Source organism: Periophthalmus magnuspinnatus, chromosome 1 (assembly GCF_009829125.3).
Source record: "Periophthalmus magnuspinnatus isolate fPerMag1 chromosome 1, fPerMag1.2.pri, whole genome shotgun sequence".
In the NCBI taxonomy this organism is placed as follows: Eukaryota; Metazoa; Chordata; class Actinopteri; order Gobiiformes; family Gobiidae; genus Periophthalmus; species Periophthalmus magnuspinnatus.
In genome coordinates, this window is record NC_047126.1 from 30,376,915 (window position 1) to 30,439,787 (window position 62,873).

General features: G+C 41.5%; 3 protein-coding genes across 5 annotated transcripts; 2 read left to right on the forward strand and 1 right to left on the reverse strand.

Moving 5' to 3' along the window:
* The first annotated feature begins 33,579 nt into the window (after positions 1-33,579).
* On the forward strand, positions 33,580-37,464 carry LOC117370217 (uncharacterized). Of its 3 annotated transcripts, XM_055224732.1 has the most exons (5): positions 33,580-33,617; positions 35,727-35,867; positions 36,731-36,770; positions 36,866-37,049; positions 37,160-37,464. In XM_055224732.1, exons 1-5 carry the CDS (start codon positions 33,604-33,606, stop codon positions 37,438-37,440), a joined length of 660 nt encoding a protein of 219 aa, XP_055080707.1. In that variant the 5' UTR covers positions 33,580-33,603; the 3' UTR covers positions 37,441-37,464. The 3 variants fall into 3 exon arrangements, with proteins under 3 accessions (XP_055080707.1, XP_055080708.1, XP_055080712.1); XM_055224733.1 differs by lacking the exon at positions 36,731-36,770 and having other exon boundaries at positions 36,922-37,049; XM_055224737.1 differs by lacking the exons at positions 33,580-33,617; positions 35,727-35,867 and adding an exon at positions 36,425-36,562 and having other exon boundaries at positions 36,735-36,770.
* On the forward strand, positions 37,464-41,525 carry LOC129456573 (protein NLRC3-like). The gene is made up of 2 exons (XM_055224695.1): positions 37,464-38,925; positions 41,349-41,525. Exons 1-2 carry the CDS (start codon positions 37,857-37,859, stop codon positions 41,351-41,353), a joined length of 1,074 nt encoding a protein of 357 aa, XP_055080670.1. The 5' UTR covers positions 37,464-37,856; the 3' UTR covers positions 41,354-41,525.
* An 11,846-nt stretch (positions 41,526-53,371) lies between these two features.
* Positions 53,372-59,409, reverse strand: LOC117370228 (polyunsaturated fatty acid lipoxygenase ALOX15B-like). Its single transcript, XM_055224659.1, has 14 exons — positions 59,176-59,409; positions 58,892-59,096; positions 57,833-57,914; positions 57,627-57,749; positions 57,461-57,564; positions 57,219-57,385; positions 56,950-57,093; positions 56,674-56,877; positions 56,455-56,541; positions 55,068-55,237; positions 54,638-54,759; positions 54,453-54,553; positions 53,932-54,102; positions 53,372-53,850 (listed from the first exon to the last, which is right to left on the reverse strand). Exons 1-14 carry the CDS (start codon positions 59,317-59,319, stop codon positions 53,671-53,673), a joined length of 2,004 nt encoding a protein of 667 aa, XP_055080634.1. The 5' UTR covers positions 59,320-59,409; the 3' UTR covers positions 53,372-53,670.
* Positions 59,410-62,873: the final 3,464 nt, after the last annotated feature.

A 62,873-nucleotide genomic window follows, 5' to 3' on the forward strand; every position in this document is an offset into this window, starting at 1 on the left:
GCTTCCCTATTTCCCCTTCTCCTTCCTCTCACTTCTCTTTCTCTCTGCCTCCTCACTCTCAATCCCATTTCTTCCTATCCACCTCTATCTCCCCTCATGTCCACCTCTCCTCCTGACTATCTCCCTCCCTCTCTCCTCTCTCACTCTCCTATCTTCTATCACTCTCTCTAAACCCCCAGTGGCTGTAGCTGACAGACGGGTCCGATGGCCGATTCCCTGGCCCTGCTGACCCCTGCTCCACACTTTGTCCTGTTTATGCACCATAAATCCTCGTGGTGTGTTCGGGGCCTGACACGAGAGTGGGGAAAGTGAGTTCTATGTGAGAGCTCATGCATATGCAGCCTGTGGCCCCCCTGAATATCAAACCTCACCGTGGCATTAAAACCAACGCGCGGAAGATTGCTCCTGTTTTTACGAGTCATATCTCATCTCCGGCGTCATCACCTGCCGTTGATTTAAGCGCAGGAAGCACCATCAGCTCAGGAACTTTCATAATCACTGTTTTATATTATCAAAGTCTGAAGCAGTAGGTTAGGTTTACATGAAATCACAACATAAACGGTGTTTCCACCCATATAGAATGAGCATTTTCAAAAATTTGCATTAGAAAAGCATGTAACAAATGAAACTTTAACCCTGTTTCCATCTAAACACTGGGGGTTGATTACTGGGTTACAAGCTCCATCTGTCTGCTCTGTCTCGTGACACCGCTAAACCTGCAGAGGGCGCACTGTCTGTTTTGTTTGTCTTTGCTAGAAACACACTTTTTCTCTGTTATTTAGCCATTTGCTGCTCACATTTGTGTCAAATCAAAATTTAGCATATTGTTTCATTTGTAATATAATGCTATAGACGTGTTTTATTACAAAGCTAAAGCCTGCTTCCTCGGGCTTTGCCAGACTACTGCACTGTTGAAAAAGAATGAGCACTGAAGTGCTGTTACTTGATCACAGTGTTGGACAACAATAAGCTTTCCCTGAGTTACTCTAATAATTAAGATTAGACAGTGCGTATGTGTCTCTGGGCATGTCATTAGTTGCCAACATCTTCTGTTTTTAGCTTGAACCTCACTTGCTTGTGCAGCAGTGTTAGTTTAGTCTGGCTTTGTCTGTCACCTGTGTCCACACTGGTCACATACAGGTATGTCATCCTACGGTCAGCTGGGCTTTATATTCACTTAATGGGTTTATGTGGCTGAATGTGTCTTTTTTATTTATTTTTTACAAGAGCAGATATTTGCTTTAAGATCTTAAAAAGAACTTATCTGGACACTGCCTGTGACTTCCAGTGGTGAGCAGCCCACAGGTGCTTTCAAAAAAGGGGGTGAAAACAACTGCTACTTTCAACTTACTTGAGTGATACGGTGTCTTTTACAAAAACTTTGTAAAGACAAGAATGCCAGTTCTGTGATTACAAAAGTCCTGCTAAAAGTTTTGTCAACACACCAAGGAGTTAAACAGCTGATTGTGCACGTGGGTGCAGCTGACACCAAATCTTGAAAAGGGATTTCATGAAATTATTAAAGCTTGATAAAGTGGAGGTGAAGACTTTCATCAGTGGACCTCTTCGTAACATAGACAGAATTTACCTGGCTGTTTCATCTGAAAACATGTCTGTTCAACAGAGGATTGCACTTCATTGACAACTTTGATTCTGGATACGAGAAGTCCTGTTCAAAAGAATTGGCCCACACCTGAGCAGAGGTGGAGTGAGAGTGTTGTCAGATAACCTCCTCCACGCTTTGACGCACCGGCCTGGACAGGGTCCTGGCCCAGTGAGAGAAAAGAGGTGCAATGAGAGATGCATTTTCTGCGCCAGCAAAGGAATCATCACCAGCACCACAACTACCTCCCCCACCAAGGGATTCAGCAGCACCACCACCTTCCCCTGTGAAGGATTCCTCACCAGCATCATTTAAGATGGCTCCCCTCACACTCAATGTAGCATGATCAAGCGTTTGGCATCAACTATGCTGAACTTTTCCCCGTACCCACCTATCCCCCCTCTTCTTTCACCCAAACTCCCCCCTGCTCCACCTCCTGGGCCCTCACCTGGTCCCTCACCCAAACTCCCCCCTGCTCGCCTTTCCTTGCCTTCCCTCAGAGCTGTTATCACCAAGAGCTAGGACACACAGGACCTCTGCTGTCCCAGGACATACAGTTAACATAACAGAAGGACATACAGTTAACATAACAGAAGGACAGTTAGACTGTCCAATCAGAGACATTTAGGTCACATTGCCTGTAAGACGATAACATTCAGCCCTACTGACACTAATCTGAAACTTGCCATGCTCAATGTCAGATCTTTATGTAACAAGTCATATCATTTATTTAATGATTTTGTTTCTTCTTTTAATCTTGACTTTATATTTTTAACCAAAAGATGGCTTGATAAAAACACAGGTAATGCAATTCTAGTGGAATTAACTCCACCAAACTCAAATGGAGCTAAAACAATCCCCCTCCATACTCTACTTACTCATATACAAACCTCCCCAGCACTGTCTGAGTTTTATTGATGATTTTACTGAGATGCTTTCAGTCGTGTGCACGGACTTTGATGGTTTAGTCATTACAGGTGATTTTAATGTACATGTGGATAATGTGTTTGACAGAAACACTAAAGAGCTCAGTTCTGTCCTTGAAACCTTTGGTCTGACTCAGCATGTCAGCGAGCATGTCAGCGAGCCCACCCACAACAGAGGACACGCTCTGGACCTGCTCATTACAAAAGGAGTAAATATTTCAAATGTCAATGTGGTGGATGTTGCTCTGTCTGATCATTTTTGTATCTTTTTTGACCTGCCTGTTATTCCCAAACCAGTGGCTGGTCCTGCAGTTGTTCGAAGGTGCACTGTTCATGGAAATGATACACTTTGAAAATGCCTCATGTTCTAATGTTGATGCTTTGTTGAACTGTCTGACTTCGAGTGTTTTGAATGTTCTGGACACCATTGCCCCGATAAAGGTTAAAATGGTTAAAGATAAGCAGAAAGTGCCATGGAGGAATGATGACTCGGTCAGGGCACAGAAAAGGGAGTGCCGGAGGGCAGAGTGGGAATGGAGCAAGTCAAAGCTCCGGGTTGATTATGAGATTTACAGAGAAAAGATGCACAACCACAGTTTATGTAGAATAAGGCAGAGGTATTTTTAATACATTACTGGAAGTTGCAGTAACAACTCTCGTGTCCTGTTTGCAACAATAAACTGATTAACAAACCCTCCAACTCTGCTACCGTTAGAACTAATTTCCACATCTAAATGCAATGAGTTTGCAGTATTCTTTAATGACAAGGCAAATATGCAATGCAAATGATACCCCTGCAGCCACCTAGACACTTAGAGCTGACTCACTTTGCACCTGTAACTGACAAAACTGTCAACTCAACTGAGTTCATCTATCTACATGCTGCCTCAATGTGTTACCTACTAAATTTCTAAAGTCTGTGCTCAACAGTTTCCTATCACCACTCGCTTGCATAGTTAACATGTCACTTCAATCTGGAACATTCCCAAGAGCTTTGAAAACTGTGGTTATCAAGCCTCTCTTGAAGAAGAGCAGTATTTATTCCACAGTACTGAACAATTACGACCCATCTCAAAACTGCCGTTTTTATTTATGTTTTGATTTGTTGTTTTGTGATTTTAATGTCTTTCTCATTCTGTAAAGCACTTTGCATTACTTTGTGTATGCATTGTGCAATGCAAATAAACTTGCCTTGCCTAAATGCATTTCCACTTTTCAAAATGTGCTTTAACTGTTATGCACTTAAATCAAAATAAAGCCAGCGAATAAACTTTTATTCAAATTAAGAGTACTAAATGTGATATTTGGCATTTCCACCTCCCGTTACTTATGTGAATCTTCAAAATGCACATCAAAAATAAGGTGATGGAAACAACTATTATAGTATACAGTTTAAACTGAGCTGGAGACAGGTCAGAATTCTGTGGTGGAATTTGCTGTTTAACTGTCAGATTGGAAATTTGTTGACCTGGTTTATGGTTATTATGTCTGTAATACCTGCACACAAAGTTCAATGTCTTCTCTGTCAGCATAGATAAAGAAAATAGGTAGGAAAATAGCTTTAGAACGTGGTGCTATTATTTAACCTGAAAGATGTGATAGTTATCAGCGGAAGGTTTAATATAACAAGTTTGTGGAGTCAATCCCAAACAAATCATGATAAGGTTCAACATTTGTGGATCATACATTTGGATATTTCTTTCAAAAACAGTGAATCTCCCATAGAGTTATACAGGCCTCTGCCCTCCATCTGAAATTATTACATCTTCTAAAAAACACATCATATATATAAATCTCTTTTATAATTCTTATGAGACAAGGGACAGGGGCCTAAATGCTCTCAAAAGAACTGTGCCGTCATCCCTGTAGTGGAGAACTGACAATTAGGCTGTCGTGATTTTAATGTGATAATAATAATTAATCCATAAATGTAAAAACATCGCTGCCAATCTCTGTATACTTTGTCACACACATTAGTAACAAAGAGATGGGTAAAGCCCAAGGGCACAATGCAGAGGAGAGGGTCAGATGGAGCAGAGGAGAGGGTCAGATGGAGCAGAGGATGCAGAGGAGAGGGTCAGATGGAGCAGAGGATGCAGAGGAGAGGGTCGGATGGAGCAGAGGATGCAGAGGAGAGGGTCAGATGGAGCAGATGAGAGGGTCAGATGGAGCAGAGGATGCAGAGGAGAGGGTCAGAAGGAGCAGAGGAGAGGGTCAGATGGAGCAGAGGATGCAGAGGAGAGGGTCAGAAGGAGCAGAGGAGAGGGTCAGATGGAACAGAGGATGCAAAGGAGAGGGTCAGAAGGAGCAGAGGATGCAGAGGAGAGGGTCAGATGGAGCAGAGGATGCAGAGGAGAGGGTCAGATGGAGCAGAGGATGCAGAGGAGAGGGTCAGATGGAGCAGAGGATGCAGAGGAGAGGGTCAGATGGAGCAGAGGGTTTATTCAGTATAGTCTGGTGCACATCTGGCCTTATTAAGAAACTTAATTGTGTTAAATGTGGAGTGATTATATTTGAGGCCATGTGTAAATCTAATAAAACCAAAAGTGAGAGCAAATGAAAGGGGAGCAGCTGCTTAAATAAGTGCATTCACTGCCAAAACACTATACTCTGTACTGCATTTTTACATAATGCTATTTACATCAGATGCTCTCCCAATATGTGACTGAAATATTTTCTTGGAATCCAGCTCAATCATTCCCACCTGTTTGTAGAGTGAACACTCAACGTTTTGATGTGTAGTTTCCAATGTTTTCTATTAGTCCAAGTAATTTGTCTTTTGGCTCAGTAAAGTAAATTCAGTAAATTTGAAATATTAAATATAGTTTTACAGTATATCCAATACCCAACATGACATTTACATATGTGTTTTTGCTTGTATTTCCAATGGATTATCATAACATTGTCTGATTATTGTTGAAGTAATCTAGAAAACATTTTTGTATCCTCCTCATTCTACATTTGATGGGACGTACATATCTCTGGTTACCACAATAAGGTGTAAACCCCTGTGGTTATGAGCAGCCTAAACACTTTTTTACGCTTTTTGAGAGTGAATGTTTGCTTTATTTATCATTAGCTCTATGCACATGTTAGCAACAGAGGCTCAGAGGCTACAAAATCAGGTTCACAGAAAGGGAAGGGAAAGCAAAGGGAAAGCAAAGTGAAAGCATGATTTTTGGTTTTATTACTTTACTCTTAAACCTTTTGTTGAATACTGTCTTAAACATTGAGGTGAACTTATTTCTCTGTAAGAATTCACTCTAATATTTGGTTGTTCCGCCTTTAGCTTTGATTACGGCACTCATTCGCTATGGCTTTGCTTCGATTTCGCTTCTGCAATGTCACAAGATTTATTTCCATCCAGTGTTGCATTCATTTTTCACCTCTTGCATTGATGATGTTAGAGTCTGACGCTGCACAAAGGTTCTCCAGCACATCCCAAAGCTTCTCAATGGGGTTAAGGTCTGGACTCTGTGGTGGACAATCCATGTGTGAAATTTCTCACATTTTCAGTGAGCGCAATCATCTTTTATAGTGACGTATTCTACCTTCATGTAAACAGCTAACAATATATCCATTTATGACCGTGTACAGACAGTATGTAAATAGGACCAGCCTTCTATAGACAGTACCTTTCTCGGGGTATAAGTACTGGATGGCTCCTTTGCAATGTAACACACACGCAGTGCCTGTTGTCTGTGCTCTTCATTCATCTCATCAGATAAAACTTCTTTCAACTCTCTACCTGGTCTGCAATTGCTTACTTCACAATGTTTATCCATGCATAGGGTGCAGCCATGTTGGATTTTCTAACTCAGGTCCAGCTGGGGTTCTGAAATATTCCACGATTTTCCCAGTAGATATTCCAATACGGAAGGGTGTCTCTGTTTGACTTTACAAATCAAGTCATTTGAATGTGACAGGCTTGACCAATTCACATGCTGTCTAATGTTTTTCTAATGTTTATTTTTGTAGATTGCCATGTTTACTTCCTTTCATATTCTTTTGAAATCTTCCTCAACCACTCTGCATGAAATGAAATATTCACAACTAAATATGGTGATTCATTTAGTTTTGGTGAGAGAGAGGCAGATGGAGAGGTGGAGGAAGAGCAGAGCAGGGGGTGAGCAAGGACACACTCTCCTTCATTCAAATGCAGCTAAATCTCCCACTAAACCAAAAATACTACAACTGAGTACTATGTGCACTTTTGAATTGACTAAAGATTGTCTATAAACACATGTAAGCGTGTCCTCTTATGTGAGCTGTGAAGCTTTGCAGTTAAGTGCATTCAGCCTGAGATTAGAAAATACTGAAGACATTTTTTCTTAGAGACACATTTGAATTGACGATAAAAGTCAAAGGGAATTATGCACAAAATAAAAAGAATATTACAGTTGACATAAGCCCGTGGTGACATCTAGTGGAGAAATGAGCCTCTTAAATGTGCACGATGTTCTGGTGGGTTTGATGAGGGTTTGCTACATACTCTTCATGGAGATGTCAGTGCTTTGGAATGTTCCACAGTCTGGCATTAAACTGATCTATCTCCATCAAGACAAGTTACAGGTCAGAGCTGTGGAGAGGTGACCCTGAACAGTAAGAATGCATGTTTTTGATGTACGGTTGAGCAATAAAACACATATTTACTGAATAAAGAAAAGATAGGTCCACATTCATTGGAATATTCATAGCAAAGTGATGACATTTCCATGGAGACAGGCAGACCCTACACTAGAAAAATTACATACTGCACCTTTAAAGGCATCACATTTCCCAAAACTGTTGTTTCCGCTCCTTAAATTTTATTTTTGTTAGGAAAGACAATCCTTCTTTAAACAGAAATTGGGGCCTGAGACATAATCTCTCACTGATCTACAACTCCATCCTCAAACCCAAAACAAAGAGAACAATAGCAGGTCGTCAAAGGCTGAATGAGGTTGTTTAAGATGAAACTGGGAGACAATATCTGTTTACAGTTTCAGTGTAGTTAGCTCCTCCCCTCAGACAGATATATAAACAGTGTCCACCAGTAATCTGACCAGAACTGAAGAAGTGTCTTGGATGATCAACGAAATGTCTTCACTCCTACAACAATTTGTCCAGTTGACAGCCTTAATTTAGTCTTTTCCTCTTATGAAACATTGTTTGAGGAATGTTGGCTATTTGGTCCATCGATATAAACCAGGACTAACCTGGGACCAAAGCAGGTCGACATCATGACTAAACTGAGACCAAACCAGAACCAAATGAAGACCAGTGAGAACGTGTAAGTGCACAGTCCAACACATTAACCCTTCAAGTTTATGGGAAAGTCTTTTGCTTTGGTTATGCTCACATTCACCAGCTGGTACATGGGTACAGCAGGAACACTCATTTACATGTGTCCTTAGCTCACATCTTGTTTACAGTCTAGATATATTTGAAATGTACTGCACTTGCACATATACAAGTCTGAATATCTGTCACACATTTGCTCCTGTCACACATTTTTCTTTGCTCTAGGAACTATTCTTATTAGCAATGTCAACGGTCCCAATATATGTGTTTTAATCTGTTTATGTCACATAAAGGGGCTGTAACTGATTTTTACTGCCTTCAAAGCATGAAAAACCAAACTAGTTATTTTTAAACAGTTTGCAGTGGTCCTCACTTACCTTACTCATTCAAACCATCCTAATTATTCACAGTGATGAGTTTATAAGAGCAGTATGACTTTGTTGGGATAGAACCTGTGCTAAACATTTATCATAGTTTTACATCCGTTTGTGGAGTCTCGTATTAGTCTCATATTAACTATTGTGTAAATTAGACCACTTTTGGCCCTTGTTGACATTATGGTTGCTAGGTAACAGCTCACCAAAATGAAAAATCAAGCACTTTAAACCTTGTAATGAACGGTTTACCATTGCAAAGCGCATCCAATCAAGTCATTTGATTCATTCATAATTTAAATAAACTCTTTTTGGATCTTGAATAAACATCTCTTCTGTCTGATTATGATGTAAACATGATGGTGCTGAAGCTGCCTCTGAACTCAGTGGTGTTCAGTTTATCCTCCAACATGTCATAGCTCAGAGTCACCTGCAGGGGGAGAGCCACACTGTCAGATTTAAAGATTTAATAAGGTACTTTCAGCCTGATACAAAACAAAGCCGACGTCTGCTCGAACTGAGGACCACTGAAGCCAACAAAAAACAGAAAATGTTGGGTGTCTACACGTTCTTGGGGACATTTCATTGACTTGCATTACATTTCTGGAAACGCTGCTCCTATAAACTTAAAGCAACACTGTGTAACTTTCTGGAGGCTGCATGTCACCTTTATGATGTCATGACATACAAAGTTAAAACCATACTTTAGAACATTGGACATCTCAGTGGAGTTAGATATATTTAATGTCATACTGTGCGACATTAGAGCCAAAAGAACAACATTTTCATAGAAACGAGCAAAGTCAGGTTTGTGTAAAAGCAAAATGAGGAAATAAAAACATGCTTTAATTCTAGTTTAAAGGTTACACAGTAGGGCTTTAACATTTATTCAGGTATTGGACGTCAGACATGGTTCAGGTCTAGTCCTGGTTTAAGTCTGCTGGTTGGTATCAGCTAAATCCTGGTTTAGTCTGGTTTTAGTCCAGTCTGGTCCTGGATTGGTCCTAGTTTAGTTCACAAATCAATCCTGGTTCAGTCCTGGTTCAGTCCTGGTACAAACTGGTTCAGTTCTGGTTCAGTGATGGTTTAGTGCTCATTCAGTTCTGGTTTGTGTCGGTCCAGTTCTGGTCCAATTCTGGTTCAATCGTGGTTCCGTTTTGGTTCTGTCCTGATTCAGTCTCGGTTCTGTCCTCATGTGTGTCTGTTCAGTCCTGGTTCAGTTCTGATTTAGTTCTGGTTCAGTCTGGTGCTGTTCTGGTTCAGTTGTAATTCTGTCCTGGTTCAGTCCTGGTTTAGTCCTGGTTCAGTCCTGGCTCAGTCCTGTTTTAGTCCTGATTTAATCCTGGTTCAGTCGTGGTTTAGTTCTGGTTTAATTCTGGTTCAGTCCTGCTTCAGTCCTGGCTCAGTCCTGGTTCAGTCCTGGCTCAGTCCTGGTTCAGTCCTGGCTCAGTCCTGGTTCAGTCCTGGCTCAGTCCTGGTTCAGTCCTGCTTCAGTCCTGGCTCAGTCCTGGTTCAGTCCTGGTTCAGTCCTGGCTCAGTCCTGGCTCAGTCCTGGTTCAGTCCTCCACCAAAAGGGAAAATCCTAATTCTCAAGACTTTTCAAAACTTTCCTGCCACATCCAAAAGATAATAGGTTTATTCACAGGCCTAATGTTTTTGGGCTGGTTGACTCATGGCAGTTTGGGCTGTGGCCGCAGAGGAAAACAGAGCAGCAGATGGACCTAATGACGTCCTCAAACAGAGCCAGAGTGTGAAACAAATCTAACATCCAAAAATATAGAAGTTCTCAAAATGGCGCCTATAGGCAAACTTACACCTGTGATTAATTAACTCTCTCCTTGTCACAATGTAAAGTCATTTTGAACACAATTATGAAAACTTTGGTCTTTCTTCATCTTAATATTACCTACTCAAATCAGAATTTTGTTTTGGTCTCGATTAGTATCGGGCTTTTAATTCTTATGACACATTGTACATGCCAAGTGGGGCAACAGTGGCAGTCAGCACCCTGTCACCAGAAGGCAGCTGGTTCAAACCCTCAGTGCTTCTATTGGACATTTAGATGGTTATTTGTTTCCTTCTGGTGTGTGCAGAGTCAATCTCTCCCTCGCTTATCTGTATCTCTCTCTCTTTGTCTGCCCCATTCATCGCCTCCTCTCACTCTTTTTTTCTTTTCTCTTTTTCAGTCGCTCCTTTCACTTTTCAAACCCGCTCGAGGTTCGCCGCTGCGGAAATCAAAAGCATCGCTGTGAAAAGGGCCTGATGAGCACATGCGTTTCTTTGATATATTTTACATATACATTTGTATATTTGGAGTTTTAAAGCCTCCAGACTGAAGCGGACTGTTACTCTAAGGGCGGAACTGCATGATGTGTGTGTGTGTGTATAGTGTGTGTAATGTGTGTAGTGTGTAGGGGTGTGTGTGTCGGGGTGTGTGTGTGTGTGTGTAGTGTGTGTGTGTGTGTAGTGTGTATAGTGTGTGGGGTGTGTGTGTGTGTATAGTGTGTGTATGTGTGTGTAGTGTGTGCGTGTAGTGTGTGTGTCTGTGTGTATGGGGTGTACGTGTGTGTGTCTCTGTGTGTGTCTCTCTGTGTGTAGTGTGTGTGTGTAGTGTGTGAGTCTCTGTGTGTGTGTGTGTGTGTGTGTGTGTGTGTAGTTTTAACATGCTCTTTCAGTGAGACAGATTTCTTCTATGTGTGTTTGAAGCATTTACATCATTTAGTAATTGGTTAAGTCCATGTTAAGCATTGTGCATTGTGTGTTGTGTCTTGTGTGTTGTGTCTTGTGCGTTGTGTCATGTGTGTTGTGTGTTGTGTGTTTTTAGAAAGGCTGTTTTAAAGGGCCTGTTGTTACTTTCAAACCATGAGTCATCATGTTTTCGTTTGTTTGGGTGACCTGATTCTTTCCTTTCAGCTTTGTACTTGTGGTTCATGTAGACACGATTCACTGTAATGAAGTTTACTCTCAAAGTGAAAAGCCCTTCCTAGAGTAAGTTCTTTAGACTTTAATTCACTTTTTTGAGTGGAAATTTGTATCTGACGATCATTTGTAGGTCTACAGTTAACAGTATATATATTTGGTATGTATTTTCTTTTCTGTGCTTGTTCTACTGTAGCTGGTTGAATCATAAAGAAATGCATGAATACATACATGTATAGGTTGGGGGGTCAAGTCTCTCTCTGACTACTGAGTACTGCTGTGGTGTCCTTGAGCAAGGCACTTCTCCATCCTTGCCTGTATCTGTGAGTAACACACATTCACACCTCAGTGCATCAGGTTACAGGCATTTATTTTACCATTTAAAAGTTTTATGGCAAAAGGAATACAAGACTGAGCGGTTGGTCTGTTGTTTTGGGGTGACATATCGCCTCCAAGAGGGCATTTGCACAAACTGCGAGTGCAGCACATGTTTTGGAGCTTGTGCTGCTCAGTATCTGAACTCCACTGGTTTTACAAAACACTGTGACTATATGGTTCAAACTGTTCTTGTCTCTCACAAACAACCATGAAACCAACCAATACAAGAAAACGTCAACACATTTTTGATAAAGGAATGATAAAAAAAATAAATAAATTGACATGTTTGATGCTTATTAAAAGTGTTAAGCTTCCACATCGAGTGAACCCGCTGCTGTCCTTGTTTGATGATTTGCTCAGTGTTCTTTTCAAACCTTAGGGAGAAACACAGTCCCCAAAAACACAGTACTTATAAGAGTCCACCATTTCCACTGCCTCCTCATGGATAAAGCTTTTTGGTCTGTGAACTCTCTTCCTTAATTCCACAACTATTTCTTAGGTCTTAGCCAGATTTGAGTCTAAATAGTTATTTTCAGAGCATTCAGTGAAAACAGGTAGAGCTCGGCCGTGGTCCGAGTTCTGAGTCAAACACTCTCACAATCAGCGTGCGTCCCACTAATGTCAGGCCGCTGACTCCTGATGACTGGATGCCCGTCCTGTGCCCTGATCCTGTTCTGTGATGATCCCTCACCGTACTCTGGACGAGCCCCCCTCTGTCCCACTGTCCTGAGTGGGCCCAGATTTGAACTCTGTCTGCAAGTGGATTTGTGCCAGTCCTGGAAACATGTACATCCTATATGTCATGGTTTAGTCCTGGTTTGGTCCTGGTTTAGTTTTGATTTAGTTCTGGTTTAGTCCTAGTTTAGTTGTGGTTTAATCCAGTTTTAGTCCTGCTTTAGTCCTGCTTTAGTCCTGGTTTAGTCCTGCTTTAGTCCTAGTTTAGTCCTGCTTTAGTCCTGCTTTAGTCCTGGTTTAGTCCTGCTTTAGTCCTGCTTTAGTCCTGGCTTAGTTCTGGTTTAGTCCTGATTTAGTTCTGGCTTAGTTCTGGTTTAGTCCTGATTTAGTTCTGGTTTAGTCCTGGTTTAGACCACAGAGCGGTCTCGGCTCAGTCCTGCTTTAGTCCTAGTTTAGTCCTGCTTTAGTCCTGCTTTAGTCCTGGTTTAGTCCTGCTTTAGTCCTGCTTTAGTCCTGGCTTAGTTCTGGTTTAGTCCTGATTTAGTTCTGGCTTAGTTCTGGTTTAGTCCTGATTTAGTTCTGGTTTAGTCCTGGTTTAGACCACAGAGCGGTCTCGGCTCAGTCCTGTTTTAGTCCAGGGTCGATCCTGACTCAATCCTGGTTCAGTCCTGGTTCAGTCCTGGTTTAGTCTTTGCTTAGTTCTGCACAGATTGGTCTTGGCTCAGTCCTGGTTTAGTCCACAGATGGATCCTCATTTAGTCCTGGATTAGTCTCCCTTCTCATTAGTTTTTATTTTCAAACATTTTTCAGAAACATGACAAACGGACAAGGTTTTCAGCCAGGACTAAACCAGGACCGCAGCCAGGACCAGAGAACCATCTGAGCCAGGATCGGACCATTACACAGCCCAGATTCTGGATCCAGAAGAGCTGACGTCAGTGAGAAACAAAACCAGGGTATTTTCAGGACTCTAATTCTGTTTTCAGCGCAGTCTTCAGCTTCACCACTAGAGGCCACTACAACAAAACAGATGCACTTTAGGACAACACTATAATGTGTCATGATAAATAGATTAAAATGAAAATGTAACATAGGATACAACAAACAAATATAAAAAATACAGCCTTGTTAAATTTGCTATTAATTATTTATTTGGAAATAAGCAGAAAGGGCTAAAAATATTTACTTAAACTATTTTCTGATTTATATTATACTGTAATGCTGTATCTTCATGAAAAACATACCAGGAGTTGTGTTTTGTTTCATTCACACAGCATTTGTATTTGTGTCCTTCTGTTTCAGTTATTTGTGAGTTTTCCCAGTCCATAATGTGAACTGTTGAGGAAAGTGGTAGATGCTCATTGAAACGTCAAGGTTAAAAACAATCATTATATAAACGGTTCAGTATATGTTAGACCTGTTTATCATATGGTCTTTGTACTACTAAGAAAATTTGTGTTATTTTTCTGTAAAGTTTACAGCTTTTACACAGAATAAGACCCCACAGAGAGACACAGGGAGGGCATTTGACAAATAGGGACATTTCTGAATATGTTTGTAGGAGTTTAAACTACATGGTTAGTAGCTTTTACACAAAATAAGACCTCATGGAGTCACAGGGACATTATCTACTGTACATTATACTGTTGTGTCCTTAGGCAAGACGCTTCACCCACATTGCCTAGTGTGTGTGTGCATGTGTGCGTGTGTGTATGCGCACGGGTGTGTGCACGCGCGCGTGGGTGTGTGTGTGTGTGTGTGCGCGCGCGTATGTGGGTGCGTGTGTGTGCGCGTGTGTGTGGGGGGTGTGTGTGTGCTTGTGTGTGCGTGTGGGTGTGTGTGCGTGGGTGGGTGTGTGCGTGTGTGTGTGTGTGCGTGGGTGTGCGGGGGTGTGCGTGTGTGTGGGGGTGTGGGTGTGTGTGTAATGTTAATGTCCAAGTTCAGCCACAAGATGCCAGCACAGAACCAACACATCTTCCACCAAAATGCATTGGTTTCTAGGATACTGGAGTCAGCGCAGGAGACGTGGCTTCGTGCGCAACTTCGTCAAAACAGTCTGCAGCGTCTCAGATCATCCCTGTCAAAAAAGTCTGAGGGGTCAAATTTATATTTTGCATGGTGTTGCCATAGCGATGCCTCAAAAACCCATATTATTCCATTTTAGTGCATCTGCACTTTTGTCTTTTGATTTTGTTTAGTGACATGTACGGCCCAAAGCCGCAATAAAATTGACACAAGCGGCAAGTTAGTGCCACCCACAGGGAGCACTGGGCAACACTGAGGGCAAAGCGCAGCCTGCGAGGCCTGTTTGATGCTGCTTGCAGGTTTGATTATTTTTATTTCTTCTTTTTTTGTCTTCTTTTTTTTGTTAGGCCCAAGCCCGTACAGGGCATAGGGCCTATTGTATGAAGGTACAATTGTTTAAAAAAGTTTGAATGTGCAAATGTTGATTTGTACACTGGAAAATACTTTTTTTTTTTCACTTACACATTTCGTTTTATGCTCACAACTTTTACTCGTACAAATCTGAAAATTAGGCTCTCACAAGTTTTGAGACATTCGTTACGCCAAGTTGTTGCTTCACCCAATGAGTCAATGTGGGCGATGACATTTTAGCAAGAACAAATATGCATATCCCATACCTATGGCATGGGTTGTTAGGATACTGGATTCAGGGCAGGGGGCGTGTATGCACTCATCATTGCGGAAGCTATAGGCCATACGCCCTGTAGAGGCTCGGGCCTAAAAACATGAAGATGTGCCCACATTTTTGACTGGGAGTGTATCATAATGACTAATAATAATTGCATGTGTTGTAACTGTAATTGACAGAACTGAGGTAGACCTGAATGACCTTTGCATTTGACGCACCGTGCTGCAAAATTTTATTATATGTAAAATCACATCCAGTTTGATATTTAGCAAATTGTTAAGTAAATAGCCAGTAGGTTTCATAGCACATTAATGCATCTGAGCAGCACCTTATAAATCCAATGACCTGGCATTTAGAGGCACATCTCTACAAGTTAAGAATCAAACAGAAACACCATGCTCTTCAACTTCATCCTCTTTCTCCTGCCACTGGCCTGGTCTGCACAACTTGGCAAGTATTTTTATATTCAGCGACATGTGGATTGGTACACAGCTCAGAAATATCACCGGACGTTCCATCTCGATCTTGCACCTATTAGTAATGAGAAAGACACTAGTCTCCTCCAACAACTTGCTGGCTTCTCTACTAACCAAATCTGGCATGTTTGATGCTAGTGTTTCTAGGAGGTTCGTGGGAATGTTGCTAAAAGTGGTGAAGATGGCTTCATGGAGGGCATCCACTGTCTGGAACTGGTGTCCATTTTTGTAAACTTCCCTTGCCATCCAACCCCAAATGTTCTCAATTGGATTTAGATCAGGGGAACATGCAGGATGGTTCAAAAGAGTGATGTTATTTCTCTGGAAGAAGTCCTTTGTCAGGGGGTGTTGTGAACTGCAGCATTGTCCTGTTGAAAAACCCAGTGATTACCTCACAGACGATGGCCTTCAGTCATGAGGGATTCCCCCTGCAACATCTCCACAGCCAGATGCCGTTTGATACCTCTGCACAACCTGAAGCTCCATTGTTCCACTGAAGCAAAAAGAGCCCCAGATCATGATGGCGTCCCCTCCACTGTGCCATGTAGAAAACGTCTCAGGTGGGATCTCCTTGTCATGCCAGTAGCTATGACATTCAGACATTTGCAACACCGAAACATAATAAAATAACGGTGACACACTACATGGGGGGAAAAAAACAAATTTAAAAATCCCTGTTTGTTTAATTGAAGTCTTGCGTCAGAGATGTATTAGATTGCGATCAAAATGAAGCTACAGCCTACACAGACAGGACCAGCAAAAAATGTTCACTGTTAAATCTATACATTTATTCCTCTCATTCTAGACAAATAAAAGGCTAATTTTGAGCATAAAAACTGTATTGTGCAGCTTTGGCCACAAGATGCCAGCACAGAACCAACAAATCCTCCAAAATGCAGTCTGTCTTTCTTTTTTTCACTCACTTTGATTCAAATTGAATAGTTCAGTTTAGACCACTTAGTTCTTGAAGAATTTGATCATTTCATTTATACCAGTCTCCAATCTTTGCTCTACTTATTGTTAAACGAATAGTATTAATGCTATTTATATTAATTCTTTCAATCTAAGGTAACGTCCTGCGTTGTCATGGCAATCAAGAAAATCAAATTCAAATTTCTGTTAAAGGGTACACCACCTGCTTGTTTCTTTGGACACATTATTGCTTTGATTAGAATGCTCCCTAGTATGACAGCAAACTTAAACTGAATTTTTTAGCACTTTAAAAAAGCCATAATTTATAATGTTAAGATAGCTGAGTTTTTATACTATGTAGCTTTCCAGGAGACAAGCATGTAGCGGACTTCCCACCAGAAAAGTTACATAATGCCCTTTTAAATAAACTGTACAAAAAATATTTACATTTGTATAACCCTTAAAAAAAACATAATTCCAAATCACAGTTCTTCTCTTTATTGACAGATTTCCAGACATTTTTTCAGGGTACTCTTCTGATCAGCTCCATCTTGTTTTTCATCTTCATCTTCTGGAGACACAGTTCCTCTCGTCAGCTTCAATATGTCACTTCTGATCATCACTTCACATCACTTCTTCATTACCCAGTCACCATGAAAAAAAAAAGAGACAGAGGTAAGACACTGAGTAAATATTCAAAAGCAGCTTCTATGGAATGAATACTATTTTCTTACCTCATGTTTGTGATCATCTTCATCACATCACTTCTGATCAGTTCTTGTACTTCATCTTCTGGAGGCACGTTTTTCTCGTCAGCTTCATCAGATCACAGGACCACAGCTGTCCCCTCCAAACCAGTCACCATGGAAAAAGAAAGAGAGAGTGTTAAGACATTAAGTAAATATTCAAAAGCAGCTTCTATGTAATTATTATTTTCTTACCTGATGTTTGTGATCAGCTCTCATGCTTCATCTTCTGGAAACACGCTTTTTCTCATCAGCTTCATTAGGTCACAGGACGAAATCTTGCCCCTCCAAACCAGTCACCATGTGAATAGAAAGGGAGAGTGTTAAGACATTAAGTAAACATTTAAAAGCAGCTTCTATGGAATTATTATTATCTTCTTACCTAATTTTTGTCATCAGTTCATGCACTTCATCTTCTGGAGACATGTTTTTTTTCTCGTCACCCTCATAAGATCACAGGACCACAGCTGGCCCCTCCAAACCAGTCGCCATGTAAGGACAGAAAGAGAGACAGTGGTAAGACACTGAGTGCACATTCAAAAGCAGCTTTAGTAGAATGATTTTTATTTTCTTACCAAATGTTTGTGATCAGTTCTTGCACATCATCTTCTGGAGACACATTTTTTCTCGTCAGCTTCATTAGATCACAGGACCACAGCTGGCCTCTCCAAACCAGTCGCCATGTAAGGACAGAAAGAGAGACAGTGGTAAGACACTGAGTGCACATTCAAAAGCAGCATCTATGCAATTATTATTTTCTTACCTAATTTTTGTGATCAACTCTTGCACTTCGTCTTCTGGAAACATGTTTTTTTCTTGTCAGCTTCATCAGATCACAGGACCACAGCTGGCCCCTCCAAACCAGTCACCATGTAAAAATAGAAACAGAGACAGTGTTAAGACATTAAGTACACAAAAGCAGCTTCAATGGAATCATCATTTTCTTACCTGATGTTTGTGATCAGCTCTCATGCTTCATCTTCTGGAAACACGCCTTTTCTCATCAGCTTCATTAGATCGCAGGACGAAATCATGCCCCTCCAAACCAGTCACCATGGGAACAGAAAGGGAGAGTGTTAAGACATTAAGTAAACATTCAAAAGCAGCTTCTATGGAATTATTATTATCTTCTTACCTAATTTTTGTGATCAGTTCTTGCACTTCATCTTCTGGAGACGTGTTTTTTTCTCGTCACCCTCATAAGATCACAGGACCACAGCTGGCCCCTCCAAACCAGTCGCCATGTAAGGACAGAAAGAGAGACAGTGGTAAGACACTGAGTGCACATTCAAAAGCAGCTTTAGTAGAATGATTTTTATTTTCTTACCTAATGTTTGTGATCAGTTCTTGCACATCATCTTCTGGAGACACATTTTTTCTCGTCAGCTTCATTAGATCACAGGACCACAGCTGGCCCCTCCAAACCAGTCACCATGTAAAAATAGAAACAGAGACAGTGTTAAGACATTAAGAAACACAAAAGCAGCTTCAATGGAATCATCATTTTCCTACCTTATGTTTGATTATTATTATCAAAGTCAAATACTTTTTAAGTTCACATGAATTAGAATAAAACACCTAAATTTAATTATAGATATAAACACAGTACTTAATTAACCAAAAAACAAAACAAAAACATGTACATAATGTCTCAAGCAAAACAACAAAAAGGGAGAAACAGGGACTGTCCCACCGACCCACGAGTCAGTGAACACACCCAGACCTCGAGATACAATCATTTGGAACAATCAAAGTCATTATTTCTGAACAGCCTCCAATCAGACTGTTTACAAAGGCTTAGAATTAATAATAAAAAAAAACTACAACAAAAAGGGGAGAAGCAGGGACTGTCCCACCGACCCACGAGTCAGTGAACACACCCAGACCTCGAGATACAATCATTTAGAACAGTGAGAATCACTATTTCTGAACAGCCTCCAATCAGACTGTTTACAAAGATTTAGAATTAACTAGAAAAAAAAACAACAAAAAACAAAAAACAAAAACAACAACAACAACAACAAAAAGAGGAGAAACATGGACTGTCCCACTGACCGGTGAGTTAGTGAACAAACCCACATCTCCAGATACAATCATTCACATTCACAGTACAAGTCAGTATACGTACAGTCTCCAAAGAGACTGTTTACAAATGCTTACAGTAAAATTGCTATTGGATTTGAAATTGTGCATTACCATCAGACAGTACAGTTTGTGTCCATGTATTTTTATTATTCATCCACAATTATTATGTGTGGAGTCAACATTTCCTCTGTATTTTAACTCACCACGGTGTATTAGGTATTAATTATCTGCACAATATTTGCGCTTACACTTTGTATAAAGGCTAATATTGTGTGTGGATTACTACCTGCTCAAAGAACAATAGACTGTTAGAATACACCAAAGTCACATTGGTAATACAATGTAATATGACTACAACTACTACTGTCACTACAAAAACAACTTTTTTTTTTTTTTTTTTTTTTGTTTGTTTTTTTTTGGGGGTATTTTTGGTATTTTTTTGTATCACACAAATACTAATTAGTCCTTAGTAGTTGTACTACTAAGTACTATAAAGCACACTGTCACCTCTAACCCTCCTATGCCCAGAAAAGCACACATTTAAAGTAAATGCAAGGTGTACTATGCAGGACATTCTGTCAAACTTTAATACTTATATTTTGTGAATCAATTAGTACCCACTTTTTCAATACAAAATAACCTGAGGCCCAATCACATAATACATGTTATGTGTGGCCATGGGCTCTGTCCCTATGTTTAAGAATCGCTCAATGAGATCACAGCCAATCACAAAATGTTATATTTTGTCATCAGGGTTTCTTAAGTTTTTATGAAATCCTATATAATAATCCTTGCATTTCTTTATTACTTAAAAACTATAACGTTTCACCTCTGACCCTCCTATGCCCAGAAAGTACAAGGTGTACTATGCAGGAATTTCGGTAAAACTGCAATACTCAGATTCAATTCAGAATAGTAGTTACACAACTCAATAATTTAAGGTGTTTGTTGTTTTATGAAATCCTACATAATATTCCTTAACTTCAATCTACTTCTTTTAAAAATCAATCAATCAAGAAATCAAGAAATAAATGGGATGGTGGGCCTGGTGGAAAGTGGTAAATGTCGCTGCATTGAGTCAAGCTCTGAGTCTCAGGGGCTGAGTTCAGTCCTCATCTGACTCAGAGTCTTGGAGTCTTGAAGCTAAACCAAAACCACTCTCACCTCTGACCCTCCTATACCCAGAAAGTACAAGGTGTACTATGCAGGAATTTCGGTAAAACTGCAATACTCAGATTCAATTCAGAATAGTAGTTACACAACTACTATTGTGTAACTAGGATGGAGCGGGAGATTGACAGGCGGGTCGGTGCAGCGTCTGCAGTGATGCGGTCGCTGTATCGGTCCGTTGTGGTAAAGAAGGAGCTGAGCCGGAAGGCGAAGCTCTCGATTTACCGGTCAATCTACGTTCCTACCCTCACCTATTGTCATGAGCTTTGGGTAATGACCGAAAGGACAAGATCGCGGATACAAGCGGCTGAAATGGGCTTCCTCCGCAGAGTGGCCGGGCGCACCCTTAGGGATAGGGTGAGGAGCTCGGTCACACGGGAGGAGCTCGGAGTAGAGCCGCTGCTCCCACACGTTGAGAGGAACCAGCTGAGGTGGCTCGGGCATCTGCTCAGGATGCCTCCTGGACGCCTCCCTAGGGAGGTGTTCTGGGCATGTCCCACCGGGAGGAGGCCCCGGGGAAGACCCAGGACACGCTGGAGGGACTATGTCTCTCGGCTGGCCTGGGAACGCCTTGGGGTCCCACCGGAGGAGCTGGAGGACGTGTCCGGGGTGAGGGAAGTCTGGGAGTCCCTGCTTAGACTGCTGCGACCCGGCCCCGGATGAGCGGAAGAAAATGGATGGATGGAGTTACACAACTCAATAATTTAAGGTGTTTGTTGTTTTATGAAATCCTACATAATATTCCTTAACTTCAATCTACTTCTTTCAAAAATCAATCAATCAAGAAATCAAGAAATAAATGGGATGGTGGGCCTGGTGGAAAGTGGTAAATGTCGCTGCATTGAGCCAAGCTCTGAGTCTCAGAGGCTGAGTTCAGTCCTCATCTGACTCAGAGTCTTGGAGTCTTGAAGCTAAAACAAAACCACTCTCACCTCTGACCCTCCTATGCCCAGAAAGTACAAGGTGTACTATGCAGGAATTTCGGTAAAACTGCAATACTCAGATTCAATTCAGAATAGTAGTTACACAACTCAATAATTTAAGGTGCTTGTTGTTTTATGAAATCCTACATAATATTCCTTAACTTCAATCTACTTCTTTTAAAAATCAATCAATCAAGAAATCAAGAAATAAATGGGATGGTGGGCCTGGTGGAAAGTGGTAAATGTCGCTGCATTGAGCCAAGCTCTGAGTCTCAGGGGCTGAGTTCAGTCCTCATCTGACTCAGAGTCTTGGAGTCTTGAAGCTAAAACAAAACCACTCTCACCTCTGACCCTCCTATGCCCAGAAAGTACAAGAAGTGCTATGCAGGAATTTCGGTAAAACTGCAATACTAAGATTCAATTCAGAATAGTAATTACACTAAACTCAACAAGAAGAGGTTATGTTTTTATCATAAATGTTTGTTGTTTAATGAAATCCTACATAGCATTTCTTAAATTCAAACTACTCCTTTTTAAAATCAATTAATCAAGAAATAAATCAAGAAATAAATTGGATTGTGGGCGTGGCTGAAGGTGGTAAATGCCGCCGCAGTGAGCCAAGCTCTGAGTCTCAGAGGCTGAGTTCAGTCCTCGTCCGACTCGGAGTCTCCGGAGGTGGAGGGGCGAGGCTCGGGGGAGGAACCTGGGTCGGAGGAGGAGAGGTGTGGCCGCTTGGAGCAGGGGACATCACTGTCTTCATCTCTGCTGCGCTTGCGTCCGCCGAGGGGAGCAAAGTCCAGAGCGGGACCCGCAGAAGGAGAGCAGGAGGAGAAGCGCAGCCGCTTGGAGCAGGGGTCTTCTTCGTCTTCATCCCTTTCGCGCTTGCATCTGCTGAGGGGAATGACGTCCAGAGCAGAAACCACAGGAGGAGGGCAAGGAGCAGGAGGAGAGCAGCGTGCTCGCTGCTGAGGAGAGGGGGTCGGGGCACGACCCTCTGGCTCCACAGCTTGAGCAGGAAGCCCCCTCCAGTTCACAGACCACAACTCCAAGGCTCTGATGAGGAGACGCTCCTCTTCGGTCTCTTCTTCCTCTTCGTCCTTCTCCTCCTCTTCCTCTTCAGAGACACTCTCGAAGCCAGAGTCGTCACTGGAGTCCTCTTCATCAGACGACCCAAGTGCAAGCCTGTAACCACCTACACCTAACTCACCTAGGTCGTCCTCGTCCGAGGAGTAGAGGTCTGGACGCTCCTCCTCCAGAAAGTCTGGACGGTCCAGAGGGTCCTCAGGCTATGCAACAGGTTTGACAATGTTAAACACCCTTTAAATTGTAGCTAGAGTAAGTCTACCACAGGACTACTACCACAGGCTCTAATGACTACTACTACTACTACTACTACTACTACTACTACTACAACTACTACTACTACTACTACTACTACTACTACTACAACTACTACTACTACTACTACTATTACTACTACTACTCACAGCTATACTGCTGGTGTAATGCGTAACAAATGTAGTTTATATGTGCAATGTTTCATTTTTTTCAGATAATAATAATTTTATATTTAATCCAATTACATAATTACCATGATCTTATATTGCAATAACTTCATTGCGCAGTGGGAGAAAGGAGGGAGCTCAGAACCAGTCTTTATAACCTCCCTATACTACCTAATGACCTGCGCTTCCTAACACGCCGCTGTCTACGTCTTTTTTGCACATCAGGAGTGGCAAGATTGGGCCCCTTGTCTTACTCTGATAAGATTTTGGATTATTTGGATCTCCTAGGCCAGCCCAAAAGATTTAAAAATGGTGCACATCTTTTGATATAATTACAAAAAAATCCAAATATTATATAATAGCCCGTGTCTTCAGAGTCAACAGACATTAAGTGTGTGGCAGTCGCAAAACTCTCAGGGGGTTCAAGACTACAGAAAGTTTGGGACTCATAATCTCTTTGGTCGGTGCTATGTGTTTTCTTAAAGTGCTTAGAGTCTGGCCTTTCCTCCTTTGCACAGTCAGCTACATAGACATTCATACTAATTAGCCTAACTATATGGTATGTTAAAGTCATCTAAAACAAACAAACCCCACAGAGAAGGCTCAAATTAAAACAAAACAACAGCGTTGCTATGGAGATAAAACAAGCATTTTTTAAACATTCTATTTTAGAACTGCTGACCGGCGCCATTTTGTTTCACAAAAATTCACTCCCGCCCTGATGAATTTCGACGCCCACAAAATAAAACACACCTGATTTCCCATAAATGTGACAATAACTCTTGATTTAGTACTCGTGCTGATATATTTAGACCAGTTTCACCAACTATTCATCATTATCTTCCAGTAAAAGTCTCAATTTATCAAATGTAGCTGTCAATTTTCATAAACTTTGAAAACTACATTATGTTAGCAGCTATGTAGCATGTGGATACAACTGTTCTTAACTCATTAAGTATTTGGGCTATTTTGTTAATAGTTACCATAATGGATCAAAATTGATCATAACTAATCATAATTTAATGATATTTGATTGTTTTTACCTCCAGGGAGGAGACCCAAGACTCCATGGTGTGGCGGGCGTACCGGCGTGCCAGGGCGGAGTAGCTAGCCATAGCGATGAGCGTTTTCACACTTTCAAAAGAAAAAAAGTGATATCAGAGAGTTAGTAAGTGTTGTGACTGTTTTACATCCCGCGAAGAGATGAATACCAAAGTCACGTACAGTTGTCCGCTGAGTGTTCAAGTAAGAGTGAGCGCGTTCAAGTGAAAGTGAGCGAATGAGCGGAGCGCAGCCCTTTATATAGTGTGCTGGGTTACTATGGCACCGACGCACCGCCTGACCGTGCGTCAGTATTTGTTTTCATCGCAAATGTAAACCAACTTTACATTACATTACGCTTTCACTTATGCTAGCCCTAAAAGTAGCTCACTATTTATAGTAAAAGCCAAAAGTAAAATCTGTCAACTGGACAAAAAAGTTGTAGGAGTGAAAACGTTTTGCGGCTCATCCAAGCCGCTTCTTCAGTTCTGGTCAGATTACCGGTAGATACTGCCTTATATCTATCTGAAGGGAGGAGCTAACTACACTGAGTGTCCACCAGCGGCTTGAATGAGCTACACATTTCTTGTAGCATGCATTCTTACAGTGAGCAGGCTCACTTCTTCATAGATTTGAGGTGTAACTTGGCCTGGTGCCACCAGATGCTTGTCTCCATGGAGATAGCCAAGCTTATGGCGATATTGTGAAAGTCCGACCCATCGGGCTGCACCTAGAATTTCTGAAAAATGAACAGAACCAATGCCAAAGAATCAATGCACTGGGCTGATATTCTTAATTCCTTTATTCATTTAAAAATATTTTGTAGAAATCATTTCTCAAGTTTTTGTCAGTGCAAAATGTGTTTCAGTTATGTAGAGAAGAGCGACCTCCAGAGGACCAACGGAGAAGTGCGGCTGGTGATGGAGAGTCAAATGGACCTGTGCTTCTCAAAGGTGGACACTGTCCTCTTCATCCTTGATCAGCCTCAGCGCTGTAAACATAAAACCTCACTGGAAAATACCAAAGGCATTGTTTATTTGGAGATAAGTTAATAAGCTGTTAATAAACAACTTTTTCAAGAACTAAAAAGAGATGGGTATTGTGGAATCAAGACTGCTCTTCTTTAGGAGAGGCTTGATTACCGCAGTTTTCAAAGCTCTCGGGAATGTTCCAGATTGAAGTGACATGTTAATTATGCAAAGTGTTGAGCACACTTTAAATATCTAGTGGGTAACACATGGAGGCAGCATGTAGGAGTGAAAATGATGGCATTTTTAATGCCCTGAACCTTGCCATTAAAGACTATTTTCACTGCAAGGTCAGTAAGGTCAGAAAATACCTCTCCCTTGTTCTAAACTGTGGTTGTACTGTAACTGTGGTCTTTTTAATCTGTTATGTATGTATATATATATATATATATATATATATATATATATATATATATATATATATATATATATATATATATATATATATATATATATATATATATATATATATATATATATATATATATATATATATATATATATATATATATATATATATATATAATGTGTGTGTGGGGGGGGGGGATTTAGTCCTGGTTTTGTTCCTCATTTTATTCCTGGTTTTGTCCTGGTTTTAGTCCTGGTTTTGTGTTGGTTTTATTCTTCTTTTTTCACCCTGGTTTTGTCCTGGTTTTATTCCTTATTTTATTCCTGGTTTGTCCTGATTTTAGTCTTGGTTTTAATCCTGGTTTTATTCCTGATTTTAATCCTGGTTTTATTCCTGGTTTTGTCCTGGTTTTATTTCCTTATTTTGTTCCTGGTTTGTCCTTGTTTTATTCCTGGTTTGTCCTGGTTTTAGTCCTGGTTTTACTCCTTGTTTTAGTCCTGGTTTTATTCCTCATTTATTCCTGGGTTTGTCCTGGTTTTAGTCCTGGTTTTAGTCCTGGCTTTAGTCCTGGTTTTATTCCTCATTTATTCCTGGGTTTGTTCTGGTTTTATTCCAGGTTTTGTCCTGGTTTTATTCCTTATTTTATTCCCGGTTTGTCCTGGTTTTAGACTGGTTTTAGCCCTGTTTTATCCTGGTTTTATTTATTATTTTATTCCTGGTTTTGCCCTGGTTTTATTCCTGGTTTTGTTCTGTTTTTTGTACTGATTTTGAGGATCAGCAGATTTTAACAGATTTTGTTGAGTTCTTGGGTCCATTCAGTAACAGAAATGATCAGGTTCAGGTGAATTAACCTTTTGGATATTTCATGGCAAGTCCAATGTAAACAGAACAAACTGTGTCTCGCCCCATTTGAGAGTATGACATCATCATATTATTAGAATCTGAAAGACAAAAACTCTTAGATGTCTGGAAAATAACGCAACAGTGACTTTATTTAGGCCCAGCACATGTCAGTGCTGCCATCTGACGGATATAGCTTGTTATTGCAACCGTTTATTGATAGTAAACTGTTACTTAAGTGACAGAACAAGGCGCTGTTCTTGGTAAAAAAGCTGTTTCTGCTCATTGATTTGAAGAAGGATTTATACAGGTTTTGAGCCATATGCTCTTCTAGAAATCACCAATTTCGGCCTAACTGTATGTATATATATATATATATATATATATATATATATATATATATATATATATATATATATATATATAGTACACACTACTAACTTGAAGGAGGTCCTCCAGCCTTGTAGTGTTTAGCGTCATCATGCAGCTTTAGACCTCAATATTTGCTGCTGTCACGTTTTGTGTTTGTGCCTGACACTGTCATCCAGGCGACACCACAGGTTGTTACCTGCGCTACAGGTGTTACTCGCAGCAAAATCCGAAACACTTTCTGAATCAGTCACGTGGTACAGCCGGGCAGCGAGGCTTCGGACGTCATCATTTTCAGCTCCTCCCCTAAATGAAGCAAGCCTCGATACACGCATCGCGGAAACTATCTAAGTTACTTACTACTAAGCTATCTTTAAGTTGCAACGCGTATACAGAAATCGTAGCGCGCAGTGGGTGCTTTATAAATAAAGTTTGATTATTAGATTTATAAAATCAGTAGATTAGTGTATTATTATTTAGTGTACTCTATCATTGCTGTAGAAATGGTGCACATATATGATGCTGTTTGTAGTGAGTAGTGCAAGCTATGTATAATGTCCACAGTTTTCTCTAGGTTAAGTATTTTGCAAACCTTATTATTTTGTGATTTGTATCAATGTGCACCAGTGACAAAGGCCCATGGACAACAGCAACAACAGCTCAACTTTGCTGTCCAGTTCTTTATCAGACATTGACAAGTATGCTGTTTTGGTTGAAATGCCCTCTTCTTTCATCCTTTTGAAAATGGTAATCTCACCTCATCTCAACACCTAAAAGACTGGCCACACACACGTTACAGGCAAAGATATTTCAAGGAGATTTTGAAGGAAGTCAGATGCAAACACAAATTTAGGTCTTCCTCTTTCCCCTTGCTCCAAACTAAAGTAAGTGGGACGTTGCTCATCTTCAATGGCAGACTGAACAAGTCTACCTAAATGCTCCAGACCCTCAATAATGGCTTTAGGAATGAGGAATAGCTGCATCAATCAGGATGCATTCTTGATTGCACGCATACTCCAGATAATCCAGATCCACAGTGGGCTGACGCAGGGCCCACTGAAGTCAGATCTTTAGCCGCTCCAGTATTCCATTAAGTATTTCCTACAAAATACAAAGTTCATGCTTTACAACACACATAGGTCTACATCTTTGTTGCAATAATCCTTTCACAAATACACATATGACATGTATACATATTGCATAATTCATGCCAGCATCAGTATCATAGCCTATCTCAACACGCAAAAGTGGATAGATCCTCTACTTTAGATCCTCGTTTTAAATATCACATGATATCATGATCATTCTGTATCCTTTTTTTAAAACATAAAACTATCACGTATTTCGTGAAACCATCATGTGATTTTGAGATAGTATTATGTCTAAAGTACTACAGATGTTTTTTTTTTTTAAGTTCAGATTTGGCAGTTATATGCTGATATTAAATTGTACAGACTGTAAAATTACAAATTCTGCAATAAAGAATAAACTTACGTTTGGGTTGTCCATGACTTCTCGATATCAACTCAACGTCTCACTTCTGAGTCTGACGCTGATGATAAATCTGTGATCGTCTGTTCAAGTCTTGTTCTGATGACGTATTTATGTTGAAGAAAAAATAACCAAAGTGGGCGCTCGCTGAAGAAAATAAAAACCGTAGCGCGCACAGGTAGAAAGAGAGCGGGCGCTGGAGGGTAAACAGTGCAACTTAAAGATAGCCAAATGACGCCATACATCACTAGTATCTTGTTCGCTCAGTCACTATCGGGGATAGTGGCTTTGTTTTGAGAGACTTTGATTTGTCAGTACTGACTGTTTGTCTGTGTGTAAGATTTTAGTTACTGTAAAATTTGTGTTTAGTTACTTTACCTTTATTGTTTTTGGTTTAATTCCTTGCAAGGTACCTTTATTTATGTATGTTTAGTTCCCTTTTGTTTAGTTCACCCCTACATACCTGTCAATTAAATTACTTCTTATTTACCATTTTTCCACCTTGGTTTTCTTTTTTTGTTACTTCCCTCCCCCACACGAGCTGGGTTATAACAATCGTGTATATAAATGCATGTATAACGTATGTGTATATATGTGTACATGTATGTTTTATGGTGTAGGCGTGTGTATATATGTATATGAGTTTGTATTTAGGTATGATTAATGTATTTTGCAAATGTTTGAGTGTCTGTGTGTATCCCAGGGAGGGAGGGTAGGATGTCACCATGACGACTGGGGTTTCTTTAACTTTCTTTTTTTTAGGGGGAGGAATCTTATTTTTGTGATCTTCATTTTGTTACTATACAAATAATAATAAAAAAAAAAAAAAAAAAATCAGTTTTTCATTTGAGCTTTAAAAGAGCTTTACGTGGGACATTCTCTCAGGGTTAGCCTATTCCACAGGTTCCCACCTTGGACAGATAATACATTCTGACTGAAGGTGGTCTGTCTGTGCAGGGTCAGAGGTCACCTCTGGTGGTGGCTCATGTTGTCCTTGCTAAATTATCTTTATTCTTTACATAATCCTTTAATGGTGGTGGTGCAAGGGAGTGTAGGACCCTAACACCTTTAAACTCTGTGAGTCCAGGAGCTGGTGGCACAGGGCTGCTGACCACTACAGTAATGTTTATGTCCACCAGAGGCACGTCCTGCTACACGCGTATCACCGTGGAATGGGGCTCATTTATTTAGAGCTCCACACGGCTCTGGTTCAGTCCTAGTTCAGTCTTGGTTTAGTTCTGGTACAGTCTTGGTTCTGTTCTGGTTTAGTCTTGGTTTAGTCCTGGTTCAGTCTTGGTTCAGTCCTGGTTCAGTCCTGGTTTAGTCTTGGTTTAGTTCTGGTTCAGCTCTGGTTCTGTTCTGGTTTAGTCCTGGTTCAGTCCTGGTTCAGTCCTGGTTCAGTCCTGGTTTAGTCTTGGTTTAGTTCTGGTTCGGTCCTGGTTTAGTCTTGGTTTAGTCCTGGTTCAGTCCTGGTTCAGTCCTGGTTCAGTCCTGGTTTAGTCTTGGTTTAGTTCTGGTTCGGTCCTGGTTTAGTCTTGGTTTAGTCCTGGTTCAGTCCTGGTTTAGTCTTGGTTTAGTTCTGGTTCAGTTCTGGTTTAGTTCTGGTTTAGTTCTGGTTCAGTTCTGGTTCATTTCTGGTTTAGTCCTGGTTTAGTCCTGCTTTAGTCCTGGTTCAGTCTTGGTTCAGTCCTGGTTTAGTCTTGGTTTAGTTCTGGTTCAGATCTGGTTCAGTCCTGGTTTGGTCTTGGTTTAGTTCTGGTTCAGTCCTGGTTTAGTCTTGGTTTAGTTCTGGTTTAGTTCTGGTTCAGTTCTGGTTCAGTTCTGATTTAGTCTTGGTTTAGTCTTGGTTTAGTCCTGGTTCGGTCCTGGTTTAGTCTTGGTTTAGTTCTGGTTCAGTTCTGGTTTAGTCCTGGTTTAGTTCTGGTTCAGATCTGGTTCAGTCCTGGTTTGGTCTTGGTTTAGTTCTGGTTCAGTTCTGGTTTAGTCCTGGTTTAGTTCTGGTTCAGTTCTGGTTCAGACCTGGTTTAGTCTTGGTTTAGTTCTGGTTCAGTTCTGGTTCAGTTCTGGTTTAGTTCTGGTTCAGTCCTGGTTTAGTCTTGGTTTAGTTCTGGTTCAGTTCTGGTTCAGTTCTGGATTAGTCCTGGTTTAGTCTTGGTTTAGTTCTGGTTCAGTCCTGGTTTAGTCTTGGTTTAGTTCTGGTTCAGTTCTGGTTCAGTCCTGGTTTAGTCCTGGTTTAGTCTTGGTTTAGTTCTGGTTCAGTCCTGGTTTAGTCCTGGTTTAGTCTTGGTTTAGTTCTGGTTCAGTCCTGGTTTAGTCTTGGTTTAGTTCTGGTTTGGTCCTGGTTTAGTCTTGGTTTAGTCCTGGTTCAGTCCTGGTTCAGTCCTGGTTCAGTCCTGGTTTAGTTCTGGTTCAGTTCTGGTTTAGTTCTGGTTTAGTTCTGGTTCAGTTCTGGTTCATTTCTGGTTTAGTCCTGGTTTAGTCCTGCTTTAGTCCTGGTTCAGTCTTGGTTCAGTCCTGGTTTAGTCTTGGTTTAGTTCTGGTTCAGATCTGGTTCAGTCCTGGTTTGGTCTTGGTTTAGTTCTGGTTCAGTCCTGGTTTAGTCTTGGTTTAGTTCTGGTTTAGTTCTGGTTCAGTTCTGGTTTAGTCTTGGTTTAGTCTTGGTTTAGTCCTGGTTCGGTCCTGGTTTAGTCTTGGTTTAGTTCTGGTTCAGTTCTGGTTTAGTCCTGGTTTAGTTCTGGTTCAGATCTGGTTCAGTCCTGGTTTGGTCTTGGTTTAGTTCTGGTTCAGTTCTGCTTTGGTCCTGGTTTAGTTCTGGTTCAGTTCTGGTTCAGTCCTGGTTTAGTCTTGGTTTAGTTCTGGTTCAGTTCTGGTTCAGTTCTGGTTTAGTTCTGGTTCAGTCCTGGTTTAGTCTTGGTTTAGTTCTGGTTCAGTTCTGGTTCAGTTCTGGATTAGTCCTGGTTTAGTCTTGGTTTAGTTCTGGTTCAGTCCTGGTTTAGTCTTGGTTTAGTTCTGGTTCAGTTCTGGTTCAGTCCTGGTTCAGTCCTGGTTTAGTCTTGGTTTAGTTCTGGTTCAGTTCTGGTTTAGTTCTGGTTTAGTTCTGGTTCAGTTCTGGTTCATTTCTGGTTTAGTCCTGGTTTAGTCCTGCTTTAGTCCTGGTTCAGTCTTGGTTCAGTCCTGGTTTAGTCTTGGTTTAGTTCTGGTTCAGATCTGGTTCAGTCCTGGTTTGGTCTTGGTTTAGTTCTGGTTCAGTCCTGGTTTAGTCTTGGTTTAGTTCTGGTTTAGTTCTGGTTCAGTTCTGGTTCAGTTCTGGTTTAGTCTTGGTTTAGTCTTGGTTTAGTCCTGGTTCGGTCCTGGTTTAGTCTTGGTTTAGTTCTGGTTCAGTTCTGGTTTAGTCCTGGTTTAGTTCTGGTTCAGATCTGGTTCAGTCCTGGTTTGGTCTTGGTTTAGTTCTGGTTCAGTTCTGCTTTGGTCCTGGTTTAGTTCTGGTTCAGTTCTGGTTCAGTCCTGGTTTAGTCTTGGTTTAGTTCTGGTTCAGTTCTGGTTCAGTTCTGGTTTAGTTCTGGTTCAGTCCTGGTTTAGTCTTGGTTTAGTTCTGGTTCAGTTCTGGTTCAGTTCTGGATTAGTCCTGGTTTAGTCTTGGTTTAGTTCTGGTTCAGTCCTGGTTTAGTCTTGGTTTAGTTCTGGTTCAGTTCTGGTTCAGTCCTGGTTCAGTCCTGGTTTAGTCTTGGTTTAGTTCTGGTTCGGTCCTGGTTTAGTCTTGGTTTAGTCCTGGTTCAGTCCTGGTTCAGTCCTGGTTTAGTCTTGGTTTAGTTCTGGTTCAGTTCTGGTTTAGTTCTGGTTTAGTTCTGGTTCAGTTCTGGTTCATTTCTGCTTTAGTCCTGGTTTAGTCCTGCTTTAGTCCTGGTTCAGTCTTGGTTCAGTCCTGGTTTAGTCTTGGTTTAGTTCTGGTTCAGATCTGGTTCAGTCCTGGTTTGGTCTTGGTTTAGTTCTGGTTCAGTCCTGGTTTAGTCTTGGTTTAGTTCTGGTTTAGTTCTGGTTCAGTTCTGGTTCAGTTCTGGATTAGTCTTGGTTTAGTCTTGGTTTAGTCCTGGTTCGGTCCTGGTTTAGTCTTGGTTTAGTTCTGGTTCAGTTCTGGTTTAGTCCTGGTTTAGTTCTGGTTCAGATCTGGTTCAGTCCTGGTTTGGTCTTGGTTTAGTTCTGGTTCAGTTCTGGTTTAGTCCTGGTTTAGTTCTGGTTCAGTTCTGGTTCAGACCTGGTTTAGTCTTGGTTTAGTTCTGGTTCAGTTCTGGTTCAGTTCTGGTTTAGTTCTGGTTCGGTCCTGGTTTAGTCTTGGTTTAGTCCTGGTTCAGTCCTGGTTTAGTCTTGGTTTAGTTCTGGTTCAGTTCTGGTTTAGTCCTGGTTTAGTTCTGGTTCAGTTCTGGTTCAGACCTGGTTTAGTCTTGGTTTAGTTCTGGTTCAGTTCTGGTTCAGTTCTGGTTTAGTTCTGGTTCAGTCCTGGTTTAGTCTTGGTTTAGTTCTGGTTCAGTTCTGGTTCAGTTCTGGATTAGTCCTGGTTTAGTCTTGGTTTAGTTCTGGTTCAGTCCTGGTTTAGTCTTGGTTTAGTTCTGGTTCAGTTCTGGTTCAGTCCTGGTTTAGTCCTGGTTTAGTCTTGGTTTAGTTCTGGTTCAGTCCTGGTTTAGTCCTGGTTTAGTCTTGGTTTAGTTCTGGTTCAGTCCTGGTTTAGTCTTGGTTTAGTTCTGGTTTGGTCCTGGTTTAGTCTTGGTTTAGTCCTGGTTCAGTCCTGGTTCAGTCCTGGTTTAGTCTTGGTTTAGTTCTGGTTCAGTTCTGGTTTAGTTCTGGTTTAGTTCTGGTTCAGTTCTGGTTCATTTCTGGTTTAGTCCTGGTTTAGTCCTGCTTTAGTCCTGGTTCAGTCTTGGTTCAGTCCTGGTTTAGTCTTGGTTTAGTTCTGGTTCAGATCTGGTTCAGTCCTGGTTTGGTCTTGGTTTAGTTCTGGTTCAGTCCTGGTTTAGTCTTGGTTTAGTTCTGGTTTAGTTCTGGTTCAGTTCTGGTTCAGTTCTGGTTTAGTCTTGGTTTAGTCTTGGTTTAGTCCTGGTTCGGTCCTGGTTTAGTCTTGGTTTAGTTCTGGTTCAGTTCTGGTTTAGTCCTGGTTTAGTTCTGGTTCAGATCTGGTTCAGTCCTGGTTTGGTCTTGGTTTAGTTCTGGTTCAGATCTGCTTTGGTCCTGGTTTAGTTCTGGTTCAGTTCTGGTTCAGTCCTGGTTTAGTCTTGGTTTAGTTCTGGTTCAGTTCTGGTTCAGTTCTGGTTTAGTTCTGGTTCAGTCCTGGTTTAGTCTTGGTTTAGTTCTGGTTCAGTTCTGGTTCAGTTCTGGATTAGTCCTGGTTTAGTCTTGGTTTAGTTCTGGTTCAGTCCTGGTTTAGTCTTGGTTTAGTTCTGGTTCAGTTCTGGTTCAGTTCTGGATTAGTCCTGGTTTAGTCTTGGTTTAGTTCTGGTTCAGTCCTGGTTTAGTCTTGGTTTAGTTCTGGTTCAGTCCTGGTTTAGTCTTGGTTTAGTCTTGGTTCAGTTCTGGTTCAGTTCTGGATTAGTCCTGGTTTAGTCTTGGTTTAGTTCTGGTTCAGTCCTGGTTTAGTCTTGGTTTAGTTCTGGTTCAGTTCTGGTTTAGTCCTGGTTCAGTTCTGGTTCAGTTCTGGTTTAGTCCTGCTTTAGTCCTTGTATATTTCTGTTGTTTCTACTCAGAGACCTGGAGAGTGGCGGTCTCTGCTGGAGCTCAGTGTCACCACAAAGAGGAAGGGCCACTAACATCAAAAGAATCAAAAGTGAAAGTGTGACACAAGAGCCATGTTTTTGAGGCCTGTGCGGAGATGTCGCTGACGCAGTAAGTTTTTCCTAGAATTAACATTTAAAACAATGAAACAAAAGGTGCAGACTACGCACTTCCTTGGTCCAGCTCTGTGTAGATTGGTTTAGTTTTTACTTGGACCAAGTCAAGTCAAAAGTCTACTCTTTCTATTATAGGGCGATTACATTTTCAAAATTCCAAACTGGGACACGCCCAGGTTGAGATGGTTGGTATGAATAAAACTGTTAAAAGAGGACGTAATGGTGTCCATTCTCGACTCACTTTTAGGTGAGTATATAATCTATAATACGAGGGATTTCTGTCAGTGCTTTTTAATCCACAACGTCACATACAGAAATAAAACGCCTATTAAAAGCATCACATATCAGTAGTAGTAGTAGTAGTATTTACAACACCTGAAGATAATAAAATATGGGTTGGTAATGTATGAATACTAAGTTCTGAGAGGGATCTGACTGTCCTCCAGAACTCTGCTGTGACTCTCTGTCAGCGCAGACACAAAATAAGACGTTTTTGTTCTTTCTCACTGCTGATAAATATCTATTTCTTTTTAATGGAACAAATGCCCAGTCCAAATCTGACCTAGTTGTGTGTTTCTTTCTCTAATTAAACTTGTGTTGAACCAAGGATTGTTAGTTTTTGATTCTAGCATTTAGCTGCATGTCAGTCTGTGATTTCTTTGAATGTATTAATAAAAAATGTGAAAGCTACATCAGGGTCGGGGAATGCTGATGTTAGAGTAATATCACTGTAACAAGGTCAGAGAGGCAGCACATTGAAATGTTTATACGATCTCCTCACCTTTACACATGATGTGTCTTTTTCACTTCTGTATTTTGAATACATCCAGTTGGACAATGGTCACTAAAATCCAGTGTGAAACACTGTTTGCCTCATAATTATGGAGTTTTGTTAAGATTACATCAGTGAGTGTGCCTTTATTTACATTACTAGAGAGATTCAGGCCATTGCGTTGGTCTTTCAAAGTTTCAGACTTTTTCTCCAGCCAATTAATATTTATATGGCCCATTATTAGGACCTCGTGCCTTTCCAGTTTAGAAATGATCATGAACAGAGCATTAAGAGCATTTATAGGGGCTGAATAAATACCAACAAGAGGCAGTTTCTGATCAGGATCATTTTCACAGCTAACAGACACAGATACTTAAAACATTTAGGCTTTGAGCAGAAGAACAGAAGATCCACAGACAGGTGATCTTTGACATAAATGGAAACACCTCCTACTGTAGAGTTAGTCACAACAAGACACTTTGTCATTTTGATAATGACATAATGATTTCCTTATCACTTATTTTATTTGAGAGCTAGGTTTCAGAAAATACAAAAACATCTGGGTCTGTTTGATCTGCCCAGACTTTAATGTTAATCTCATTTAGATGTGATACTAATTACATTCATATGTACAGTTCCCAGTCCCTTTCTTGTCTTGAAATTTTGTGTATCAAATAGTCCTGACTCTTTAGGAATACCATACCTATTTGAGATTGACCGGGATCGATTTGATGCCTGGGGATTAGGTTTGTTTGTAATATTGATCTTGACCAAGTTACACGACCTCCAATCATTTCTTTTATGTTTACGAGATATTTTAGATGTTGTTTATCCTAAATATAAGGAGTCTTTCAGTAGGTACTCCTCTTCCGGAATCCACAAAAGGAAACGAGCACTGCAGTAACCCTTCAGCCAGTGTGAAGTAAACTTCATGTCACTCAAATGGAATCAGTCATTATGCATCATTTTCCCGTCTTTAGCTCCATATCTATAAGAGATTTGAAGTCATTTTCCAACACCTCAGACTGTTGTAGTTTAATGTCAGTGGTGCTGTGCATTATCACAGTGGATATGTGTCACGGTGATACTTGAGCTCCAGGATGAACCAATGAGGAGCTGGGGGCAGGTCTTATTCAGTGAAGGACACTGTGAAGGACTTTCTCTTTTTCAGTTTTTATTTTTATTTCACAAAAGTGGTGAAGGTTCCACAAGTAAATGTCAGAACAGGCAAAGTAAATGTTACGTATAAAATATAAATGAGAGAAATAAATAAATACATAATAATAAAAACACATGAAAACCTTCTGTTCAAATGGACTCTTCTGATTCCAGCACCTACAACATGGACCCACCTGGACCTGGCCCCGGGTCTAAACCCAGACCTAAACCTGCTCCCAGCTCTCTGTCTCTGAAAAGTGACCACTCCAATGACCATCCTCCTGAGTTTAGAGAGGCTCTTCCTGAAGGCCAGAGGTAAGACCTGCTTAATCCAGAGCTCTGGGCATCTTCACAGGACAGCACCACCTGCTGCTCGTCCTTTCAATTTCAATTCAATTCAATTCAATTTATTTTTCACAATGGTCAAAGTTTAGTAAGCCACATACATACACACACGTAGCAACATACTCATCTACAATTCAGCGTTTATATGCTACATATCCTTCATCAGTGCAAACAGTGATCCAGTTTTTGAACGGAGCTACTCCCAGTGTGAGACAGATGAGTTCAGGTGGGACAGGATCACGGGGTCTTCTAAAGATTGTACAGAGGTCTCAGAGAATCAGCTGTTCTGAACCAGGACTGACCTGAATACACCATCAGAGTGAAACAACTGTCCTACAGGAGATTATGGATTTGACTGTTTTCAACTGCATTTAACCAAAGATCAGTCTTTCTAAAATATTTTAGCAAACGGCACCCATAGTCTTTAGAACTGAGCAGATCTAAGGCTCAAGTCTTTGCCCATCAGACCCGATGATGTCAATTGTCCCAAAGGCAGCTGGTCCCTGCTCAGAGGGACTCTCCTGTTCACTGTCTCTGTGTGTGGACCTCCTGTACACCCTTGTATACAGCCCCACTGTGGTGCAAATATAAGAAGGCCACACTGCAAACGCTCAAAGGATCTTCTAATGATGTCCTCAGAATGCTGCTGGAAAAGCCTAGGGCCAGTAGTGCCAGTCTCCTGTTGTGTCAGGCTGCGGTGAACACTTTTCAGGCTGTCATGACAAACCTGATGTAAACATTCATGTGTAGCCTGAGCGACTGTGTGAACTCTGTGGTGGTGATGCTGGTCCCAGGTTTAGTGCTGTGCATTTGATGCATTTATTGTTTGACAGGGAGCCAGGCCCAAAGGAGCAGCTGGACGCCATATTCAGAGTGAGTACCTCATGAGCATCGCATGTGTGAGGTTCTGGGGGTGTTCCTCAGGTACTCTCCTTGACTAAAACACTTCTCTTATTGTTCTGTTCCAGCGTCTGGAGGAGCAGGTCCTGAGGTTTGTCCAACAGCAGCTCCAGAGGCTCCACAGGCTCCTGGCCTCAGATTACCCAGAATGTTCCGAGAGTGAGGAGGAGGAGAGCAGAGAGGTTCTGAACATCACCCTGGACTTCCTGAAGAGGATGGACCAGGAGCGTCTGGCCCAGTGTCTGTTCAACAGTAAGAACCTCCAGATGCCCTCCCATCTCTCCCATATCCCTGTGTCAGATGCCCTCCCACATGAATTATTACATATGTTTAACATTATAACGCTTCTGTCTTCTTTAAAGGGAGTAAAGTTGGATTCAGTGATAAAATAAAGTCTGATTTGAAGCAGAGGTTCAGCCGTGTGTTTGAGGGTGTGGCTAAAGCAGGAGACTCCGCCTCCCTCACCCAGATTTACACAGAGCTCTACATCACAGAGAGCGGAGCTTCAGAGGTCAACCAGGAACATGAGGTCAGACACACGGAGAGCCCGTCCAAGACACCGGCCGCTCTAGAGACCACATCACATGTGAAGACATCTTTAAGCCCCGCCCACACTCACCAGAGCCAATCAGAGTGGTGCTGACAAAGGGTGTGGCCGGCGTGGGGAAAACAGTGCTGACACAGAAGTTGAGTCTGGACTGGGCTGAAGGCCACGCCCACCAGGACCTCCAGCTGCTGTTCCCGTTCACTTTCAGAGAGCTCAATGTGCTCAGAGACACACAGTTTAGCCTGGTGGGACTGCTGCACCACTTCTTCAGTCCATCCAAAGATCTGTGCAGCTTCCAACAGCTCCAGGTGCTCTTCATCTTTGACGGTCTGGACGAGTGCAGACCTCCTCTGGACTTCAACAGAACCCGTGTCTTGACCGACCCCACAGAGTCTGCCTCAGTGCACGTGCTGCTGGTGAACCTCATCAGGGGGAGGCTGCTTCCCTCCGCTCACCTCTGGATAACCACACGCCCCGCTGCAGCCAATCAGATCCCTGCTGAGTGTGTCTCCATGGTGACAGAGGTGCGAGGGTTCACCGACTCGCAGAAGGAGGAGTACTTCACAAAGAGGTTCAGAGAACAGGCCACAGCCATCATCTCCCACATCAAGAGCATCCGCAGCCTCCACATCATGAGTCGCATCCCGGTTTTCTGCTGGATCCTCTCCACAGTTCTACAGAAACTTCTGGAACAAACAGAGGAACCAGAGCTGCCCCACACTCTCACACAGATGTTCATTCACTTCCTGGTGGTGCAGGCCAATGTCCAGAACATCAAGTATCACCAGAGATCAGGGGCGGACCTTCACTGGACGCCAGAGACCAGGGAGATGGTGAAGTCTCTGGGAAAACTGGCCTTTGAGCAGCTGCAGAAAGGAAACCTGATCTTCTATGAGTGTGACCTGAGCGAGTGTGGGCTGGACGCTGCAGCAGCCTCAGTGTACTCTGGAGTGTTCGCACAGGTCTTTAGAGAGGAGTCGGGCCTGTACCAGGACAAGGTCTACTGCTTCATCCATCTGAGTGTGCAAGAGTTTTTGGCTGCTCTTCACATCCATCAGAGCTTCTTCAGTTCTGGAGAGAACCTGCTGGAGCCACCACACTCCTGTGAGAGTCTAGACCCTGAGGCAGCATTCTACCGCTCTGCTGTGAACCAGGCCTTACAGAGTCCAAATGGACACCTGGACTGGTTCCTGCTCTTCCTCCTGGGGCTGTCTCTGCCAACCAATCAGAAGCTGCTGCAAGGCCTGCTGACTCACACAGGAAGTGATTGGACCAATCAGGAGACAGTAAAGTACATCAAACAGAAGTTGAATGAAAAGGGTCTGTCTGTAGAGAGAAGCCTGAACCTGCTCCACTGTCTGAACGAGATGAACGACCTCAGTCTGGTGAAGGAGATACAGAAGAACATGAGAGGAGGACGTCTTTCTTTTCGAAGCATGTCTCCTGCTGAGTGGTCGGCTGTGTCCTTCCTCTTACTGTCCTCAGGCTCAGTCCTGGAGGAGTTTGACCTGAGGAAATATGAGGCCTCAGAGAGAGCTCTCCTGGGTCTGCTGCCGGTGGTCAGAGCCTGCACCAAAGCCTGTAAGTCCACATTGTATTTAAACTTTATTTTGGGGAGGCAATGACTCAGTGATCAGAGCAGTGGTCGGAGGATCAATTCCTGCTTGGGCCAAGTTCTGTCGTTGTGTCCTTAGGCAAGACACAGCAACTCTCACCTTGTCTAATATGAAAGTGGTGTGTGCATGAGTGATTGTTTTGGTTGGAGGGGCTGATGGTGCAGATTGGCAGCCTTGCTTCTGTCAGTCTACCCCAGGACAGCTGTGGCTACAGTAATAGTTTACCACCATCAAGTGTGGAGTGAATGAATAATGACTGCAGTGTAGTGCTTTGAGAGGTCTGTAAATCATTATTAGTATTAAACTCTTGTTTGGTCGTAGGGCTGGGCCATTTTGCTTTAAAATCAACCAAAAAAATTATTTTCATTATTTTTTTCCCTGCTAAAATAAAAATGTTCTGCAAACTGCAGAAAACTGTCAAAACAAAATTACGTTTAATTGTTTAAATTCAAGTTATTGTGAAGTAAATAGTGAGCTCCTTTTAACTAAAAAGCACCTAAAGAATGTGATGTTACTTCAACATTGTTTTGAGAAGTGATGATGTTTAACTCTTTGGTGATCGGGGGAAATCATCTCCATTTTATAAATGAGGTAAAACTAAACACTACAGTGTTGTTACATTAAAATCGTGGCTGATGTGGGGAAAAAGACTCACACTTTCACATTTCTGATTTCAAAGTGACCCTGTGCTAAACTCCTCTGCTTTTCTCTGGGAGTTAAACACACACAATGAGCACATCACTTACAGCCTTGTTTCCATAGAGCCGGTACGGGCCAGATACGATGTGGACCCTGAGTGTTTCCACTGCCTAAAGCTATCTGTCCTACCCCCTTTTAGGGGTCCAAAACATACTGCAGGAGGTACTACCTTTCAAATGGTTCTGGAACACTTGGGACCTGGGACCGGCTCGTGGGGCTTGGTGCTAGTCACACCCCCCGCGGAGTCATCGGACCTGCAGAAACTCCAGTTGCATCTCCATGTTCTGGGTTCAGGGCTCTGCTAAGTGAACAACTGAAGTCACCTCAACATAACTAATATTAACTTAATAAAATCTAAATCATACCTGAATTATTCTCTCATAAGGCTGATCTCAGTGTATCACAACAAGACGTTTAGTATTAAGTTTGCGACGCTGTGAGACGAGGCTAAAGCTAATATAAACACTAAACTAATTCCAGTTTATCGTCAGTTTTTTGCATTTATTTCATGTATCTGCTCCTCTACGCTGCGTTTTAACCCCTCTTTATTTAACGCATTGGGGTTTACTAGTGCTAGTTCCATTATATGCAGCAAATGTTATCTTTGTTTTTATCTTGACGGGAGTGGAGTGTGGATAAACAGGAAATGGCCGGATAGGTCTGTTCAACATATAAGAGACATCACTGGAAACGGTATGTCACAAAATCAAGTCAGCGTCTGGTGAGACACAATTATTTTATAATTATATCAGTTTTTTAAATGTTTTTTTTAAATGATGATCGTTTATTTGAGAAATGTCATGTGCCACTCCTGGCGTACTGCTGGTCCAGTAACTGTGGAGGCGTGTCCAGCCATGGTGTTCTTATAGCTGTCTCACTTGTCACGCCTTTGGGTGTGTCTTGCTAGAACTGTGTCACGCCCAAAAGCATCCTGGACCATTTGTAATGGAAACATTCCCCAGCTTGGGCGTAACCCCTCTCCAACTATTCCGCGTCAAGGCGGCCCCAAGTGAAATGGTGGAAATGAGGCTTAAGGCTGAGCTCACACTGGCCCAATGGAACCAAGCTCGGACAGCCCCTGAAGTGCAGTATGTTTGTCTAGTGTGAGAGGGACTTTGGGCCGGCTGGAGGAGATGGGCCAAAGCACAGCATGTTTCTCATGTACGCACACTGTTTATGTTTAGAGCCCTGTGTTGTGGTGGATAGGACAGAGGATAAGAGGAAAAAGTGAATGAACTCTGCTCCAAACTCACGGCTCACCCACGCTCAGCCTCTGTCTGTGACATACAGAAGTTCCTCGTCCTTGTCTCCTGTTATCCTCGCTGCTCCACACTGTTGTTTAATCCATAAACTCAGAGGAGTAACACAACAGGACTTATATCTGACTCACTGTTTAAGACACATTTCATGACTCTGTTGTTATTTTCTCCGCTAAAGCGTTAGCTCTGCTGCTCCACATGCAAACAAACAGCTCCGTGTTATGATGTCACCAGACTGTGGCTTGATTTGGTTGTACAGGTGTGAGTGTGGGCCATAGGACGCTCTGTAGTTCCAATGATAGAAAGTGAGGGATATAAAATTGAATATTCTTCCAAATAATATGTTGTTTTGAACTTAAAATTTGATGAATTATTTTTTCCCCAGCCCTATGTGGCAGTTCTATTCTCTAATATCCCTCTCTCTCCTCAGTCTGATTGGGTGTGGACTGTCCCGTCACAGCTGTGGTCCTCTGGGTCCTCTGTCCTCAGTCCTCAGCTCCTCCAGTCTCACACATTTGGATCTCAGTCACAACCACCTCCAGGACTCAGGAGTGGAGCTGCTGTGTTCTGGACTGAAGAGCGCCCCCTGCAGACTGGACACTCTCAGGTGAGACAAGTCAGTATTCCCAGATTAAGTTTATGAATTTCTCAAACACAGGACTTCAAAAGCTTAAAGACAACATGTTGTGCTTTTGTTTCCAAGTCCATTGTCCTTCGATTCAGAGGCTTTATATAGGATCAGTGTGGACATGTCCAATGTTGAGCTTGCCGGGGACAGTCCCCTCTGATATTTATGTTCCCCGTGGACGGCATCATGTCCCAACAGCTTCTGTGCTGACCTAATTTCTCTGTGTTTATTCTGTCCAGCTGATGCGTAGCAGACATCAGTCCCACTGTCATTCTGTCCCTTCTCTCCGTTCAGAAATTTGCACAAACTTTACATCAGTCCTTTTCCCTGTAGTCCCTTCTCTGAGCACAGAGGTTTTCATCTTTTTGCTGTTGTAACGTGGGGCACAGCGAGCAGTGGGCTCTGGGTTTAGGAGCAGACATGGATAAACACATGCACGGGCAGATCAAGGCCACTGGGGTTAAACCATTACAGTTTTTTTTCTACTGGGGCCAAGCTACAAAATGCTGTTTATCTCACGATAATCGCCTCATAGTCTCAGAAAAAAGAGAAAGAATGATCATACTCGTTACAAACTAAAATGTCACACAGGCAGAGTGAAGGAGTGGGGAGAGCCTCAGAATGAAGGAGAGGGAGGAGCCTCAGAGTGAAGGAGAGGGAGGAGCCTCAGAGTGAAGGAGAGGGAGGAGCCTCAGAGTGAAGGAGAGGGAGGAGCCTCAGAGTGAAGGAGAGGGAGGAGCCTCAGAGTGAAGGAGAGGGAGGAGCCTCAGAGTGAAGGGCCGTGTCCCAACTCGCCAAATGCACCCTTTGAAGGGTCCCTTCGAAGTACTCTTCAAAGTGTTGTTTGAAGGTTCCGGTTGAGAATCTGCCCTCCTCAGTGTAGCCGCCATCTTGCTGAAGTGGGACAGGTCTACACCACGGACCGCACTTCCACCGCTGTCTTTGAGTGAACGATACGTACATTACGTACGTTATTTTTAATGATTTATTATTTAATAGAAGAAAAGTCAAGATGTCGTCGTCACAGCCGTTTCTTTCTGTTTAGATTGAATATCAATAGGCAAATATAACGTTTGAGGTGATTTTTTTTCTCAATTGTAGCTACTTCATAACTTTAACAAAATATACCTTGTGAAAACGTAAGAACAGAGACAGAGGTAACAATATCATTTTTACATTCATAGTCTATAAACCAGAGAACACTGATTAGTTGTACATATAGTGGGATATTGCAGTTTAATGGTTCAGTATTTTGGCCAGTGGCTACACTACTTTAATAACAGTAGAGGGCACTGTTTCCCTTCTATGCCGTGCCAGTTCTTTTCATCTGATTATTATAAGGTATTTTCTAGCAGTGCAGCACTACATCAAGCTAGTATCTTGATTTACTAACACGAAAGTAAATGACACGTTCCACCAGGGGGCACAGACCTATGGAATGTACGGAACTCATGAAGATTTTGTGCACGTCTCAGGACTCTCTTCTGTCCTTTCCTGAGAGTCCGTTGCTTCATTGTTCACATTACCTGTGTGGAACTCATTAAAGCTTCTGACTTTATGTTTCAGTCTCTTGGTCTTTGACACTTACAATAGAAATGAACATTCTTACATTATTCTTATTGCAATAATCATTTCTAATGATAATAATGTCTTCTTATTGTCTAGCAATAACTGCACATTCCTTTATTCCGTTTAACTCCCCTCCTTTTTAATCATCAAACAAACTGTACAGATCTTTATTCAGATTGAACAGTTTCATGTCGCACTGATTAGGTAAACCAGTACAAACATTTGAACATGTATTGCGCAGCCGACTCCATTTTCTTCTCTTTTTTGCGTAGTCGCGGTGCATGATGGGATATAGCAGTGCGTGAAGTGTGCGTGGATGCACGCTTCGATTACGTCCGATCTCCATGGAAACGGTGGAAAGGGCAGGGCAGGTTTGTCAGGCGCATTCAGTAGGGTGCATTGAAATAGGACAGCCCTTGTTGCGCCGGAAATTACGTAAATGCCCTTCGACGCACACTTCGAATGGTGAATCTAAGGCCATTTTGGCGAATTGAGACACGGCCAAAGACTCTGGACTGTAAACCCCATTCATACCACTACTGTCCAATACTACAAAAACACAACCTACTCAGATGGGAAAATATGATTAAATATGCTCATCTATGTCTGTTGTATAAAGTCATCCATGGTTTGTTCTCCTCCACTCAAACAGTTTATTAACACTCGGACTTCTGAACACAGCAGAACCAGAGGAGCAGTGAGAGCGGACTGTATCATTCCCCTCCGGAAAAGTCTGTTTGGTCAAACTGCCTTTTCTGTTAGAGCTGCTCAATACTGGAATGACACCCCCACAACCACCAGAAACCTCAACACATACTCTTCATTCAAAGTACAGTTAAAACAATGGCTCATAGACAATCAAAGCTGTCAACATTAAGACATCCACCTATCGCTGCCCCCTGCTGGACACTGGCCTATTGACTTTAAGCTGCAATTATTATTTTTAAGTTATTGAGTGAGAGTGGATATCTGTAATTGTCTGGTTATTGATTGCGGGTGAATGCTTGTAATTGAGTTGTGTGAAGTAATGTACTTTTTAGAATGATGAATTTTAACTTTGTAATGTGATTTTATTTTATGTAGTGACACCTAACATCTGTCAAGAGACTACAGATGAAAAATAGCCATCTGACTAACTCTGGCACATTTACATGCAAATGCTCATTAATATGCACTGTCCCTGAAATAAATAAATAAATAAATAAATATCCTTCCCCCTGTGTTAGGCAATGGGTGGGGTCATGCCCAAAACTCATCCAATCAAAAACAACAAAACAGCAATCAAAGAATAGCTACAAATCAGGAAAAAACAAACACGCAAATCAGTTATACAAGACAAATACCAAAAATAACATGCAAAATAATTAAATGGGCCACATTCCCATACAAAGATGTGAGTCTTGTCACTGGTGAATCTCCTAGCCATGAATGTTCTAGGGACATGCATGGTTTGTCCGTATTGGAAACAATAAAGGATAAAAATGCCAAATGGGGCTGAAAAACATCACGGATTTCTGGAGAATCAATGATTTTATTTGTAACTCTTAGGTGACCAATGAGCTCCTTCATTTCAAAATCACTGAAAAAACAAACAAAAAAAAAAACTACATGATCATGTCAGTCTGGTGGGGTGGGGACCAGACTAACAGAGAGATATAATTTTTTTTCTGAATCAGTTTGATTTCAGAAATACTTTACATACATACACACTTTCACTCCCTGCAGATTTGGTGCTGCCGTGTCTGCAGAACAGAGCAGAGATGACAGTGAAGTTGGGGATAAATAGGCTGAGTGACTGTAGCTTCCTTGAGATGTGACGACAGTGCCTCCAATTAGCCGGGACACCAGTGCGCTCTGTAGGATCAGACTCGCCCTCTGATGACACCACACTTTTACATGGGGAGAAAAGCCTGTTTGTGGAACATTTGCATTCATTTAACCGAGGATAAACCTACAGCTTAGAAACACAAGAGCTGCCACGCTTTAATTAAAAGGAGCAGAGTGAGGAGTGGGGGACGTTTGTGTAGTTCATAAACTTTAAATAATCAGAAAAGGGTGGCAAAGATATTCAGATGTCTGGATGTCAGGCCTGCTTATGAATCTGTGTATATAAATAAAATATATGTTTTAATGATAACGGTAGCGGTGTTGTGTGTAGACCTGTCACCATAACACATTTTGAAGCAGGATATAATGCTACAGAGAAATACTTCCAGAAATGATAATACTGAAAGTGTTTTATGCCAGTGACACAATTACAGAAAAAGACATGAACTGCAACAAATAGACAGACGAATGAAGCAATAATTAGCCATAGAAGTTACTTATTCAACCCTCTACAACTCAAATGTGCATATTACAACTAAAATAACAAAAAATGTCCACATTATTGCACAGAAAAACTACACACAATGAATGCGGAGTCCCAAAATATCCCCCTCCATCTGTCATATATTGAAAAATAGTATTTATGATGACAGGCCTAGTTGTGTGTGGTGCTCCTTTCGTTGTCGTGTCTAACCCTACACTGGATCCTGCTGAATTTTCCCACCTGCTCAATGACTGAAACACAGGGTCGTGTCATGGTTTGTTGCTGTCTCAGAGTATAGATTGGGCCCAAAAATGTATAAAGACCCTCTGTCGTGGATCATGTTTTGTTTCATGTTTTAGTTTGCCTTATTTCTATAGTTTATGTGTTTTAATTTGACATGTGTTCCGTGTGCTTGTGTTTTTTTGAGTTTTACTTCCTGTTTGTCTACCCCACCTTCATGTGTTTCAACTGTGCTTTGTTTCGTGAGCCGTGTCTCAATTCGCCAAACTGGCCTTAGGATCACCATTCGAATTTAAATTTTAATTTAATTTCCGGCGCGACAAGGGCTGTCCCATTTCAACGCACCCTACTGAATGCGCCCGACAAACCTGCCCTTCCCTTTCCACTGTTTCCATGGAGATCGGACGTAACTGAAGCGTACATGCGTGCACACTTCACGCACTTCTATATCCCATCATGCACCGCGACTACGCAAGAAACAGAAGAAAATGGAGTCCGCTGCGCAATATACGTTCAAATGTTCGTACTGGTTTACCTCATCTACAACAGAGCGACATGAAACTGTTAAATCTGAATAAAGATCTGTACAGCGTGTTTGATGATTAAAAAGGAGGGGAGTTATATGGAATAAAGGAATGTGCAGTTATTGCTAGACAATAAGAAGACAATATTATCATTAGAAATTATTACTGCAATAAGAATAATGTAAGAATGTTCATTTCTATTGTAAGCGTCAAAGACCAAGAGACTGAAACATAAAGTCAGAAGAGTTTAATGATCCACACAGGTAATGTGAACAATGAAGCAACGGACTCTGAGGAAAGGACAGAACAGAGTCCTGAGACGTGCACAAAATCTTCATGTGTTCCGGTACATTCCATAGGTCTGCACCCCCTCATGGGCACGTGTCATTTACTTTCGTGTTAGTAAATCAAGATACTAGTTTGATGTAGCGCTGCACTGGTAGAAAATACCTCACAATAATAATATGGAAAGAACTGGCACGGCATAGAAGGGAAACAGTGGCCTCTACTGTTATTAAAGTGGTGCAGCCACTGGACAAAATACCAAATTGTTAAACTGCAATATCCCACTATATGTACAACTAATCAGTGTTCTCTGGTTTATAGACTATGAATGTGAAAATTAATATTTTTACCTCTGTCACTGTTATTACGTTTTCACAAGGTATATTTTGTTAACCCTTTAAAGTTATGAAGTAGCTACAAATGAGAAAAAAATCACCTTGAACGTTATATTTGCCTATTGATATTCAATCTAAACAAAAAGAAATGGCTGTGACGACGACATCTTGACTTTTCTTCTATTAAATAATACAAAATTAAAAAATAATGTACGTAATGTACGTATCGTACGCTCAAAGACAGCGGTGGAAGTGCGGTCCGTGGTGTAGACCTGTCCCACTTCAGCAAGATGGTGGCTACACTGAGGAGGGCAGATTCTCGACTGGAACCTCAAACTACACTTTGAAGAGTACTTCGAAGGGACCCTTCAAAAGGTGCATTTGACGAATTTGAGACACGGCCCTGGTGTGTTTTAGCTTGTTTCCCCTTGTTCTTTGTTGGTGCATTGTCATCGTCTTGTTCCTCTTTGAGTTCATTTTTTGTGATTCCCCAGTACAATTTTGTAGATGAAATTATTATTATTTAGCAGTTTTACATTTTAGGTGTTATTTTGATAACCTCCATGTGACACCCTCCCAGTGTTTTTAAACAGAACACCTGCATTCCAGGGGCTGGTACTTTTCTATCCTACATTTCTAATGCATTGTCAATGGGAGAGTTAGTGTTAGCCTCAAACACTGCATTTTTGAAAAAATAGAGTTGTTTTGGAGGCCTACAAACAGCGATCATACATGAGTAATATCAGCAGTAACAAATAAAGCTTTACTTTTATTTCATAAAGTGCCACAAACCCAACTCAAACTATAGACCAACCAACTATAAAAAATGGAGCTGGAAATTAAAGATACAATCCGCAAGTTGATTTGATTTTTTTTTTTTCAGTAGATGGCAGATGTGAAACCTGTTCTCCCTCCTCGCATGAAATTATTAAATCTGAATAAAGATCTGTACAGGCCGTGTGTTTGATGATTAAAAACCTTTCCAGCACTGCCAACATTCTTCTGGGCTGGTTTGGGGGGATACATTCTTATCATTAGAAATTATATAATAATAATAATAATAATAATAATAATAATAATAATAATAATAATAATAATAATAATAATAATAATTTAAGAATGTTTGTTTCTGGTGTAAGTGTCAAAGAGAACCAAGAGTCTGAAACATAAAGTCAAGGGTTTAATGAGAACCACACAGGTAAAGTCAACAATGAAGCAACAGACTCTCCAGAAAGGATGGGTGGAGAGTCCTGAGATGTGCCTGTTGACAGCTTTTACAGGGTCCCCCAATATGTGTGTGTGTGTGGTATGTGTGTGTGTGTGTGTGTGGGGGGGGGGGGGTGTGTGTGTGTGTGGGTGTGAGGAGGGTCCTCTTTCTAATCCACACGGCCTTATCGTAAGATCCATGCTGGTCTGCAACATCTTCATGAGTTCCCGCACATTCTGTGCCCTCTGGTGGCACGTCATTTACCTTAACATTAGTAAATTAAGATACCAGTTTGATGTAGTGCTGCACTGCTAGAAAATGTCTTACAATAATAAGATGAAAAGAACTGTCACAGCCTAGAAGGTAAGCAGCGCCCTCTACTGGTATGAAAGCAGTTTACCCACAGCTTCCATGAACCTGGCCAAAATACCGAATTGTTAAACTACAATATCCTACTTAATGTACGACTAATAAGTGTTCTCTAGTTTATAGACTATGAATGTAAAAATTATATTGTTACCTCAGTCTCTGTTATTACATTTTAACAAGGTATATTTTGTTAAAGTTGTGAAGTAGCTACAATTAGGAAAAAAAATCGAACATTATATTTGTCTATTGATATTCCAAGGGAAAGATTAATTCTTTACTCCAATCTAAACAGAAATAAACAGCTGCAACGACAATTGACTCTTCTTCTATTAAATAATAAATAATTTAAAATATTGTGCGTAAGTGACGTAAGTGCAAAGACAGCAGTGGAAGTGTGGTCCGTGGTGTAGGCCTGTCCCATTTTGGCAAGATGGCGGCTACACTGAGGAGTACCCATTTCCGGCCAGGTACTTCGAACAGTCCTTCGAAGAGTACTTCGGCCTCACCAGTGCTCAGCCTTGCCTGCGTTCTCTAGACTTCTTGACAATTTGTATATCAATATGAGATGTAGGCACGGGTATTTATTGATATTACTACTCTTATCAATAATCATAAAAGTTAAAATAAATAATAATCACGATAAATATTTAACAGTCTTGCAGTTAGAGACTTGTGGACATCTGTGGTATTGCTGTATATGAACCTTCTTGCTGTGAGTGGGTCAGTTGATCAGAGGAGACTGTGTAGAACAGGGGTCTCAACCTCATTTCAAACACAGCAAAGAGGAAGTAATTCTATAATGCTACATGATGTTACACGGACACCTCCATAGTTGTGAAATGTTTCTCTGCTTGCATCAAGCCTGGCCACAGTATTAAGTAAATTTGTTCAGTTCCAGCTTACGCAAAAAAGGAACCTTCCACACATAACGCAAAGTGCTGTTCATGTAAAACTCATGGACAGCATTAACATTAAACTTTCTTATTGTCCTGCGGGTCACAAAATATCAACTTCTGGACCACAAGCTAGAGATCCCTGTTCTAAAATATCAATCTACACTAAGAGGTTGTTAGCTTCACACTGTGGATCAAGTTCTTGTTTAAATTCTATCCATTGTTGAATAGAGTTGTCAATATTTATTGACACTGCGCTGGTTCCAGGAGCATGTCTGTGGACACAGATGCTCTGATCCATGCTCTGTTCATTTACTGAGGGAAAAACACATGACCTGTTTTTGTGTGCTTAGACCAAAAGCATGCAGCAAATCCTATATAAACTTTGGTCACACTTCAGGGTTTTGGATGCAGTCTTATTGAATACAAGTTTCTCTTCTATTCCTAAATGATCTTTAGTAAATGTTTCAAAATTTGATTGTTCTGCTGGGGCCATTGTTTTATATAAATATACATTATGCATTGACATCATTTTATTCAAAAAATGCCCCTCAACATTCCCACTGAGTGGCAAAACTATGGGCAGCAAAACAGGCAAAATGTCCCTAAAAGAGATCTGGGTGGCATTTGAAGGTGGGGGCCTCAACGACCGGATCTTCTGACATGGAGACTAGCTCTGGGGACATGGAATGTCACCTTGCTGGGGGAGAAGGAGCCTGAGCTTGTGTGGGAGGTTGAGCGTTACCGCCTAGATATATTCGGCCTCATCTCCACGCAGAGCTTGGGCCATGGAACCCTACTCCTTGAGAGGGGCTGGAGTCTCCATTTCTCTGGCGTTGCCCGCGGGGAGCGGCGGCGAGTTGGTGTGGGCTTGCTCATTGCCCCACAGCTCAGCCGCCACGTGTTGGAGTTCACCCCGGTGAACGAGAGGGTCACGTCCCTGCGCCTTCGGGTCAGGGACAGGTCTCTCACTGTTGTGTCGGCCTACGGGCCAAACAGCAGTGCAGAGTACCCATTCTTCTTGGAGTCCCTGGGAGGGGCACTAGACAGTGCACTGAACGGGGACTCCGTTCTCCTGGGGGACTTCAATGCCCATGTGGGTAATGACAGTGACACTTGGAGAGGTGTGATTGGGAGGAATGGCTTTCCCAATCTGAACCCGAGCAGTGTTTTGTTATTGGACTTCTGTGCTGGTCACAGTTTGTCCATAACAAACACCATGTTCGAGTACAAGGGTGTCCATCAGTGCACGTGGCACCAGGACACCCGAGGTCGGAGGTCGATGATTGACTTTGTTGTCGTGTCATCTGACCTCCGGCCGCGTCTTGGACACTCGGGTGAAGAGAGGGGCTGAGCTGTCAACTGATCACCACCTGGTCGTGAGTTGGATCCGCTGGCGGAGAAGGAAGCCGGAGCCCTCTGTCAGGGGGGTCTTAAACTCACACCTCCGGGAGAGCTTCTGCCTGATCCCAGGCAAGGCTGGGGACATAGACTCCGAGTGGGCCATGTTCTCCACCTCTATTGTCGATGCGGTGGCTTGTAGCTGTGGTCGTAAGGTGTGTGGTGCTTGTCGCAGCAGCAATCCCCGAACCCGGTGGTGGACACCGGAAGTAAGGGATGGCGTCAGGCTGAAGACAGAGTTCTATCGAGCCTTGTTAGCTCGTGGGACTCCTGAGGCAGCTGATGATTACCAGCGGGCCAAGCGGGCCGCGGCTCATGCGGTCGCCGAGGCAAAAACTCAGGGTTGGGAGGAGTTCTGGGAGGCCATGGATGAGGACTATCGCACGGCCTCAAAGAGATTCTGGCAAACCATCTGACGCCTTAGAAGGGGGAAGCAGAGCTTCACGTACACTGTTTACAGTGCGGGTGGAGAGCTGCTGACCTTGACTGGGGATGTTGTCAGGCGGTGGAAGGAATACTTTGAGGATCTCCTCAATCTCACCGTCATGTCTTCCGAGGAAGAAGCAGAGACTGGGGACCCAGAGGCAGACTTGTCCATATTCCTGGCTGAAGTCACCGAGGTGGTTGGCAACCTCCTCGGTGGCAAGGCTCCAGAGGTGGACAAGATCCGTCCTGAGTACCTTAAGTCTCTGAATGTTGTGGGGCTGTCTTGGATGACACGTCTCTGCAACATCGCATGGGGGTTGGGGACAGTACCACTGGACTGGCAGACCGGGGTGATGGTCCCTCTGTATAAGAAGGTGGACTGGACGGTGTGTTCCAATTACAGAGGAATCAGACTCCTCAGCCTTCACGATAAGGTCTATTTCAGGGTACTGGAGAGGAGAATCCAACCAATACTCGAACCTCGGATTCAGGAGGAGTAGTGTGGTTTTTGTCCTAGTCGTGGAACACTGGACCAGCTCTATACTCTCCATCAGGTCCTCGAGGGTTCATGAGAGTTTGCCCAACCAGTCCACATGTGTTTTGTGGAGCTGGAGAAGGCATTCGACCATATCCCTCGTGGTGTACTTCGGGGGGTGCTCTGGGAGTATGGGGTCTGGGGCCCTTTGCTAAAGGCTGTCCGGTCCCTGTATGTCCGGAGCAGGAGCTGTGTTTGCATTGCCGGCAATAAGTCAGACCTGTTCCCGTTGCATGTTGTTGGGCTGCCCTTTGTCATTGGTTCTGTTCATTATAGTTATGGACAGAATTTATTGGTGCAGTCAGGGGCTGGAGGGGGTCCGGTTTGGGAAGCACATGATCTCATCTCTGCTGTTTGCAGATGATGTTGTTCTGATGGCTTTATCGGTCCACAAGTGAGGGAAGGATGGAGCATGAGACTGATATGTGGTAAGACAGCCGTTGAGGCCTGTGTGGCAGGTGCTCTTACCTGGTTGTCCGCAGTGCGTTCTGGTGGACTTCATAAGCACTCCTTTCTCATTGCTCCCCCTTTTGCCCACACACATTCCCGGGTGCCTGTGGAGGCAGCTCTGTCCTCCATGCCCAGTCGTAATCCGTTACTCTTTATTAATGAAAATATCCAAATTGCAAAATCACCATTTCTACTTTACTTTAGCAATACGCTGAACTTCGTAGCATGTTCTCGTGTGCCCTCGTCTTTGGTGACATTAATATCCACTACTCCTGTCCATTTATAAAACTGTCCAAGCTAAAGTCCATGTTTCATGTGACTTCTCTGCTTGGCCGTAACATTGCACCTTGAGCCAAGTGTGCGTTGCTGTGTGCTTTCATCTGCAGTGACAGGTAATGCCCCATGGGACCTCCTCATTCATAAAATTCCCAAATTCTTACGGATCTGTCCCGTTTAGTCCCGCTGCTCGGCTGTAATCGCTCTACTAGGTCCATTACGCACAGTGGTGCACTTTTATCATTAGAAAAAGGTAAATGCATCCCAAATGTAATTTCATGAGTCCTCTAGCGATTAGTTTGGTTGTGTAGTTGGCATTTTGCCAAGGATGAGTCATCTTACGTCTCATTTGAAACTGCTTAGACTGCTGCTCCCGCGACTCAACCCTGGATAAGCAGAAGAATATGGATAGATATTCCAGGTTTTAGCTGCATAAAACTGAAACGTGTTTAGTCCTGACTCTGGGCACCAGCAGGAGTCCTCAGAGTGTGAGATGGTTCATATGGCACTAACATATCGGAGATGTACTTTGGTGCTAGGAGGCACTTCTCGTTTCTGATGGTGCATTTTGTGGGAATTCCTCATTGTGCCTGCTCAGATCAGCCTCCTTTCTGTGACTGAAAGTATGACACAAGGCCTATAGTTTTTTTTCCAACATCCTACAGAAAAAAGAGCCTTAACCTAACTGTAGCTCTTGTATTTTTTCTACTTTTACCTAAGATGAGGTTACTAGTAAATGTTAATAATCCATGTTATTGACTACAGTGCACTGCACTATAATCATTCATCGACTCTATGCTAGGTAATGCAAGTTACATTTTTGTAGCTATCCTATAGTATCACAGAAGCAAGGCCAGTTATATACACTCTCCATTAGGTGCTTAAGGGGTCATGGTTGAAGTTTGAAGCAGTTCTATGTCATGTGCGGATCTGGAGAAGCAGATGCACAGCAATACTACATGATTAAAACATGTTTCAAGCATTTCAGATGAGACTGTTCTTATTTTACATTTTTAATAATCTACAGAAGTTCTGTTAAAAATCAATTCAAATTGGAAACATTACATATTTCTTTTATGTTTTGTATTATTAAAGAACAAATATTGATCAATCAATCTTTGGTAGTTACTTCATGGTCAATACAATATTTGATTAAATTTAATTAAGTGATACAATATTGATAATCGTTTAAATTGATTATATTTTATTCATGCATAATGGCATCATATCATGCCATAAAATGGTAAGATTTACTGAGACCGAAAAATCAGGAAAAATAGGTTCAATTTACCCTACAATAACTTTAAAGAGACACACTGTTTTCCACACTTTTGGGCTCCAAGTAAGTGTATGGTAATTTCAGACTTTTGTTTCTGCTGTCAATAGCTTCATCCAAGTCTTTCAGCTCATTTTCAAAATCTTTGGTCAGCTTGCAGAACACATCTTCAGTGAAAAGCTCTTGGGAATACTTGCCCAGAGCAACCTGAGAAAACAAAATGCACAGGTATTGAAACATTCTGCAACTGGCATACTTTAGTGCCATAAAGTGGTACAAAATACATACAAAATCGGTGGACTGTGTGCTGAGGAGCCACAGAGCTGCTATTCCATGCACAGTGGTGTTGACATCAGGGAGAGTCTGCAGCAGGGTGTGTTCATTTGCCCTGCCTTTGATGGTTGGTGGAGCTAGTTGTAAGGAGGGTGGAAAGTTGGGCATCCAAACACCGATGTCCAACTGCAATGTATCCATATGGCCCATTAAATAATTATTCATAATATAGTCTGGCATCTTTCTTTTTATAACAATTCAAACATAATTTTTGACAATTATAACACCAGGGGAATAAGTGAATTTAAAACATGCATTGACCTACAAATATGTCTTTTTTGCCCTGAATAAACCAAATTTCTCTAGAGTATCATATAGTCCAACTGTGCAAAATGTGCATGTTTCAATAATTATGTAAACTTGAGAGTACATTTATTGGGAACCATAATAATATCAGTAGTCCAGTTAGTAGTAGTATTTGTAGTAGTAACATATTTAGTGTGCAGCTAAAGTACAAACTAGTCTGTTGAACTCACCTGTCCAGTGTTGACAGCTGAGTGCTGGGCTGAGGAGGTGAAAATGACCACAGTGACAAACTTCACCACCTCATCCACAGTACTGAAGCTCTGTGGGATTCCTACAAAATAATTATCATTATGAAACAATGAATATCCTTCTTATGTAAATATTGTATGGTGTTAAGTGTGTTTTTCAAACTCACCTGTTTCTGTTTTAGACAGAAAGCCATGTTCAAATATGTCCTTGATATACTCCTGCAGTTCAGAATCGTCTTGGACCTCTTGGTCCGTCTTGTAGTAGTGATGAATCACTCCTTTCACAAACCTTTGACGACATGAAGACATCAAAGTAAGCTATAGACCTGTGCATTCTTAACTAATTGAAATGAACACTCTTTCCCACATATTGTAAACCAACTGTTTCAGCCATGTTCACAATACTTTCTAAAAACATTCCCATCACAACAGCAGAATCACCAGGGTCTTGGTCTTCTCCTTCATCACCAGTGTTCAGATTTACTAACTTCTATATCAACTGGAGTCTAAGTCACAATGTACTGCTCACACATTTCTTACAGTTTGAAGTCTCCTGGTACAAGTATTATAAAAATGATTATTCTTTGGAAACCATACCTGTGTATGATGTCCCAGAGCCTGAGCCCATCGTCCCTGTAGTAGTAGTTGGGAACAGACTCCACTCCTCTCTCTGTGATGTCCTCAGGTATACACAGGGAGCTGTAGGTCAGGGTGGACAGGCTCCTCTTCAGGATGGTCCTCATACCCTCTCCACCAGAGGCAGTATTCTGGAACAATAGAAATAATGTTCTAGTTAGGCCACAGCGGTACGAGCTGGTGAAAGGGAAATTTGCATCATACAGTGGTGGGAAGCATGGTGAGGGTCCCTGGGAGCTGATTGGACACAGATGGGAAGTGAAGTGCCCGAGACCCTCACCATGACTTACAAATGTATAATTTTTTATATTTTAAAAATGGGAACATTGTTTTCGCATTGGAATATTATTTAGTCCCTAGCACCAGAAGCTGGTGAAGGGCTTATTAGTATCGTAAGGCCATGGAAAGCGCATGTCCACAAAGTGCCCTTCAGTGACCAGGGACTGTCACCATGATGTAGAAATGTGGAAGCACTTTTCAAAAATGTATATATTTATTATTAAATAAAAAAAAGGGAACATTGTTCTCACATTGGAATGTTATTCATGGTGAAGGGCCTATTAGTACTGCAAATTAAAATTTAGGACTTTTACAATTTCCCATTTGTACATACGAACTGATTTCAGTAATTTTTATAATTTGTTAAACTCCCTGACCTAAAGCCAGTTAATAGCATCTCCTACACATTGAAATGAAACTGAATATGGGGAGGAAAATTCCATTTTGGCATCCTGATCAAAAAAGTCAGTAATGCAATACTTTTCATGGTGTAGCTGTTGCAATGACAAAATCATGTTATTTTAATGGTAAAATCATTGGTCGACACCCTGTCCCTGAAGAAACTGATAAGAAAATCTGACTTGACCACCCCCCCCCCCCCCCCCCCCCCCCCCCAGTTATTTGTATGGGACGATAAAATTTTACCTCATCCTAAACATACAAAATGTGGTACACAGATGCATCATGGCAATAGGAACAAAAACATATTGTGACCACCTCCATTACAATTCAAAAGTCTTCTATCTTAGATTAATCATGTGACATATTTCATAATGTAATCCTACAGAGACATCGAATTCTGCCACATTTTCAGATTTAGTAAACTTTTAAAAACAAGCACAACCTAAAATGTGACCACATTTTCACAAAGGCGTGTTAACTCCCCCAACTGAGTGAAAGACAAAAATGGACATAATAATGCAGCCCAAAAAATTAATAGATTTTGTGCAACAGGGCACTAAGGCATAAACTGTTTCCACTATATTACTAATCTAGCTGGCCTAGAAAAAAGGGACAAAATGGAGCGTGTTAGCAGTGTAATGTAAGGGAACATACTGTTAAAGCTTACAAGTGTGAATGTGCCATCTTTGGAGATAAGTCTCTGTCTGGCCAGCACATTGATTTGTAGAGTGAATCGAGTGTGAGGAACAAGAAGCTGTGATGAGAGAAAAAAAGAGACAAATAATTATCTCTTGTTAGATACTGCGTGCTACTTACCTTTAGTCATTTCAGTTAAAAGTAGGTGTACAACCTGCTGGGTTGTACAGAACATGCAGACATTGTTCACCTTGTACAGAGGGTGCACCTGGGGCACATTTCTCAGTAAAGCCACAGTGAAGACCTCAGCCAGCAGATGAGTACGCAGCAGATGGACATTCAGCTCATGGTAGTTAAACTCAGCACTTCTCACAAAGGTCTTGGCCAATAACCAGTCGTACTTTGGGTCAGCAGGGACAAAGATGGGGTTGTCTTCTGATCGGGTTTGTTTAAGCTGCAGGAACAAACGCATTAAATGTGACTTAATGCCCCTGTGTAATGTTCCAGGAGCACCTTGGTCTCTCACCTGAATGGCTACTGGCTTCAGCGAGTCATCAGGGGTTTTGTGCAGCAAAACAAGTGGAGCCGCCAGATACTGCACTTCTCCATTGATAACACTGGTCTTCACTCCATCCAAAATCTTGTAGTCACACAGGAAGATGTTGCCTTTCTAAAATATGGACCACCATACATACACTGAACTTTTTCTTGTGAAGTTAGATTAAACTGCATAGAAGAGGTTCAAGAATGTATTTGCATACATCTAGGAAAGAATGAATTACAATCAACAGTCACCTTCATCTCAACTGTCAAAGTGGCCCCGCCCTCCAGAGAGACCATGTCATCAGTGACAGGGAAGTTACTGGGCAGAGAGGTGCAACGCTGGATCAAAATGGGGTTGAGTCCATTCAGAAACTGGTAACCAAAGAAAGCATCATCTTTCCAGTTTTTCTGCACAAAGTCTGGAAAACAGTAACAATAGTAATTGTAATGGTATAATGGTATAACAATAATAGGAGGAGAGAGAAGAGGAATACCTGAAGCATCTGTTTTGTGGCAGCAAAACACTCGGTAAAGGGAATCAAAATCAGTCCAAGGCTCTTCACAATCATCCAAATGTGACAGTTTCAACTTCAGGAGCCTTGAAACAGATTACTTTTAATATTTTGCAAATGATGTGACACTGTTAAAATAATGCCTTACCCTTGTGCTGCAGTCCATTTGAATTCTATGTCCTTTGTGAAAGAGAATTGAACTTCAGGAGGCAGTGCACAAGCATCATCTGCTTTCATGCAGTGAGGCATGCCATCTGCATAAACCTCCCAACTGGAACACATGCACATGTGAAGTAGATACTGAATATTATGTTTATAAAAGTATAAGTCTACCAAAGTGATTCACATACTTACCAGTATTCCTCTTTCCTCTGCTGTAACTCCCTCTCCCTTGCGTATTTAGCAAGAGGATTATGCTCTTCAAGGACTTTCACAGCTGTTGCATTCAAAAACACTTGTATAAATGTTCTTGTTGCGTCACATTTTTAACACATTAAAGGTTCTGTACCTGATGTATTAGAGCAAAATTTGTCAAAATACTTCAGCTGCTTCATGTTATCGGCATCTAATTAGTTTGTATTTTATTGTATAGTAATCAGGACAACGTCAGCAAACTAGTGGTTACCTATATCAAGGCAAAAGTCTGCACCGGTCTGAGTTGTGAATAGCACTGAATAATTAGGAATTAGAATATAAAAGTGAGGAATAACTTTAAACCCGGAAAAAAAAAAAATTATATATATATATATATATATATATATATATATATATATATATATATATATATATATATATATATATATATATATATATATATATATATATATATATATATATATATACAGTTTTCTTTCATCCACTCCCTGATGAACGGGAACTTTGAAGTTTCTTGTGATGTGAACTCAATAAAAACTCAATAAAATTTTAAATAATAATAATAACTCAATAAAAATTTAAAAGGGCTTTAATAGATTTCCTTCTACTGGACGACGCCTCCAAAACCAGCTATATCTGTGCTTATATTTGCCAAAAATGATTTAAGCACTAGTGAAAATCTGTTTTGAAGAGCTTGTTCCCACTGGTAATGAGTAGATCAGACAGTGGAGGACAAAACTACAGTGTCTGAGTTTCACAAAGAGCCCAGCCATTTGTAGTCCAAAAGGTTCAGACACAGATTCAGTTTAAATTGAGGATCATTTTAGCTTTTGAGGCCTTTAAAGAAAAAAAGCCAGATTTGTAACCTACAACTATACTTTTTAACAATTACATTTCGAATCGTGGCATTTAACTCGTCTACATATAGGATAGGTTTAGTTGTTGATGTATAAACAGTGGACAAAGAATATTTTTTAGACATTTAAAATCTGAAAATGAGAAATGAGGAAAAATAGTCATAAGTATGATTCTACTGACCTGTTCCCTCCCTGAAATGGTAAACTTCACCATCGTTGATCCAGTGGTACATAGGGAACGTATAAACTTTTCCCTCTGGACATGTGACTTTCACTTTATCCACAAACCAGGCGTCCTGTGGAAACAGCGGCAGTGGCTGTTTGTTCACTTCCACCAAGATCAGATCCCCAAGAGATGCAGGACAGGTTATAGTAAAGGTAGACTTCTGAAATGGAGACACATTTGGTCTCTAAGTCTATGGAAACATACAATTCTGTTAATATAGCCAATAGTATTGTACTTACCAGTCCGACGAGAAACCATCCTGCCCCCGTAAGCCAAGTACGCTGACTTTCCCCATCTTTACCCACTAGTTTGATGTAAACATTGTTAAATGTATTTGCATACGCAACATTGCCAGTGAAAACTGAGACTTGGTATTCTGACATTTTCTTTTCTGCAACAATTAATCCCTGAAACACAGAACAAAAATAGTAAATCAACAAAAAGGAAATTGATCTGAAGGCTTTTTCCAGCTGCACACAGAATAATGCTCCCATGTCCTCCCTTATATAGGCCTACAGTGTTGGAATCGAAGGTCATAAAGGGTCATAAAACAGTTCTTTTGAAATAAATTGTGTGTTCGTTATGAGGCAATCAGCATGTGTAGAAGTTGACAAACATGTCACGCAATCTTTCTGACCCAACATTGAATAGCCTTGATTCATGTTGGGTGAAAGTGAAAATGCTCATTGTTTCTGGCTGTGATGAGCTGTTGATCAAATAGATGTTTTTTTTTTTTTTGTTTTTTTTAGAATTGAATCGTTCATGGCCTTTTTTTAATAAATGTGATCATCGCACACGATTATAATCGCCTTTAAGGCAGCAGACTGCCTCATGTCTCCGGTTTCAATACATTTAAATGTAGTTCTGGGGTTTGTCCACAAGAGGGGCTCTGTCATCGCAATGAAAATTGTTAGCTTCTGTACCTATTCTGAATTGGCCTCAGTGACCATCATGGCTAGTGGGCAGTGCATCTGGATCCCAGTGACGGCACACATTTATATCTTCCATTCAGGAAGGTGAAGTCCAGTGTGTGGCATTATTATGAATTTGAAAAACAAGATGACCCACCCATCTGCAGAGCCTGCCGAAAAAATGTTGCTGCTCCGAGGGCAAACACGTGCAAATTAATTACACATTTGTGAGACAACCATCCTGCATTGTTCGCCAAACTGGAGCTGTGACAAAGTGAGCCTATGTCCCTTTTTAATATTACCATAATTTTAGTTGTTCACACGTATGTTCATTTTCAATAATTTTCCAATATAAAACTAAATAGAACTATCCCAGGTTTGTTTTGTTTAGTTTTTCAGTTAGTTTAATCACCACACACACTTGTTAGTTTAAAAATATTTTATTTGGTTAAATGTAGTTAATTCAATTATTTTGTCAATTCAGTTCTATACCACAATCTACTTACTTATGTCGGCCATTTTTATAGGCTTGGGTGTGGTCATGGGCCAGACCATGTGGAGGGGAGAACTGGTTTAAGTTTATTTGTTTGTGTCATTGTCTTCTGTATTTTATTTCAATGTTTAAAGTGCTTATAGTTATTTTGTTAAACACTATTTAGTTAAGGGACTTGGGCCCTGAGACATGGTTTTAATATGAGATATAGCTAATGTTATACCCACAGCACCCATAGAGGATATGGTGTATACCATGGGGAGGTGCTTTCTGTACAGGAGGGTATTTAAGCAGGGCTAATTGGACATTCGAGACAGAGACATCAGTGTAGCCAGGGTACATGTGGATTTTCTCCTTAATTGTTTAAGTGCGGTTGCTTTGTTATGTTGAGCACAGTTAATTTTTTGTAAATATGCATTATTTTTTTTGTCCATGGTGTACCACAATGCCGAAAATAAATCTGGTAAAATCTGTCTCCTACTTTGACCACTTCGGGCCAGCTTCCCCACATGAGCCAAAAATATCCGTTGTAAGTAACATATCATGTAAAATAAACTACTGAATGTAGTTTGTGTTAGTTTGGATTTGTATGATTAATGGTGCATCTTTGTGTTGACCTTGCTATTGCTAGGTTAGCACTAGCTGAACAGCATTTTGCACAGCTGATTTCCTAGCAGCGGCGCATGATTCTACAACAACCACAAATTAATCTGATCAAGTTTAAAGCAGCTCTGCTTGTGAACAAGTCTCTCCATGGACCAGCACCAAAGTACATCTCTGACATATTAGTGCCATATGAACCATCTCACACTCTGAGGACTTCAGGGACCGGCCTCCTGCTGGTGTTCAGAGTCAGGACTAAACATGGGGAATCAGCATTTCAGTTTTATGCAGCTAAAACCTGGAACAGTCTTCCTGAAGATGTGACAGGCCTCTACTTTGACAATGTTTAAATCCAGGCTGAAAACAGTTGTGATTAGCTGTGCATACGATTGAAATGTTCTTCTTTAATGTTTATTTTGTGATGATTATGTATATTTTGATTCCAAGTGATTATTTTTTGTGAAGATGCTCCACGGAATGTAATTAAAACTTTCCAGTTAGAGCTTGAAAACTTACATGACAATATAGACAGAAGAAAGAAGAGCCAGTTACGAGAAAACAAGGCTACTATACCCATATTTGGACCCAAAAAGAGTGGAGATCAGTATATCACTCTCCTGTCTGGGGAGAGGCTGTCATAAAAAGTAAGATTGTGTATTCATGTTTAGTGATTATTCTAGAAATTACAAACAAACTCGTAGCTGCCATAATTATTTGACAAATGATCATGCTCTGTGATACATTGTTAAAGGGGACATATTATGTAAAAAATTATATTTATCTTTTTCACCTACTCCCTATACCCGTCCACTGCTCTGTACTTATTTGGGATTTTTTTTTTTTTTTTTTTTTATGAAGAATTTGAGGGTCATACATTTTGGTTTCAGAAATGTCACATAGCACTCTTTCAGAATCTTGTTTTTGAAAATCTGCTGCTTGATACAGTGAAATAGAAGAATATAGTGTGGCCTAGGAGTAAAATTTTAGCAGATACAGTTTTATAAATCTAAATACACACACACACACACACACACACACACACACACACACACACACATATATATATACATACACTGTATTTTTTTGTTGGCTTGTGGGACTCCTGAGGCAGCTGATGAGTACCGGCGGGCCAAGCATGCCGTGGCTCACTCGTGCGGTCGCAGAGGTAAAAACTCTGGGTTGGGAGGAGTTCGGGGAGACCATGAAGGAGGATTATCGGCCAGCCTCAAAGAAATTCTGGCGAAATTGTCCGACACCTCAGGGCCTGCTGACCTCAATTGGGGATGTTGTTGGACAGCTGAACAAATACTTTGAGGATCACCTAAATCCCACCTTGATGTCTTCCGAGGAGGAAGCAGAGACTGGGGACCCTCCGGCAGACTCGGCCATCACCCTGGCTGAAGTCACTGAGGTGGTTGGCAAGCTCCTCGGTGGAAAGACTCTGGAATTGGATGAAATCGGTCCCAAATACCTTAATTCTCTGGATGTCTCTGGATGGGTCTCTGAACCGATAGTCGAACTTCGGATTCAGGAGGCACAGTGTGGTTTTTTGTCCTGGTTGTGGAACACTGGACCAGCTCTATAATCTCCATCAGCTCCTCGAGGGTTCATGGGAGTTTGCGAGTCCACATTTGTTTTGTGGATCTGCAGAAGGCCTTCAACCGTGTCCTTCGCGGCATCCTTTTGCTAAAGGCTGTCCGGTCCCTGTATGACTAGAGCAGGAGCTGTGTTCACATTGTCGGCAGTAAGTCAAACCTGTTCCCGGTGCATGTTAGATTCCACCAGGGCTGCCCTTTATCACCAGTTCTGTTTATTGTGTTTATTGACAGAATTTTTAGGTGCAGCCAGGGGCTGGAAGGGGTTCGGTACAAGGACCACAGAATCTCAACTCTGCTGTTTGCAGTTGATGATATTGTCCTGATGGCTTCAT

Coding starts and splice junctions, on each gene's coding strand:
- LOC117370217 (XM_055224732.1), top strand. Junction 35,868..36,730: donor GCTCTTCCTGAAGGCCAGAG/GTAAGACCTGCT, acceptor ATTGTTTGACAG/GGAGCCAGGCCCAAAGGAGC. Junction 36,771..36,865: donor AGCTGGACGCCATATTCAGA/GTGAGTACCTCA, acceptor GTTCTGTTCCAG/CGTCTGGAGGAGCAGGTCCT.
- LOC117370228 (XM_055224659.1), bottom strand. CDS start 59,319: ATGTCAGAATACCAAGTCTCAGTTTTCACTGGCAATGTTGCGTATGCA. Junction 54,760..55,067: donor CTCTGGGACATCATACACAG/GTATGGTTTCCA, acceptor ATGTCGTCAAAG/GTTTGTGAAAGGAGTGATTC. Junction 53,851..53,931: donor GCACACAGTCCACCGATTTT/GTATGTATTTTG, acceptor TTGTTTTCTCAG/GTTGCTCTGGGCAAGTATTC.
- LOC129456573 (XM_055224695.1), top strand. CDS start 37,857: ATGGTGACAGAGGTGCGAGGGTTCACCGACTCGCAGAAGGAGGAGTAC.